This window comes from Schistocerca piceifrons, chromosome 2 (assembly GCF_021461385.2).
Source record: "Schistocerca piceifrons isolate TAMUIC-IGC-003096 chromosome 2, iqSchPice1.1, whole genome shotgun sequence".
Classification (NCBI taxonomy): Eukaryota; Metazoa; Arthropoda; class Insecta; order Orthoptera; family Acrididae; genus Schistocerca; species Schistocerca piceifrons.
Window position 1 is genome coordinate 186,497,321 of NC_060139.1, and position 72,089 is coordinate 186,569,409.

Genomic DNA, 72,089 nt, shown 5'->3' on the forward strand with positions numbered 1-72,089 from the left:
TGGCGTGGCAACATGAGGTTGCCACGCTTTTCCAAAGCACAACAGTCCACGAGAAAATAAGAAAACACTGAGTTTGCAGTTAATTTTTGAGAGATACTATATTTTTAAATTAATTGGAGTTAGTGGTTAAATGAATGATTGGCTTAACTTAAACTCTGTTATAAAAAAAAAAAATAAAAAAATTCAGTAACCTCAGTATAACGTAAGGCAAGCAATTTACTTTTGAGTATTGAAAGATTGAATTTACTTTAAGCAAATGAGCAACTGATTTTAATTTAAAATAACACTAAAATAGCTTTCTAAGTCAGCAGAAGTCACTCACTAAGCTAAATACAGAATAAATGAAATTGCGCACTCTTAATTTATGCTGTATCTTCAGTTATTAGTTTTGCCAGTGAAATTTTACTTTAAGTAGCCTCTGTCATGCAATACAAGAATGAACAGTTACTTAGGCAGAAAATTTAGACCGAAACTTGTCATTAGCAAACACACAAAACTGGCAGTAAATATTTAATCAATAATATTCTTAAGACACTCGGCGATTGCATGAAAAGGAATGGGACCCTGCTTGGTAATAATGTCTGAGGACAGTGATAACATAGATACCCTACAAGTTTTAACTGTTACATGTTATTATTCAAGTTATTCATACTTTGTGAAAGAAATGTTGCTGGGCAAGTTTATAATTTTTCTCTTAACAGTCTTACGATGTTGTAGCTGTGCGGACGACGAAGAATATAGCCGACGACAATGCTGAGCTGCCGTTCTTGTTGTTGTTGTTGGGTGAGAACCCCGAGTCGTTTCCTGAGCCACGGATAATCATGGGACAGGGAATAGTTGGAATTGCAGCTTCCTCCGCCTGTCCGCGCTTACCGTGCTCTCAATACTTGGTTAACAAATCAGGCGCGTCGACAATGGCGCAAGCGTAGCTGCACACCGCGGCGGTGGAGGCGAATAGCAAACACTTCCGCACTCTTTCATGACTCATGCTGCTCTGCTTGCTCGCTGCTCGCAACGCGACACTCTCTCTCCACACGCAAAGAAAAACAACGGCACAACTACCACCATTTTGTCGTTGCTATCGATACATTTAAGTAAAGTTCTCTTGTCTATCGCCCAGCAATTTACAATATTTTTATTATAATTACAATCAATTATATACAGTCAAAAATAAATACACTAGTACATCGATTACGTGTTAAATATAGTTTTTGTAATACAGCTTACAACTTCAGAATCAAAAGTACAATGCAAGTTATCAACGGATATTAAAAGGCGAAGATTTTGGATTTTTGGATGGTGCAGAAAGTGTTTTATCTGTATTTTCGGTGTTACAAGCTGCAAAGCAACCGGGGGGGGGGGGGGGGGGGAAGTTGACTAATATTTTCTCTGGTGAGCTGATTTGGAAAATAACATCAGTCGTATTGTTGCCGATGACCGTTAGGTCCAACATTAGAATCTCGTATTGCTCAGGGAGTCATGGCCGTATGGAAGATGGTTCGTCATTGCCTTCCTTCGATCTGTTATGATGTGTCTAATGTGTATCTATGTTTTGCAGATAATTATGATGAATTTTAGCTCAATGTAATGTTTTGAACGGGAATGGAATGAGAGGAAGGACTGGATGAAATCAAATCCCGCACGTAACCTAGTAGTACAGTTTTTTTTCCCCATCACTCCTGAATTCTGTAACGAATGTTGTAGGCATTTTGTTTACTCTTGTAAGCCGTGGGAAGGGAACATGGTTTATGCTGTGTTGGTACAATGTGTTTTGTATCTTATGATTATCCTCAGCACTTCTTTTATTCTTTAACTTCCTTCGTAAACTGTCTGATGAATATTGCCAAGACCCCAATACTTACCCGGCAGTGGTTTCACGCCCTTATCGTACAGACACCGTCTTGAGGTTAGTGATTTAATCCAGAGAATTGGTACGCAGTCTGATCGGCGTAGGTAGAAGAGGTGACGTTTAGTTCCTGGTCGTCAAATACAATGGTTGAAAAATCTTCCACCACCGGGATCAGAACCTGTAACGTTAGAGGTGAACGCCAACTAATTAGTGTCTAAGTGTGAGTTAGTGACTGCTGGATATGAAAGCGGGTTGGTCTCAAGTTGGTTGAGGGACTGTCGAAATGTCTAGCAAATTTAGCATATGGGACAGACTCAAACAGCGAGAGAATGCCATATCTGAGGTGATAAACGCTGTCACAAACAACAGGAAATTTGAGCTGACACATGAAGTTGAAATCACTGCTAACGCACCGTTTCCCAGTCATTCAATGACATTGACGCTTGAAACCGTCCGGCAGCACAGGTGATAGGCCAGACCAGGAAATTTTTTTCTTTAGGAAGCAACGTATATTTATTCCTTTATTCTCGTGGAGTCTCAGAGCAGATGTATGAGCTCATCCCACTATAAGAATGAAACCAGTAACAAAAATCTAACACAGCTGCGGTCTGCGCTTGGACTGTCACCGAAGGCAGCATAAGCGGCGGAGGATTTGCGCAAGCAGTAGAAACAATGGCATTTTGTTTCAGAAGGGCAAGCGAGCTATTACTGAGCCACAAACAAGTTTATCTGGAGAACCGCTTCAGGCGACGTACGAACAGTTCACTACTGGAGTCTGGAAACTGCGTTGCTGCTTGTCAGAAGGAAAACTTTCCGGCTTGATAACACACAGCTGATGCTGACAAACGCCGTGGCCGAGGAAATGGCGAAAACTCGTGGCGGGGCAGTTAATGCGTGCCTTTCGCTGTGGAACTTCGAAACACAATTTATTATCTATATCGGTTACCAAATAACGTGTCAGTTGACAAATACTTCACAGAGAAACCGTAACTGAAAACTTTTTACTGTAGGAAGCAATGCTTATTTATCCTTTTGTTCTTGATGTAATATCCGAGTAGATATGTGACGTCGTACCACAATCAGAATGAAACGCGGACTTGCTTTGGCATCCCGCACACTTTCGAGAACCTGACTGATGTTTGCAGAGGTGCCATTCACTGATAGGTACATAAGGACATCAGACTGCAAGGTTTTTTATTGGGTTCGGGATGACGTGTGCCCACACAGCCATCTCAGCAGTAGAATGTCAATTACACGCATCAAAAAAAGTTTTGCATCATCTCGGTTCCGAGAGTTCCGGAACCTTTACAGAAAACTGGAGTAGAGATCAACATAAACATCATTTCAGCCCTTTTTATTGCTCATGAAAACAACACATTGCATGTTGTACCACCATACAGCGAGACCTTCCGAGTTGGTGGTCCAGGTTGTTTTACGCACCGGTACCTCTAATACCCAGTAGCACGTCCTCTTCCATTGATACATGCCTGTATTCGTCGTGGCATACTATCCACAAGTTCATCAAGGTACTGTTGGTCCGGATTGTCGCACTCCTCAACGACGATTCGCCGTAGATCCCTCAGAGTGGTTGGTGGGTCACGTCGTCCATAAACAGCCTTTTTCAGTCTATCCCAGGCATGTTCGATGGGATTCGTGTCTTGAGAACATTCTGGCCATTCTAATCGATCGATGTCGTTATCCTGAAGGAAGTCATTCACAAGATCTGCACGATAGGGGCGCGAATTGTCGTCCATGAAGACGAATGCCTCGCCAATGTGCTGCCAATATGGTTGCACTATCGATCGGGGGAATGGCATTCACGTATCGTACAGCCGTTACTGCGCCTTCCATGACCACCAGCACCGTTCATCGACCCCACATAATGTCACCCCAAAATAGCAGAGAACCTCCACCTTGCTACACTCGCTGGACACTGTGTCTAAGGCGTTCAGCCTGTCCAGGTTGCCTCCAAACACGTCTTAGACGATTGTCTGGTTGAAGGCACATACGTCACTCATCGGTGAAGAGAACGTGACGCTAATCCTGAGCGGTCCATTCGGCATGTTGTTGGGCCCGTCTGTACCGCACTGCATAGTGTCGTGGTTGCAAAGATGGTCCTCGCCATGGACGTTGGGAATGAAGTTGCGCATCATGCAGCCTATTGCGCACAGTTTGAGTCGTAACTCGATGTCCTGTGGCTGCTCGGAAAGCATATTCAACATGGTGGCGTTGCTGTCAGGGTTCCTCCGAGCCATAATCCGTAGGTAACGGTCATCCACTGCAGTAGTAGCCCCTGTGCGGCCTGAGCGAGGCAATTCATCCACAGTTCTTGTCTCTCTGTATCTCCTCCATGTCCGAACAACATCGCTTTGGTTCACTCCGAGACGCCTGGACATTTCTCTTGTTGAGAGTCCTTGCTGGCACAAAGTAACAATGCGGACGCGATCGAACCGTAGTATTGACCGTCTTGGCATGGTTGAACTACAGACAATACGAGCCGTATACCTCCTTCCTGGTGGAATGACTGGAACTGATCGGCTGTCGGACCCCCTCCGTCTAATAGACGCTATTCATGCATGGTTGTTTACATCTTTGGACGGGTATTGTGATATCTCTGAACAGTCAATGGGACTGTGTCTGTGATACAATATCCACACAGTCAACGTCCATCGGCCGGCCGGGGTGGCCGAGCGGTTCTAGGCGCTACAGTCTGGAACCGCGCGACCACTACGGTCGCAGGTTCGAATCCTGCCTCGGGCATGGATGTGTGTGGTGTCCTTAGGTTAGTTAGGTTTAAGTAGTTCTAAGTTCTAGGGGACTGATGACCTCAGAAGTTAAGTTCCATAGTGCTCAGAGCCATTCAACGTCCATCTTCAGGAGTTCTGGGAACCGGGGCGCTGCAAAACTTTTTTTTAATGTGTGTGTGATGATACGAACGTCAGGATAACACAACGTTCAGTCCCCGAGGGGAGAAAATCTCCGATCTGGCCGGATATCGAACCCGGCCCCCTTTAGTTGGCGAACTGCCGTACTGACAGCACATGTACCGAGGCGGACAGAAACCTAAGGTACACACGTCGCCCCCGCAATAAGACTGGCGCGTTGTCAGAAGAGAATACGTATTCCCAGTTTCCTGCAGACTCAGAACTGCTGCGCTACCGATAACAGGTACACAGCAGTGTGCGGATTGATTTGGCGCGGCTACTGAAAATGACCTCTGCAGTTGAAATACGAGGAACAGTACGACTGCTGTGGACAGAACCTCTAAACTGCGTACAGATTCAGCGTGAAATTCTAGCGGTATATGGAGCAAATGCAACGTTACGTCCAGGCATAGTGTAGTGGTACCAACAATTTGACAAAGGCCACACAGACGTGGGTCCTGCATCGTGCAGTTTACATCTTTTCGGCAAACCGAAAGAACTTCTAGGAGGGGAGATTGATTTTCCACCGCTGTTCCCGAAAAGCCCTGTGACGAAGGAGCAAATCTCTATAGTCAAGAAATTACACCACGGGCAGAATGCTCAGAGCGTAGTTTGCTAAGATTTGGAGATTGTTGGAAAGTAGTGTTATGTACCTGCGTCACTTTGAAGTATAGTACCGCATTCAGTAAGTTACTTGGTCTGCCACAGTAATGTGTAACCCCCTTTTCAAGTCTCCTTGAAGTAGTGAGTAGCTCACTACTCTGCTTTGATGACGGTTGTACCGAGCCCTGGGATAGTCTCAGTGAGACGATGAAAGCGTGAGTCATCCGGACCCAAAACCTCTCAACCGCGGCCCATAAATCACGAAAACTGCTCTGAATTGCGCCTGAAAATACCTTCACACTGAAAACCAACTCCAACAAACAAAAACACACAACTATTGTAAGTTTGGCAAACTCGCAGCTGTTGAGAGTTCGCCGAACTTCTATTGTCAACGGTTGCGAAATGTTAAGAGATTCAAATTGTTGTAGGTACACACTTTTGGTGATTATTATTATTATTATTATTACTACAGAAAAGAAAATGGATTCTGTCTGCAGAAGCATCCCGAAAATCAAACCACTCAAAAAAAGACGCACGTCGTCCACAAAATTTTCATTACAAAGAGATACTCATGGAGCTTAGAATTCTGTATTGGAGGAGATCTGTATTGAAGATGTGCAATGTTTCAAGAATTTTGAATGACATCAGTTTGAAGAACTTTGAGGCTGGTAGCGTCAAATATTCAACGGAAAGACACAAATATTAGTGCTGCTATATCACCAGCAGAAGAGTTTATTGTAAACCTTCGGTATCTGATAATTTTAATGTACTGTCATCGAATATCACTGGGCAAGATTATTGAACCTGTGCCTAGTGTGTGCTTGGTTACCGGGAATGCACTCGAGGATTTTTGTAAAAGTAAGTACTCGGAAGTCGCCCTATTGTATAAACACAAGAAAGAAACAACGCGACAATACAGCAATGCACATGCGCCAATCAATTAAGTTTTGCAGTTGGTTTTCGGTGTGAAGGTATCATAAGATGCCCGCAGCTAGCTCGATTGTGGTTCACATATCCTCATTTTACTTGAGGTCAGATGACCTGGGGGTCCACAAATACAAAGTGTCCTCGATTTTGACACTTTTCGGGAACGTTGGATTGGTGCCTAGGGAGGTACGTTCCGCCTTCCCGCGCAAAACTCGCCCGTTCGGTGTCACCTACGATGACGCCACTGGGAATTGTACAGCTTGTTGCGGATAGTGCTGTGCTGGTGGTACGTATCGTCTAAGCTCTACTTGCAGCTTTTCTAATGAATTTGTAATTGGCAGTCGCCAAGGATTTTTAACGTCCCTAAACTCATCAATTGCTCTCTATAGCAATTCAAGAAACTACAAGGTTTAACCAAGACGTTTCCAGAGTTTGTACCTTACTGCACTCTAAAACTATCCGAAAGTTTGAAGTAAGAAAACAAAAAAGGATGCTTCTTTTAACACAAAACAGGAATTCTAACTCTATTTCTTCATCCATTTGCGCTGTAATTCAAAAGAACCGAAGTTAGCTTCTCTCCCCCCCCCCCCTCCTCTCTCTCTCTCTCTCTCTCTCTCACTCTCTCTCTCTCTCTCTCTCTCTCTCTTTTAAAGTAGTATTTCCAGTGGAAGAGACCAACGCAGATCACCTAAACTTCTTTTCCGGCCAGTTATGCGCCAACTAGGCTTAAATTTAACTGTAATTCATCCTATAACAAAACCGAAGAGAGAGGCAAAGAGAACTTGCTTAAGAACGTTGACTTCGCAATTCTACATATCCCACATATAATGCGATACACAATGCCTCGAAGTACTTGAAGGGTTTCATTGCCATCAAATGAAAGAAACCGAACGCTCTCTGGGAAATCAAGCTGGAATCTGTGAGACTGCTGCAAAAGAAATCGTGGCTCATGCCTGGATTACTGTAATTCTAAAGGAGATACCATATTTCCTTCGCCTGAATAGCTGACTACTGAGATCGCAAATATTTCTAAAGCTCTTCACAAAGTGAAGAAAGGTGATGGAAACATCGAAATCGATCTTACATTGTTGATTCCATAAAAGCAATAAAAAATCATTTCCTTATATGTGGAATCAGGTATGTCAACAGGAAGACTAAATGGGAGACTATTGGGGAAAATACAGCAAAAATAAATCATCTCTGAACTGCATCCCGTGTAGAATGGGCTGGTTAAACAACGTGCCTTAAAGTCTTTTTAAGTATGATCAACGTTCTTTATTAACTTACTTAAAATAACAAATGTTAATTATTACTGAGGTGAAAATTGTATTACTGTTTATTTAATCGCTAGGCGGCTCGAAGCCGTTAATGGGATAATAAAAGTTGACGGACAAAACAAAAGGTGACTGGTTGCAGTAATTTCAACAAACCTTTATTCATCACAGTCGCAGTGATTCTCATCCATAATGGGTAAAGATAATTTATGTTTGTTTTTTGTAATTTTGGACTAGAATCGGCTTAAAACCTGCTGTAATGTGCTAATATACTCTGTTGTTGTTGTTCTGGTCTTCAGTCCTGAGACTGGTTTGATGCAGCTCTCCATGCTACTCTATCCTGTGCAAGCTTCTTCATTTCCCAGTACCTACTGCAGCCTACACCCTTCTGAATCTACTTAGTGTATTCATCTCTTGGTCTCCCTCTACGATTTTTACTCTCCACGCTGCCCTCCAATACTAAATTGGTGATCCCTCGATGCCTCAGAACATGTCCTACCAACCGATCCCTTCTTCTTGTCAAGTTGTGCCACAAACTCCTCTTCTCCCCAGTTCTATTCAATACCTCCTCATTAGTTATGCGATCTACCCATCTAATCTTCAGCATTCTTCTGTAGCACCACATTTCGAAAGCTTCTATTCTCTTCTTGTCCAAACTAGTTATCGTCCATGTTTTACTTCCATACATGGCTAAACTCCAGACAAATACTTTCAGAAACGACTTCCTAACACTTAAATCTATACTCGATGTTAACAAATTTCTCTTCTTCAGAAACGCTTTCCTTGCCATCTTAATCATACAGTAAAGCTGCATGGCCTCGGGAAAAATTACGGCTGTAGTTTCCCCTTGCTTTCAGCCGTTCGCAGTACCAAAACAGCAAGGCCGTTTTGGTTAGTGTTACAGGGCCAGATCAATCAATCATCCGGACTGTTGCCCCTGCAGCTACTGAAAAGGCTGCCGCCCCTCTTCAGGAACCACACGTTTGTGTGGCCTCAACAGATACCACTCCGTTGTGGCTGCACCTACGGTACGGCTATCTGTGTCGTTGAGGCACGCAAGCCACCCCACCAACGGCAAGGTTCATGGGGGGGGGGGGGGGGGAATATACTCTGCACAATCGAATAACTAATTGCTTCTTTCATCACTACAGAGATACACACTACTGGCCATTAAAATTGCTACATCACGAAGATAACGTGCTACAGACGCGAAATTTAACCGACAGGAAGATGATGCTGTGATACGCAAATGATTAGCTTTTCAGAGCATTCACACAAGGTTGGCGCCGGTGGCGACACCTACAACGTGCTGACATGAGGAAAGTTTCAAACAGATTTCTCATACACAAACAGCAGTTGACCGGCGTTGCCTGGTGAAACGTTGTTGTGATGCCTCGTGTAAGGAGGAGAAATGCGTACCATCACGTTTCGGACTTTGATAAAGGTCGGATTGTAGACTATCGCGCTTGCGGTTTATCATATCGCGAGATAGCTGCTCGCGTTGCTCGAGATCCAATAACTGTTAGCAGAATATGGAGTCGGTGGGTTCAGTAGGTAATACGGAACGCCGTGCTGGATCCCAACGGCCTCGTATCACTAGCAGTAGAGATGACAGCCACGTCTCGATCCCTGAGTCACCATATGAGGACGTTTGCAAGACAACAACCATCTGCACGAACAGTTCGACGATCTTTGGAGCAGCATGGACTATCAGCTCGGATAACATGGCTGCGGTTACCCTAGACGCTGCATCACAGACAGGAGCGCCTGCGATGGTGTACTCAACGACGAACCTGGGTGCACGAATGGCAAAACGTCATTTTTTCGGATGAATCCAGGTTACAGGAAATGTATGATTGCTGCCCTGGCCAGCACATTCTCCAGATCTCTCACCAATTGAAAACGTCTGGCCAATGGTGGCCGAGCAACTGGCTCGTCACAATACGCCAGTCATTACTCTTGATGAACTGTGGTATCGTGTTGAAGCTGCATGGGCAGCTGTACCTGTACACGCCATCCAAACTCTGTTTGAATCAATGCCAAGCCGTACCAAGGCCGTTGTTACGGCCAGAGGTGGTTGTTCTGGGTACTGATTTCTCAGGATCTATGCACCCAAATTGCGTGAAAGTGTAATCACATGTAAGTTCTAGTATAATATATTTGTCCAATGAATACCCGTTTATTATCTGCATTTCTTCTTGGTGTAGCAATTTTAATGACCAGTAGTGTATTTATTCGATGTAGCACTGAGACTGTAATTCGGTAACGACCTCTATCTCCACCTTCGTGACGTAGTTTTCACAGTTTTTAGGTGTTAATATTGAGTTTTCTGAGTACGATACCGCACATATTTTAGTTATTTTGTGACATGAACAGTATTCATTTTGAATATGTTCTAAAGTTTTGGTGATTCGCGCCAATTTTTTAAATTTAGTATTTCAATCTTATTGGACCCCAGAACAATGCATTGACCACCAATATAATCTTTACATTCATAAAATTTAACTACAAGATTGAGGAAGATAATTAGTTTCGTGACAACATTGCCGGTATTTCCATTTTCGGCATAAAGTGCTTAAATACTGGTTTACACCCTAAAAGCCTTTTTCTTTAGTTTATTAACAACTGTTACCCGCGGATATGCTTACATATCAGCAGTGTTTTATGATAAGTGTTGATGAATAAGTAAGCTGTTTTATGTGCAATAACGTGAGCTGCCCCCTTCCGTGTCTGTCTGTTCGGGTAAGCATTAGTTTGTTGTGTGCGTCCCTGTTTCCCTCTTCACCCTCCTCCTTCCCATCCAACAGCATTACACCAACGAACGACGTTTCGCTCCCCTCCCCCCCCCCCCCCCCTCGCGACACCGCCACTCCAACTGCACAAACGCACTACTCTGCGACACGCACAGCCTCGCTGCCGAGCGTTGCGTGCGAAGGGGCGTGGACAGGAGTGTACATGTATGCAGTATGCTGTTGAAATAGCTGTAGATTATACAGGGTGCGCATTACGCAACAATTTACTAGTTGTTAACATGGTTTATGCTCACTTTTGTAAAAAAAAAATTCCATTCACAACTTCACATTTGATCTTGATTATTTTTATTAAAGTAGTCTATTTTCTTCTTCAGCGTTCAAATTATCTCGGTGCCAAATTTCATCGGAATCGGTTCAGCGATTTAGTCGTGAAAGTTTCTGCCATGTAAAGGCTAGTGTTATTTGTCAAAAGTTCATGCACCGGCGCGGTGGTACCTGTATGACTCTTCCGGCAATGTACCGATGATGACTGTATTCTAGTCGACATCTAGGTCAGCTATAAATTACGGTTTTTCGCTGTCCTTTCAATCTGAATTTTCAACGATCGCTATGCACACAGGCTTCCAATGGGTTCGAATTTAGTAACTCATTAGGTTATTGTAATTTAAGTTTCTAGAGTGTGTCACTGTGACCTCCATCGCTTGTCAAACAAGACTGTAACCATCTGTACTGTGGTTTATTTGGTATTAGCCGGATTGGTCGCTATTGCCTCAGCACGAATGGGTCCCATACGCTTCACCACTATTTCAGAATAGGCTTAAGTATTTTGTTAACTAGACTCTTGGGTAGCATCTCCAATTTGCATCACCCATGTCGTAATATGTAATCATTGCATGCCATATGCCGCACGTTGAAACGAGTAATTATTTGATATCCCTGTCTTTAGCTATGCCTCACGGATCCTATAATGGAAGGCTATTAGCATGTTATACTTTGTGAAGTGTAAATGCTGTGCCCTGTAGTTACAGCCATCGTCTGCGTATCCTCACATTGATACCTTGAGAACATAAGAGTCGATATACGTAGAAAAAACAGCTTCGTCTTGTGTAAGAAGTGTTTAATAGATGTGAAAACTGGTGCTCCTTTAACAGTTCATGGGCGCGCAACAGAAGTTGTGCCTGTCAACGGCGGCTAGTCCAGCATAGCGTATAATGTTCGTTCAATTAAGAAACTCTCAGCACAGTTAACGTCGTGGCTAGGTATCTCACATGAAATTATTTTGTTTCGTAGCTGTCGGTGCGGTACTGAGTGAAAAACTTATTCAAAATGTGGAGAAATAGAAAATCCACCTGTTTGTCTACATACGTCGCCTTGTCAAAACGTCACTCGCAAAAAGCGTGATTTGTGTCCTGCATAGCGGGGGGTTTTCGGAATACCTCCTGGGTGACAAAAACGACATTCTTCTGCTGAAGGTAAGTAACGATTTATACTTTGTTACTGTAATATCATGCTGACTGCCACACTTCTTACATAACCGTTGCTGAACTTTCAGTATCATTAAACAGCTTGCATACCATCATGGAGTATTAATGAAGTGTAGACTTCACGAGAAAAAAAAAAGAAAGTAATTGGACGCTTTATAAATAATCTTGCCGTAAGGAAGACCTTAGACCTTTTTAAATTTTTGCATGCAAGTGCAGCTACGCGCTTTTTGATGACAACAGCGATGATAACTGCAGTAGCGCCTACCTGCTGCGCTACGTTGTATGAAAGAAAGCTATCGCGTGCGTGGGCGCGATATCTCGAGATTCTGGTCGAACTTCAGCTGCTATTTCGGCAGCATTATTCGCACGCGCTGCATAACTGTGTTACGTCGTTTACTTCTAATAGCGGAAGACTACATTCAGTGTGAATCGGCGTGGTGCAGAAACCACCGCTCGTATCCGACTCATGTCCGCAATAGGAGATAATCACGATTAGTCTTCACGACTATAGTCCGTAGTGTGTCGTCTGCCGTGCGCCGTTGTGAGGTCAATATAGAAGGAAAGATAGACAAACCACATAAAACTACTTGTAGAAAAGGCAGATGCCAGCCCCCTCGAAAAAGTTAACGAAATACAAGTCATCCACGAAAGAAATGGCTCACAAAACTCTCATTTGACAGATTCCCGAATACTGCTAACAGCGATGGGATGGGATGTGTACAAAGTTGGCTTAATAGAAAAGAGAGAGACAAAATCCAGCGAAAAGCGGTGGTCTTTGGTACGGGATCATCTACTCGGCGCAAGAGCATCAAGGAGATAGTCATAAAACTCTAGAGGTGCTTGCCACAAGACAGGCTTCTGGCATCATGAAAGACTTTAAGGCTTTATTATTCCGAGATTGTACATTCCAATAATAGTCGAACAACATATTAGTTCGTCCCAGATGCGTCTAGCGAAATGACCAAGACGACAAATTCAGGAATTCGGGCTCATAATTATGGAGGCTTAACAACAGTCGTAATTATTGGGCACTATTCGTGGGTGGAACAAGGGGCGGAGAGGGCTTGAATTATATTTTTACCAGAAGTACCCTCCGCCACACACCGTAAGTGTCCGAAGCAGACTACAGATATAGATGTAAAAATCTTGACTGCTTCCTGCTCCGCAGCTAAGATATTTATTAAAGAACATCTTCTGCACTAGAAATGTTTATTTGCCCAACCGATATTCGGGTGCATAACCCGTCTTGAGTGGCATGTTAAGTATATCTGTAGCAATGACATACGTGTCAGTTGCAAATTCTTTAGGATGTTCAGCTTGATGTGCATGTAGAAAGCAAAAGCCCTGTTGTGGGTACCTAGAACCCAATTACAACCATCTTTGTTAATACGATGGAATATGAAATCCGTCATAGCTCATAGTATACTAGTTCCATGTAAGTTACTGCGGTCAAATCTTACGGAGCGACAATTCTTGATGGCATCTGACATAGCTGTTCACACTACATTTCAGTTATGAGAGGCGTGACCAACACTTGTCACTGCCTAAGATTTGACAGTAGTAACTTACACGACAACCTATGTACTAAGAGAGATAGGACGGATTTCATATCCTATCGTTTTAACATAGACATGTTTATTTGCTTTCTACGGGGTGGGCAGAAGCAGTCCGAAAAGCTTTAAAGATGTTGTAGGGTAGGTAGCGCTAAGAATAAAAATTAGGTACGTTGCGCCGTTTCCGAGTAATAAAGTACCGAAGTTAGCTAATAAGGCCGTTGCGCGCGCAAATTCAAGCGACCCGCCAGAGACAGTGTCGCCAAACTTATTCTTCGTTTGGTTGCGTACAACCGAACAAGGGGGCTACATAAAAACTGGGTATGGGATGGTAGTGCAATAAAATGATTTGTAATGGAAAGTTTTGTAGAAATTTTTTGACAAGTTTTCTGTATGTTTGAGTCGCACCTATAAATTTCGGCCAGGAAAATGGGCAAAAATGGAAACGCCGCGAAAAGATGGAACTATTTTGCGTTTTTCCCTTATAACTCGGAAACTACTCAATTTCGACGAAGCTGTCACTTTATGAAAATAGGGAGGATAAAATGTCACACAAAATAGGTCTCGGTAACTTTTTTCGTCAGATCGACCGCATGGCGTGTAGCGCATGTCGAAGTTAGCGTTATTTCAGGCGCCACCACCAAAACTCAACTTATCATCTCTTAGTATGGTATGATGTTCGTTCAAACAACGAAAAGCTTTCATCACTCTTACGATTAAAACATATTCAAATAACTTACGTAAATGACGCAAAAATTATACTTTATTTGGCATTTGATAATAATAATAAAATAACAATAATAATCGTTTTAGACAGTCATCGAAGAATGGGAACAAGAGCTGAAAAATGGAAATATCTGGAGACCCCTCAGGCTAGGAAAAAGAAAAGGATAACATCGACGTCATATGCCTAGCCGTCGCTGATGACCTCGCGATCCTTTCTGGTGATTACAAACAGTAATCCATCAGATTGAAGTCCTCAAAGAATGTAAACAAGGTTAACCACATCAAGTACTCAAGAGAAATTATTGAGCCTACAGGTACAGAAAGGTTAGCACAAAAAACACGGGAACTCAAAAAGCGGAAACCATATAGGAAAGTTGCGAGCAACGATAGTAAAAAATGCATAATCATCAACACAAAAGTTCGACACTACACGACTGTTATCAAACGTGAATCACTCTACGCCAACGAGTCTCTAAACCTTAATTACAAAAGAGACCTCGAAAATATCAAAAAGGCTGAAAGAAAAATCATCCGGAAATCCTTGGCCCGAAACTCACAAACGAAGGATACCGTCTACAATCACACACAGTCACAGTAAAATAGACGAACATAGAAACATATTTCCGCAAACGACGGCTGAAATTCTACGGACACATCATGAGACTAGATGACAACCGACTAACAAAGAAAATTTTGAGGTACTTACAGAAACATGAAACGACAACAGTCTGGATAAAAAGGTCCAAATTGATCTAAAAAGTGCCAGAATCTCACCGACAGACATCATCAAAACGTTTTCAGACATAAGGTCTACAGCTGGGAAATTTCATCAGAAGACAAACCAAAGGTGGTCAGATGAACGTCGAACTAAGCATAGCGAGATGATGAAACAGTTCTGGAAGAAAAAGAAAATAACAGCCACAGGTCATAATTTGCTTTATGTGATCCTCTTGGGGTCTAAGCAATGTAAATAAAATAATAAATAAATGTATTATTAATTTAATAATTTTAAAGAAATTTCGAAGAAGTTTCATCCTCTACGCGCTTCGTACTCCATTCGCTTTTATTCGTCTGCCGAATGAGAATATATACGGCTATGTTACAGGTAAGAAAGATAATAGACGACTAATTTCGGGTCACACCAGGTAGTAGGTACATAATTATTTATCTATTGCAGTTATAAGTAACTATAATAAATTAGAGTTGAAACCAATGAACATTGTATGTTACAACGATGTCACCAGATTTCACTGGGAATTTGTGACAAAGACAACGTGAAATTTTGCTTACCTTCATCAGTAGCAAACCTCATTTCAGTCGCCTGTACTTCCTCTACTTCCAACACGGCTTCTTCTTAGAGGAGGAGGAGGAGGAGCAGAAAGAGAAACAAACTCCCCCCGCAGATAGTGACACGTGACGGAGGCTGGAATCGTGTCTTTTGTTTTTGGAACATAACAACAGCTGTAAAATTGAAGTACGTATATCAACGAGCAAGAGTCTCGTCACTCGTGTACAGATTAAATTTACATTTACATATTCACTGATGAGTCAAAACATCATGATCTGCTTAATAGCACACTGATTCAATTTTGGAAGGCAATACATAAGTGATTCTGGGTGGTGGGGATTTCACAAGTCCTCGGTAAGTTTCCGGAGGTATGTGGCAACACATTTTTACGTACAGATCGCGCATTTCCTGCAAATTACGGACTGATGGCTTCTGGGTACGGAGATGGCGCTCGATAGCCTCGCGCGATGTGTTGCATCGGGTTCAGATCGGTCAAATTTACCAACAATGACGAGTACAGCACCCTGGGTATACCATCATACGCATCAAATCACCGCATCACGACTCTGTCGATGGTGACGTAGACAGTTATCCTGTTGCAAGATGTCATTAATGTCGGGAACACATCAAACGTGAAGGGACACCGGGAGAACGACAACAGTATTCACGTAGTCCGCAGTTGCCGTTGTGCCTTCGATGACTGCCACAGTTCCTATGGAAGCCCAGATGAATGTCTCCAGGAACATAATACTGTCGTCACCGGCGCGGGTTCGTAGCGTGGTGCATGTTTGGAGTAGCCGTTCGCCTGGATGACGGAGTATCCGGACACGACGGTGGAGACCTAGCGTGGCAGGAAACGCGAGTCATCCTATGACAGGACATGTTTCCATTAGCCCACGGTCCAATCTGAATGATCCCGTGCCCACTGCAACTGCAATTGGCGATATCGTTGGGCAAATCTCAGAACACGTCTGGGTGTCTGCTGCGGAGCCGCCTGTTCAGCTGTGTGCCCCGAAACAAATGTACCAGCAGGAACATAGTAAGTCTGTCGTCAGGCCTAAGGATCAGATCGCCGCCTATGCTGGTTTTAGGCTCTTTCAACCGATCGATTTTCGTGTGTCAATTGACTACTCCAGACTAGTGCGTCTACTGGCTCGCCCCCGGCGTTTTATTCCCGTACTTTGTCTGTTCGGAGTGGTCATTTTCTGTTTACACGTCGGCGCCGAAATAGTCTGCGTTGAGAGGTGTCTGCTGTGAAGTTTGGCATCTGAACCACGAAAGTATGGTTATGAGGAACTATGCTTTTTACAGAAAAATCTAAAATACTAATAAAATGTAAGAACGAGCAAGACAATAGGGTTTATTAATGACCAAAGCATAGGTCATAGTGCAAGTTTTTGTCGCTGGCCGCCTGTTAATTAATTTCTCTACACTTCCGAAAACTGAAGACTAGGAAGAGTGTTATCAAACATTTCACAACATACACATTTATTTGATCGAGAAAATATGTACACATCATACAATATGCAGAACACAGTAAATAGCGCCTTCTTGCTTTAACCTTTGTATAGTGTTGAGCCTTATATAGAAGATTACAACAACCAGCAAATTTTTACAATGCCATTTATTTATTTTTATTTAAACAGCGTCGTTGCCGGTTTCAAACCGTTGTTCATGATCAGGCGGATAGTTCACGTTTCACATTAGATTTCGCCTTTTGTTTCCCAATTGACGAAATTTTCCTGGGGTGGTTGTGCCCTACAACCAAAACAAAAGGTAAGGCGATGTCTTTTTAACTGTTATTGTACCTCACGACGATTTTAAGCTGTGAGGCACAATTACAGTTAAAAAAACATCATGTCTCACCTTGTTTTGGTTGTAGGGCACCACCACCCCAAGAAAATTTCGTCAGTTGGGAAACAAAAGACGAAATCTAATGTGAAACGTGAACTAGCCTCCTGAAGATGGACCTGTCGGTTCGAAACCGGCAACGGTGCTTGCACCTTATTTTCTTAACAAGTGCCAAAAGACGACGGACATTATTTTTCTTGTCCAATACATTTGACTTTTTCACTGTTCAAACAATTTTCTTTAAAACGCATGTATCTATTTACGTTCTTATTTATGCATAGCGTAGGTTTCTTTTCTCTGTAAAACATAAAAAGACCTGAAAGCAAAAATTATTTGTCTCTTGTAGAACGCTAGTACGAAAAAATACCAGCACCTTGTGTAACTTACCAGTGTGTCACAAAAGCAAAGCAAACAGCATAGTAAAGGTTAAGAAGACAGAGGAGTGAGCTCGACCAGAGTAGGTAATAACTTCTGATGTTAGCAGACGCCGCCACAGTCCCTTGTCTCTGCGCATGCGCAGTCGGAAATGTAGAACTCCACGCTGATCTATAAATCATTGACGTCATACACACACTCGCGTCGTGGTGGGTTGCTGATCTGCACGCAGGTACGAAAGACGCACGCACTTCGAGTAGTCGATTTTGACCATAAAGTGGCTAGTATACAACGGACTTTACAGTCTCCCATCTCCACGTTCTGTGATGGAGCGTAGACATCACACCTTGCCGCCTACTCGTGATTTTCACCGCCTTCAGCCAGCTTCCGTAGAAGCTCAGAGCAGCAGCAGGCGAACAGCTGACCATTTTCGCAGTTTCGAACACAGTCCTTCCCAGGCGCCGGGTCATAACAATCTGCGCTTTGTCATAGTCGCTTACGTCATTGGGTTTCCCTATTTGCGGCTCGTATAGCCGCTAGAATGATTCCTCATTCGTCTCTCCTCCGCTTTTTACCGCGTCACGCCCCTGCAACGCGAGCGCGCGGCATTCAACCACGTGGTGGGCGGTGTTCTAATGTTTCCGCTGATCAATTTATACTCTGCAGACGACCTTAACCGGAATCGATATTTTGACAAACATAACTGTAATCACGGGTCAAAATGGACTCTACAATAAACGTTCAACATAATCCCCATAAAAGATGTAATTCACATGTAAATGCGTAATGATTGTATTAAAATAAGTTTTATTTCAAATATAAATCAACTTTTATTCAGAAAAATTTTTACACTGTGTTATTTTTTAACTTTAAGTCTTGTTGTTGTTGTTGTGGTCTTCAGTCCTGAGACTGGTTTGATGCAGCTCTCCATGCTACTCTATCCTGTGCAAGCTTCTTCATCTCCCAGTACCTACTGCAACCTACATCCTTCTGAATCTGCTTAGTGTATTCATCTCTTGGTCTCCCTCTACGATTTTTACCCTCCACGCTGCCCTCCAATGCTAAATTTGTGATCCCTTGATGCCTCAAAACATGTCCTACCAACTGATCCCTTCTTCTAGTCAAGTTGTGCCACAAACTTCTCTTCTCCCCAATCCTATTCAATACCTCCTCATTAGTTACGTGATCTACCCACCTTATCTTCAGCATTCTTCTGTAGCACCACATTTCGAAAGCTTCTATTCTCTTCTTGTCTAAACTATTTATCGTCCACGTTTCACTTCCATACATGGCTACACTCCATACAAATACTTTCAGAAACGACTTCCTGACACTTAAATCTATACTCGATGTTAACATATTTCTCTTCTTCAGAAACGATTTCCTTGCCATTGCCAGTCTACATTTTAAATCCTCTCTACTTCGACCATCATCAGTTATTTTACTCCCTAAATAGCAAAACTCCTTTACTACTTTAAGTGTCTCATTTCCTAATCTAATACCCTCAACGTCACCCGACTTAATTCGACTACATTCCATTATCCTCGTTTTGCTTTTGTTGATGTTCATCTTATATCCTCCTTTCAAGACACTATCCATTCCGTTCAACTGCTCTTCCAAGTCCTTTGCTGTCTCTGATATAATTACAATGTCATCGGCAAACCTCAAAGTTTTTACTTCTTCTCCATGAATTTTAATACCTACTCCCATTTTTTCTTTTGTTTCCTTTACTGCTTGCTCAATATACAGATTGAATAACATCGGGGATAGGCTACAACCCTGTCTCACTCCTTTCCCAACCACTGCTTCCCTTTCGTGCTCCTCGACTCGTATAACTGCCATCTGGTTTCTGTACAAATTGTAAATAGCCTTCCGCTCCCTGTATTTTACCCCTGCCACCTTCAGAATTTGAAAGAGAGTATTCCAGTTAACATTGTCAAAAGCTTTCTCTAAGTCTACAAATGCTAGAAACGTAGGTTTGCCTTTCCTTAATCTTTCTTCTAAGATAAATCGTAAGGTTAGTATTGCCTCACGTGTTCCAACATTTCTACGCAATCCAAACTGATCTTCCCCGAGGTCCGCTTCTACCAGTTTTTCCATTCGTCTGTAAGGAATTCGCTTTAGTATTTTGCAGCTGTGACTTATTAAACTGATAGTTCGGTAATTTTCACATCTGTCAACGCCTGCTTTCTTTGGGATTGGAATTATTATATTCTTCCTGAAGTCTGACGGTATTTCGCCTGTCTCATACATCTTGCTCACCAGATGGTAGAGTTTTGTCATGACTGGCTCTCCCAAGGCCATCAGTAGTTCTAATGGAATGTTGTCTACTCCCGGGGCCTTGTTTCGGCTCAGGTCTTTCAGTGCTCTGTCAAACTCTTCACGCAGTATCATATCTCCCATTTCGTCTTCATCTACATCCTCTTCCATTTCCATAATATTGTCCTCAAGTACATCGCCCTTGTATAAACCCTCTATATACTCCTTCCACCTTTCTGCCTTCCCTTCTTTGCTTAGAACTGGGTTGCCATCTGAGCTCTTGATATTCATACAAGTCGTTCTCTTTTCTCCAAAGGTCTCTTTAATTTTCCTGTAGGCAGTATCTATCTTACCCCTAGTGAGACAGGCCTCTACATCCTTACATTTGTCCTCTAGCCATCCCTGCTTAGCCATTTTGCACTTCCTTTAAGTCCTATGTCTCATATTTTACAAGAATTTTTAGTACCTTACTTTGGAATGCTGCACGATTACAAAAAAGACTTAGATTAAAAAACCCAGATATACTATGGAGTTTTTCATAACTTCTCCTTAACATAAATTGGGACTCTTTATGATTAGAAACAAAAATAATGAAAACGAAACATGGAAGTGTCCAAATGTTATCTATGTCAGTACCTGAACTAACAATTGATTGGCGACTCCATGGAATGTCCTGTGCACCACGACCAGATAATGGATATACTACGACCAATGCTGTCTCTCCTTCAAAGTGAACTGACAATGGCACTTAGTACACAACACTTTTTTTTGCATATCATTTACATATGAATTTAAAACATCTGTCGCATTTTTCTGATTGTTTGCTGTCAGTTTTAGGACCACATAAATAACATCTTTCTCTTTACATGAGCCACTTTGATTGCAAGGTGAATTTTCTAGTTGTAGGTCATTCTGTGTTCATCAGCTGCTCCTAGAAAATTCTCTCTCCTACTCTTCAAATCTACTAAAAACTAAGAATACTCCCTCTTTCTTTCTGTGATAAATTTAGTCCATTTATTTTATGTAATGATTGTTTCATACGTTTTCCACCATTTGATGCCTTCCATAATACGAATCCATTTGCACTCGCAACTTTCAATATTGCTGAAAAAATTACACATTGCCGTCATTGAATTCTTCTAGAGACTGAGTAATTGGCGCGTTTCTGATCTAATGTATCAACACTGCCTTTTGTTCTGTTGTAAAATTCAATTATTTCAGGTTTTCCACTGTTTTCATTGACTGAATTCTCATGGTGCATCGATGAGATCACATCTATGCTTCAGTTCTTTTTTGGGACATTAGATACCATCCTTCACGAAACCAAAAAATGTAGTTCCTACTACCCGTTGCTTATTTTCAAAAAATTCTGGTAGTATTTCCCTTTTATTTTTGCGCATCGTTCCAACGTAAGTCAAACCATTTTCAGTCAGTTTGTCAACCAGCTCCACAGAGGAGAACCAATTATCGGCAGTTATATTTCTGTTTGTTCCAAATAAAGGTTCTGCAAACTGCAGTAGATTCCGTGTTGGAACTGACAGTTGACTTGTTTTATTAGTGATTGCCTTGCCCATATAGATAAAAGCATTGTATAAATAGCGTGTTTTAGTGTCGCAAAGGCACATAATCTTGATGTCATATTTAGCAGGCTTCGATTTCATAAAACCCTGAAAAAACATTTCGCTCTAAAAGGGCAAAGCATTTCATCTACTGTCAAATATTCTGAGCAGCTATAGTTTTTTTGACAGTCCTGAATGAAAATCCAAATATTTCTGAGATGAAGGCAGCGCGATCATTAGTTATTTTTTCTTCCCTAGAATTCACATCAACAAATCTCAAAGCAGATAACAGGAACATAAATAGCTTTACTGACATAGTTATTCTGAATATATCTCGGCCTGTTCCATCAGTTCTCCATAAACTCTCTATATCTTCTTGGCCAGATTTTAATACACCTGATAATAGTAACAACCCAAAGAATGCTTTCATTTCTATAATATTCACATGTTTAGTGTAAGTAGCATTAGTTTTATACTTTTCTGAATATCTTTTATTTTCTGATTAGTGTGAGTGCAAATATGTTCGATCAGTTCATCTGATATCAGCAACTGTCATGATTCGATTGGTGACATGTTCCGTTTTTCACAAGCTGTGCCGATGAGACCAGGCAGGTGAGTGATGATGCAGCTTCTGACTCTGGACCTAGCTGTTGATTGAGCGGAGCACTTGAATCGATTTTTACCTCGAAAATATGCACTACTTGATAGCCAGCTATCTCTCTTCTGAATCATCAGACTATGAATTACTTGAATCAGAAAATTTCTTGTTACGTATTTTCATCGTCACTTATTCTCTCTTCATCACAAGGTTGAAAATCATTTAAAGATTCTGTGTCTGAATAATTTTAGTCTAATAATAGTCCACAATTTCTTTTTCTGTGAGACCCCGATGCATTGTGGCAATAAAGTGCCTGAAACACCACAACATAAGTCAGTTTACACTGACTAAAAAAGTCCCGTATCTGGAATCGCGGTTCAAATTGGACCCAGGGATGGCACTTACCTCCACTTCCAATAAAATTCGAACAGCGAGCTCCGGGTCCCTGGTGCACCTGACAATGTACAGATATTACACTGGCGCGCGAAACTCTAACTCCATTTTTAGACTGTTTTATTGTTGTTGGTAGGTCCAAAATGACCCACGATTCACGTTAAGGGTTAATGTGGGTGGCGTTTACCGCTGCCACCTCACTACTCTATTTTTTCCTGTGAATTCGTGAAAGATGAAAGATGTGCGCGAAGAAATCCGTAAGAGCTGAACTTCCTCGAATTTTCTCATCACTTCACGGGATGTATGCGGAACGTATGCTCCCGGAATTTTGGCAGAAACCTCCGTTACACTCGTGCAATGTTTTTCTTGTAGCGTCTGCTACTGGAACGTGTCAAAAATCTCTCATTTATTAAACGAACCTGTGGCGAAACGCGCAACTCTTCTTTGGATCATTATCTTCGCTGTTGTTTATATCTGATACGGTATCAACACATACAAACAACACTTCAGAATTGCTCGAAAGAGTGTTGAGTAACTTCCTTCGTCGGTGATTTGATTTCCTTAAGCCTTGTTTCATCTTGGGCACGACAGCCATAAATTTTTCGTATAAAGGCGACATCTTTTCTCGAATTACTCTAGGTATTTAATAAGATCTCTCGAAAGTTACTACATAAAGTTCAGTTTAAAGGTTTCGAGCATTTCTGTGTAGAAGGCATTTTCGTAGACTCTTTGATTCTGTCTGGCATTTAGCTTTCCGACGGGTAGTTTTATGTGGCCGTTCCACTTCAGGGCGCTCAAGACGAGTACTCGTGGAAACTTATACGATTGTTGATGGTTGATCGTCGATCGTCACCCGTACAATCGAACAGTAGTGGATCTTCCAGCGTGTTTATGCGCAATACATTAAACTAACTTATGTCGTGTGTCAAATGTCAGCGCCTATTCCAAGCGTCGACCGTATACTGGTCGTACTGCATTTTGCTACAGTTTCATGACGATTTAACTTAGTTAAATACGACAGCTTCCTTCACGAACAATCTCACGCTAGTGCCGTCGTTGTTCACTAGGTAATCAATCCATATTGTAAATACAGTTGAATTTTATGATAACGACATCGGTTACACCAACTCAGTTATAACGTCGTGATTTCTGTGGTACGGCCGTACTCATCGTAAGAAACACACTTCTTATCCTTGCTTAATGCGACAAATGTGTGTACTTGTAGCTCGTACATAACGTAATTTTCAGCCTCAGATAGCAACAAGATTTTCCAAGAATCAGTGTACTGTAGAACGAAATCTGTTGTTGTGATATGATAACCTGGCATATTCTTCTCTCTGCCCTTCGTCAACAGTAGGTGTAGTTTGGGCTCCTCACCTCATTGTTACCCTAGCGCGTTCATATTGCAGTAGCGGTGACAATCACTGAAATCGTCAACAGTACATGTGATGTCAGTTTCAATAAAAAGTTGTTACGAATTTCACGCATTTTAGAACAGCGCGGCTAGTAAAAGGAAAGTTTTAATGGTGGAAGAAAAAGTGAAAATGATTGATGAAATCGAGAATGGAGTTTGAAAGGTTGACGTGTGTCGTCTATTTGGCCGTATAAATTTCACAGTCCAATTGGAAGAACAAGGATAAAATTGTTACTGCGTTTGAACAAAATGGATCTAAAATTAAGCGGTTACGAAAAGTTGAATTGAGCGACGTGGATGAAGCGCTGCTTAAATGGTTTAAGGAAGAGAGGCGCACCTTCTGGTGAAAGCAGAATAATTTGCCAATAAATTAAAAGATGAGGAATTTGTGTACAGCAGTGGCAAGATTGACACATACAAATGTCATGGCATTATTTTTAGCAGAGTGAGAGGTGAAGCCAACAGTGTGATTACTGAAACAATCCAACAGTGGCTGACTAACGAGTGACTTAAAATTCGCGAAGGATATGCAGACTGTGACATCTTTAATGCAGACATTTGTGCTAACACAGATGGAAATGAGGAGAAAAAATTTCTCATGATATAAAAAAAATAGTAGATTTTTAAAACATGTAAAACTCTTCCCGAGCACTACAATGCTAATAAAAAGTTTTGAATAACCTCCAAACTCTTTAAGGCCGAAATAAGGCATTGGGATCGCGAGCTTAGAAGTAGGAAATGGAAGATACTGGTTCCTGTTGACAGCTGTTCAGCACGTCCTGCAATCTCTGGTCTGCAGAATATTAAGCTTGTTTTTCTTCCTGCAAATACGACAAGCTTATTGCAGCCCGTGGACCTAGGAGTGATAAGGAATCTGAAATGCCGCTATCGTAAGCTCATATTGTTGAAAATGAAACAATCATCATCATCATCATCTTGGACAGTTTCCAGCCACTGGCTGGGTCTGTCGGGAACACAAGCCTCTTCATCGTGTTCTGTCTTTCCACCATTCCCCCTCTTCCACCTTCGTCCAGTTCTCTCCTCTTCTCATCACACATTCCTTCACTCCCTTTACCCATCTATCTCTTGGGCTTCCTCTGGGCCTCTTCCCCTACAGTTGCAGATCAAACAACCTCTTTGGAATTCTTCCCTCATCCATTCTCTTCATGTGTCCATACCACTGCAGTCTTGATTTTTCTATCCTGTCCTGTACTGGTTCCTCCTTTAGTCTTTCCCTCACATACACATTTCGCAATCTGTCTCGTCTTGTTACACTCAACCTGCTCCTCTGGAACTTCATTTCACTAGCCTGTATTCTACTTTTGTCGCTTTTGTGCATTACCCATGTCTCACTTCCGTATGCCAATATGGGGACAAAGTAGGTTCGGTATATAATTCCCTTGGATTTCTGTGGCACCTCCTTGCTCCAAATAAGCCCCCTAATGCATTTGTAGAACTGCCCTGCTTTTCTGCACCTTTCATTTATTTCCATTGCGTTTCCCCCCTTACTTTCAATCATGCTTCCCAGGTACTTGAAGTTCTCTACCACTTGTAGTTTTTCCCCTCCACAAGTTATATCCACATTTGGCCTATTCTTCTTCCTTGTTGTGACAATTATTTCACTTTTCTTTGCAGAGAAATGCATTCCATATTGAGCTGCCGTTGCCTCCCATGCATCTAACTGCTCTTGCACCTCCTTCTCGCAATTTCCCCATAACATCAGGTCATCGGCAAAAAGCACTGCTTTCATTTTATGATCTCCAATTGCATCTGATACTTGCTGTAGGATTTCATCCATAACAATAATAAACAATAAAGGCGAAAGTGCACTTCCCTGTCGCAGCCCATTTTCCAGCTTGAACCATGCAGTACATTCCCTCCCCACTTTCACACAACTCTCACTTCCCTCATACATTTTTCTGACTTTTCGTGTTATCTCTTCATCTATCCCTTTTGCGTTCAGCACATCCCAGAGCTTGTCCCTACAGATACTGTCATACGTCTTCTCAATATCTAAAAAGGCCATGATTAAGTCCTTCCCGTACTCATAGTGCCTTTCCTGCAGTTGCCTTACCGCAAATATGAGGTCCGTTGTTGATCTTCCCGGTCTGAAACCGTACTGCTCCTCTTGGAGTCTACTTTCAATACTGCTTCTTATTCTCTTCTCCAGGATCTTTTCATAGATTTTTCCACAGTGAAACAATGCTTTGAGAAAAAGCAGGATTGTTCTAGTAGACTGATGGACACGGTCAGATGCGTTACCAAAGCTTGGACTCGGGTCATAGCCCAAACCATCAAGAACTGTTTCTGTCATGAGGAAATCACAACTGAAGGAACAAATGCCGTCGAAACTGAAGGAACGTTCGACTACACTGATGATCTGGCGCTATCTGCATTGCTGCCAGAAGTTAACTTGATATTCTCAAAATCAGTGCGACTATGAAATACACTCCTGGAAATTGAAATAAGAACACCGTGAATTCATTGTCCCAGGAAGGGGGAACTTTATTGTCACATTCCTGGGGTCAGATACATCACATGATCACACTGACAGAACCACAGGCACATAGACACAGGCAACAGAGCATGCACAATGTCGGCACTAGTACAGTGTATATCCACCTTTCGCAGCAATGCAGGCTGCTATTCTCCCATGGAGACGATCGTAGAGATGCTGGATGTAGTCCTGTGGAACGGCTTGCCATGCCATTTCCACCTGGCGCCTCAGTTGGACCAGCGTTCGTGCTGGACGTGCAGACCGCGTGAGACGACGCTTCATCCAGTCCCAAACATGCTCAATGGGGGACAGATCCGGAGATCTTGCTGGCCAGGGTAGTTGACTTACACCTTCTAGAGCACGTTGGGTGGCACGGGATACATGCGGACGTGCATTGTCCTGTTGGAACAGCAAGTTCCCTTGCCGGTCTAGGAATGGTAGAACGATGGGTTCGATGACGGTTTGGATGTACCGTGCACTATTCAGTGTCCCCTCGACGATCACCAGTGGTGTACGGCCAGTGTAGGAGATCGCTCCCCACACCATGATGCCGGGTGTTGGCCCTGTGTGCCTCGGTCGTATGCAGTCCTGATTGTGGCGCTCACCTGCACAGCGCCAAACACGCATACGACCATCATTGGCACCAAGGCAGAAGCGACTCTCATCGCTGAAGACGACACGTCTCCATTCGTCCCTCCATTCACGCCTGTCGCGACACCACTGGAGGCGGGCTGCACGATGTTGGGGCGTGAGCGGAAGACGGCCTAACGGTGTGCGGGACCGTAGCCCAGCTTCATGGAGACGGTTGCGAATGGTCCTCGCCGATACCCCAGGAGCAACAGTGTCCGTAATTTGCTGGGAAGTGGCGGTGCGGTCCCCTACGGCACTGCGTAGGATCATACGGTCTTGGCGTGCATCCGTGCGTCGCTGCGGTCCGGTCCCAGGTCGACGGGCACGTGCACCTTCCGCCGACCACTGGCGACAACATCGATGTACTGTGGAGACCTCACGCCCCACGTGTTGAGCAATTCGGCGGTACGTCCACCCGGCCTCCCGCATGCCCACTATACGCCCTCGCTCAAAGTCCGTCAACTGCACATACGGTTCACGTCCACGCTGTCGCGGCATGCTACCAGTGTTAAAGACTGCGATGGAGCTCCGTATGCCACGGCAAACTGGCTGACACTGACGGCGGCGGTGCACAAATGCTGCGCAGCTAGCGCCATTCGACGGCCAACACCGCGGTTCCTGGTGTGTCCGCTGTGCCGTGCGTGTGATCATTGCTTGTACAGCCCTCTCGCAGTGTCAGGAGCAAGTATGGTGGGTCTGACACACCGGTGTCAATGTGCTCTTTTTTCCATTTCCAGGAGTGTATATGCAACACTGGAGACGAAGCTGCAAATGAAGCAAAGAATCAGGGCCACAATGACCACGAAGTGAGCGAGGGAGATGAAGAAGTGGAAGAAGAAAGAAATAGTGCCCTTCCCTATCGTGTGTGAAGCTTTAGAAACTAGGGAAGGGAGCAGTGAAAATTCAAAAGAAAAATGAACGTAGAACATAATTTAGAAAGTGTGTGTTGGGCAAATAGACAGCAGAGTAAAATGACTAATTACGTAACTTCTGTATTTAGAAGTTTGGCGAGTACTCAACGTACTGCTGATATACAGATTCACGTAAGGTTAAGAGTGAATGCTGCATGTAAAATGAAACAAGGCTAAATAAATTTGTTTTTTTTTTCTATTTGCCGCCATAATAGACTGAAAATACGAATCTCGGTTAAAACGACACTCGTTTATGACAATAAAATTTTCATGGTACTTTGAACGTTGTTACAGCCAGGTTCCACTGTAGTAACGGTCCTGCAACAGTCTCTTGGAGTGCTCACAAAGCTTCTTCTGCATCTGTGTGTGTCGTCGTAAGACGTGTTGATACCTATCTGATAGAAAGCCAAGCCCTGAAGGCAGTCAAAAGCTGGTCCAGTATTCCATAAGCTCGTTATTTCGTTCAGTAGTCGACTCTCGACAGTGCGGAACTGTATCGAATGCCTTCCGGGAACCCAGGAGCGTGGCGTTAACTTGGGCGCCGTTATCTTTTGCCACCTGGGTCTCCTGGGCTAACGGAGCGAGCTGAGTTTTATTATATATTTGTTTTTCAATCCGTGTTGACTCTTACAGAGATGACATTCATATTACTTAATGGTCATAATCTTTCTTTTTCCCCTAGTCATTAGTGTTCTGACTGGTTTGAGCGGCCCGCCACGAATTCCCGTCGTGTGCCAACCTCTTCATTTAGCACTTGCAACTTAGATCCGCAGTTATTTGCTGGATGCATTCCAATCTCTGTCTTCCTACACAGTTTTTGCCCTGTGCAGCTCCTTGTAGTACCATGATAGTCATTACCTCATGTTTTAAATGATGTCCTATGATCCTCTCCCTTCTCCTTGTCAGTGTTATCCACATATTCCTTTCCTCTCCGATTCTGCGCAGAACCTCCTCATTCCTTACATTGTCAGTCCATCTAATTTTCAACATTCGTCTGTAACACCACGTCTCAAATGCTTCGATTGGCTTCTGTTCCGGTTTTACCACAGTCCATGTTTCACTACCATAAAATGCTGTGCTCCAAACGTACATTAACAGAAATTTCATAATATGTGAGCATAAAGCTTTATCCCTAATCTGTAGAAAATATCTGCGATATAGGCTTTTCGTGTGCATCTGTCCGACGTCCGTATTTACGAACAGTAATTTCGAATCACCTGCAACACTGCAGAACTCCAGCGAACTGCGATAAATTGCTGTTAGCCACATCAGTTCCAGATGGTTGTCATATGCAGTTCAAAAATTCCATAGGTATTGATGAGGGCGGTAGTCATGTGCATGAACACAATCATGAACGCAATTACACTGCAATCAGCGTTATCGGTTATAGTTCTAACGTAACTCTCATCGTATACAGCACAAAAGTGCAATTAACATTATTAAAAACACTCGCAACGATCACTTCTATAAAGAAAACACACAGTGTGAGCAAACACACAATATTTGTAGGCAGACTTTTGTTTGACCATTGCGTATTATTATATCTTGACCCTTGGGTTCGACGGATGTATCAGACCATAGCGTTCAGTCGCTCATGCTTCATAGCTCGTGGCAATGAAGAGTTACAGGCGGTAGTTCACGTTTTCTCCACTAGATGGTACGTCTTGTCAGTCAGTGTATTCTCGGTTAGTTGAAATGCTTTTCATTGTTTATTTTGGTAACGACACAAATTATAGTAATCTGTCCTGTGGAGACATTACGTTTGATAATTATTTTGGAACTCCCTGGTAATTTGCTCGAGATGCGTTATTGTATTTATCTCTATACAATACATTACAGTACAATACTGGTACGGTAGTCGTAATTTGGTTGACAAATTAAAGTGTAAGAACACAGACACTGTTGCCAGCTTCTTGACACAATGAAACACAAATCACCTGAAGAAGGGCCATTGCGTAATGGCATACAGAAACATGATGATAAAATGGAAGGACGAGATAGACACCCTGGTGGTCAGCACATTCATTGTCGAAACATTTCGAAAAGTACTTTCAAATAACGGCATCGTGCAAAAGTCAAGTGTTTCCATGAATTACTAAGGAATATGGGAGGTGTGGACAGGAGCGATTCCCTGTCGTAAAACTAATAAATAGCCAGGAGCTGACTGGAAAGAATATTAATGAAGTTTTTTCGCCACTTATTGAATGTTGCATGTATCAATGCAGACGTTTTGTACGAAAAACACGGCCGCAAAAAAGTAGGTTATAATTCAATTGCCGTGCGCCGTGGCCGAGCGGTTTTAGGCGCTTCAGTCCGGAACCACGCGGCTGCTACGGTCGCAGGTTCGAATCCTGCCTCGGGCATGGATGTATGTGATGTCCTTAGGTTAGTTACGTTTAAGTAGTTCTAAGTCTAGGTGACTGATGACCACCTCAGATGTTAAGTCCCATAGTGCTCAGAGCCATTGGATGCTCACCTTAAACGCCAAAACCGACTCGCTTGTGCCAAATACTTACTAGAATTTTTGCCAAGGACGTCGAAGAAAATACCAAGGAAGTGTGCGGTACGTACAAGAAGAGGTCTTTAAAAAGATACACGTTATTGGTGCCCAGAATATGAAGTTCCTCTCACTGAAGACCACAACAACAAACAACTACTCTCTGGATCATCTTGTTTTAAAAATTTCACACTGAAACCGACCCGTAATTACGTAAAAATAAAATTTCGTTCTCTTCCTTGCTATATTTGATGCCTTCTATTGAGTCCTAATTCACTTTAGTTTGGGTTCATAAACTAAAATCCAAAAAGGTATTTTTTTACGGATAGCGAAGACAAGATTCCTCAAGTCACACGACAGAAGAAGCATTTAAGCAATTATTTAAGATAACTCATTTATTATTCCTTCTCAGTTGCACTTTTTAAATTACATCACAAGTTTCGATCACTCTGAATTATCTTCAGATCTAAGTGGTTGCGTCAGTAATCTGTGTAGGAAAGATGGTTTGTTGACGCAATCACTTAGATCTGAAGATGATCCAGAGTGATTGAAACATGTCATCTGATTAAAAATGTCCAACTGAGAAGGAACACCTCTCAAGATGATTATGTCGACTATAGTGAAAATTTAAGCAATCATTTTTCTCCTGCGCCGTATGCCAATAGCGCGGTTTCAGGTTTAGGTTCTGGAGATGGTCACGGTTTGCCTCAAACCCGGCCCGCTCCCCACACCCCCTTCCCCCTCCCCCTCTCCCCCTCCCCCTCTCCCCCTCCCCCCTCCCCCTCCCCCACCCCTCTCCCCCTCCCCCTCCCCACTCCCCCCTCGCCCCTCTCCCACCACCACCAACGTACTCAGATGTGGTGGAGGTGGTGGTGGTGGTAGGTAGGTAGGTAGATTTGTTCACATTAGTGAATAGTATAACGTCCAAGAAATAGCATTTCAGAAAAATTTAGGCATTAGAAAGCGTACATTCGAAAATTTGAGAAATACGTTTGCCACGCAATTCGTTTAAGATCTATAATAGCAACAGACTCTCGAAACTCTGACAATACCGTAATTTACACAGTATAAAATTAAAGTGGGCGCTCACAATTATCAGTGTCTCATTAAGCACTGATATTGTGAACACCAGTCTGAAAACTACGGCTATAGGAGCGTGTAAATGAGGGTATGGCTGTTTCGTTATTTCTTTCAGTTGTTTCCACGTATGTTGGGTAAAGTCATTCTTTGGTTTATGTCACTTGGTAGAAGGTCTTTCACTTTCTGTTTCCCATTAATGTACCTTCTGTGATTAGCCAGTTGCACCTGTGGACTCAGGGACCGTTTCACATTTATTGTTGACAGCAAGCAGGTTGCCAACGGCCTTGCCGCAGTGGTAACACCGGCTCCCGTCAGATCACTGAAGTTAAGCGCTGTCGGGCGGGGCTTGCACTTGGATGGGTGACCATCCGGTCTGCCGAGCGCTGTTGGCAAACGGATTGCACTCAGCCCTTGTGAGGAAAACTGAGGAGCTACTTGATTTAGAAGCAGCGGCTCCGGTCTCGTAATCTGACATGCGACCGGAAGAGCGGTGTGCTGACCACATGCCTCCACATCCGCATCCAATGACGCCTGTGGTTTAGGTTTAGCAGGTAGGTTAGCCTGTGAATATGCGCGTTTACCTAGCTGGAATATTATCGGTCAGACTGCTAGCCTGTACACGTGGGTAGGTCTTCAAACAAGCAACTGCCAAGTAACGTGTTAAACGTAGCTCATAGAATTCGTTACCATTTTCGAGGCTCTAGTTTGCATACTGCTCTATTCTCCGAAAGTTAGCTGTGAGTTTTGGAAATAGAAGTACGTGAAAATATAAAAGCTTCAACTAAAAATTTTTTTGGCAATTGCAAGAAGTTTTTTAACACCGAATATAAATTTGTTAGGAAGTCTTATCTGAAAGTGTTTGTATAGAGAGTAGCGATGTCTGGAAGTGAAAGATGGATGATAAACATTTCAGACAGGAAGAGATTAGAAGCTTTTGAAATGTGGTGCTAAAGAAGAATGTTAAGTTTAGATGGGTAGAACATGTAACTAATGGGGAGATACTGGATAGAATTAGGGAGAAAAGAAATTTGTGGCACGGCCTGACTAGAAGAAGGGATAGGCTGTTAGAACATATTCTGAGACATCAAGGTATCACCAGTTTTGTTTTGGGGGGACGTATTGAGAGGTAAAACTTGTAGAGGGAGACCAAGAGGTGAATACAGTAAGTAGATTCAGAAGTATGTAGGTTGCACTAGTCATTCGGAGAGGATGAGGCTTGCACGTGATAGAGTAGCATGGAGAGCTGCATCAAACAAATCTTCGGACTGAAGACCACAACAACAACAACTCGGAACCACCACTTTATCCTGCTCCTTCCACATCCCTGCAAAGTTCCGCGAGGAGATCCCAACCTCGAGCGCATTGCTGCGCACTCTTTGTCGCTCTGCCTGACATGGAGCTAGCGAGTGCCCTCCTGTTTTACCTTGAGGCCCGGCTCCCCGACGTGGCAGCGCCGCCCACTGGTGACGTCACGGCCGGTCCTCGCCCACAGCGTCTCGTGGGCGCTGGCTGTTGCGGAGGCGCCGGTCGCCTGGACCAGTGGCTGCGTCAGGGGCCCAACACTGACCGGTTACTGACCGCGCCCACGGTTGTTTCCTGACGCTTGCACTTCGGTTGCTTGTAACAGATGGATCGTCGTTCTCAATTAATGGCCCGCTTCGGACGAGAAGACTTTACATTAGACCTGACTCTGACAGTTTTCAAATTAAATATACAAGTAGCTTTAACGAGGTGGTTTTACTCCTCTCTCTCACTCCAGCACGCGTTTTGAACGATTAATGAGTTCGGTAATTTAAATAAATCCATCTGATGATGGATTTATTTAAATTATCGAACTCATTAAAACATTCTATTCTGTAACCTTTTGGAATCAAGCACTAAAATAGTTTCTCGTTCCTGTTGCTACACAGTGGCACATCTCGAGTAAACTGTTTGAACAAATCGTATATATCGTTCACTACAAAAAATCCACGAGACGAAGAAGGTGTAATCTCCAAAATGTGTAGCGGGAACATGAATATATCTGACTACGTAGACCTTTGTGTACTTGAACTGCTTTCTGAAGTCAACAGTTTTTTATTTTCGGTAAACGCCCTATACCACATTAGGGCATGTTGGTTCAGTCCGAAAATACAGACGATAAAAACAATCTGGAATCCGTGCGTCAAGAATTCGTCAGTGTTGTTTACATTTTACTTTTATGTATTGTACTGTACCTTAAATTTTATCTTGTGTTTCCTGTTGCTGCCAATCAATTTAAGTTGTAGGTCTACAATAAATGCAGTATGCTACCTGCAACACAAGGATGCGTAGACAATAACTGCGTCTTAATTTTGGACTAAACTAATATATACCGGTGCCTCTCTCCTAAGAGTCGTTAGGTGTATTTTCTCTGGTGTTTCGCCAGATATTTGCAGTTACGTTTTTGCATTGCGCAGCTGTATTCAGCCCAAACATTTACTGAACACGTCTTTCATGCGACGTCCAGAGAGCATCGGTTTTGATCCAATTACAAACAAAATTATTTTTAAATCGGAATTTTACGTGCCAGATCGATAGAGCACTCCCGAATTAGCCTAATCCGATATTTGAGAGGGGAGGGGGAAAGGTATATATACTCCCTCAAATATCTAGGTTGATCTACATTTACATATATACTCTGCGAGCCGCCTTGCGGTGTGTGGCAGAGGGTACTTGTGGTACCATTATCTTTTTCAGCCCCTTTTCTGTTCCTTATACGAATGACGTGTGGAAAGAATGACTGTCGGTAAAGGACCAAGGAGGAAATCTCTATGTAAACAAGAATCGTTCCGATGCTTAGAAACAGTTGGTGACGTTGTAGTCGACAGTACGCTGCTAAACGACTGCTGGAGGCAAGCTATAAGCACCAAGCTACCTAAATCGCGCTCAAGTGTGATTACACTTTTGGGTGCGTTCATGCCATTAGTTGTGGCAGTAACGATGTTTGTCACAATTGAACAGTGACACTGATAACATCTACAGAAGTTTAGGATATTGAATTTCCGCACATCGATAATGAATCTGTAGAGACTGTATCCCGTCACATATTGTCAACACACTTCCTTAAAAGAGCCATAACGCTAATGGATGCTATATTCTGCCGGAACATCACGAGAAAACTGACAAGTATCTAATTTTAAATTTTCTAACTGTAAATTGGTATGGTGTGACTCACTGGGAGATCTGCCACGCTAACTGGAACAAGGTTTTCTTCCTTCGCGCACAATGGGACGTTTCCTTCTGTAACTGTAGGACTCGTGCCCTAGCTGTTTCTGTTGGTGTAGGTGTGTAATGTGTTATGTTGATGATGATGATGCTGCTGCTGCTGCTGCTGCTGCTGATGATGATGATGAAGCCCGGTACCAGCGCATGGCCAACTTATCTCGAGTAGCATCAAGGACGCCGTCGGGCTAAGGTCCCAATCCGAAGGGCGGATCATCCCGTGTCACATGGCCTCACTCTCATGAGAGAATGTATGGTTTGGAATTTTACCCAGATCAATGACGCAAAGTCTGGCGATCAGAAACGGTGCGCTACCATCTCTTTCCTTACCGGCCAAAACTAACCGTGAAAATTTCTGTCACCCCTTTTCGAGTCGGCGTTTCCAGAGTCAAGTGCCATCGCATGAGCTTGTGTTGGTGACCTCAGCTATGGTGGAAAGTCGCCTCTTATTTGATTCAAAGATTTGCAAGCCGGAGAGGAAGTTACGAAAGGTAAGTTACTAACTGAAGTGTGTTTATGTTTCAATATAGTCTAATACATTTGGAAAGCGCGTGGTGAATGGCAACTACGGGACATTTCAGTACTTTCGAATAAATTTTAGAGTGTGGTCGTTTCAGTGTGCCTCGCCAAAGATGATCCACGTTTATTTACACGCTTTGCAAACCTTTGTACAACGAATGGATGAGGATACTTGAAACAAATATCAGTAACCTCCTTTACTTTGCTTCTTCGCCCCCATTCGAAAAAGACTTCTGTCCCCCGTCCCAAATTCTTTTTCTTTTTGTTATCTGCGTGAGATCGACGATGTAGACAACAGAAGTGTTGAACAGACTACCTATCACGAACATTGGTTCTCTACACTTTCCCAACTGCTCTCTAAGAGAACAAATTCGCTGTTCTTCCGAAGATTCCACTTTGTCTCCCAGAGCATATCCATTACTTCTTCGTACGCTCTGACTACTTAAGATTCAAGCAGCCGGCCACTGAATACTTTCCATGTCTGCTATCAAGCGTATTTCATATTGACTGCATTTACTGCAGCAGTACTCTGTACCAGGTATAGTAGATCAGTGAGTGACGATTTCACAACAAAGATCAAAGCCACGCGTCTACAACTGTGACTAATTATAGCTATTCGCAAAGAATCACCAGTTATGCAGTGGTAATCTATTTAAATTATTACATATAAGCCTGCGAGAAGAGATGTAACTGCAGGAAAGTACACTCGAACACAGAAAAAGGACGCACCACTAACGAGCTATGCAGTTTGGTCGCAAATTGATATTCACACACGTACCGACGGAAAAGGCAAAATTTTAAACTTTCGCAGCCGATGTATGAATGTGTGACACAACACTGCTACTTCACCGCGCAAATGGCAAGGATCGTAAACAGAGGACATGTCGATACCAGGGCGTAAAGTCTTCGCGAATTTGATTTTGTGTGCTCAGTTTGACAGTAACTACGCCTCACAAACAGGCGCATGAACAATATATGCAAATGTCAGCATTTGAGAGAGGACGTGTATTTGAGCTCAAAGAATTCGGTTGGAGTAATCGGCGAATCTCTCGATATTTGAATTGGAGCGATGCTATTATTCGACGATGTTAGCGGGGCTGGGTGAACCATAGCCTAACACACATTCAAAAAGTAAGCGGTCGACCGAGAGAGACGACAGAATGAGAGGCCCTCAGGGCCCCGGAGTCGTCATTATCATCGATCCGACGTGCAAGTGGTGCTTCAGTGACCACAAGGATCATTAATAGGCGGCTCACAGAAAGGGGGCTGAGCTCACGGCGCCCCTTGCGCTGACTATCGTTGACCTCTGGACACCAACGAGCCTGTCTGCAGTGGTGTCGGGCACATTCAGCCTGGAGTCTCAGTGACTGGACTAGAATTGTCTTCAGCGATGAGTCCCTCTTCAAATTGAGCCCCGATAACCAGCAAAGACGTGTCTCGAGACGCTCAGGACTGCAGTGGAATACCAACCTGACTGTCGCCACGGAGAATAAAAGTAAGCTCCGCGGCTGTCGCCCGCCATATGGCCCAACAACTGTGAGTGATGGTCTGGGTTGCCATTCCCTTTAATAGATATGACGCCTTTGGTTGTCATCCGTGGCACGCTTAAATCACAGCGGTACATCTGCGATCTTCTACGCCCCGTTTTGTTGCCCTTCGTGGCAAACCATCCTAGGCTTGCATTTTAGCAAGAGAGTTTCTATTGATTTTCTTCGTGCTCGCAGGCCCTACTTGGCCAACAAGGTCGCCGGATCTCTCTCCAATTGAGAACGTTTGAAGCATCATGAGCAGGGCCCTGCAACCAGCTCGGGATTGTGACGATCTAACGCGACAATTCGACAGAATTTGACACGACATCACTTAGGATGACATCAAACAACTCTATCAATCAATGCAAACCCGAATAACTGCTTGCGTAAGGACCAAGGTGGACCAACGCGTTATTGACTTGATCGATTTGTGAAGATCTCTTTTGAACAAATCATCTAATTTTTCTGAAATTTTAATCAGTGGTTTGTTTTTACAGATGCATAATAGCTACCTATCTCTATCTAGCTCGCGGTTTGAGGCGCCATGTCAAGGATTGTGCGTCCCCTCCCGCCGGAGGTTTGTGTGTGTGTGTGTGTGTGTGTGTGTGTGTGTGTGTTTGTGTGTGTGCGTGCGTGTTGTTCTTAGCATAAGTTACTTTAAGCTTAGGAATCCGTCTCGTTCGGATAACTCCGTCGTGGTGCGTTGTTTTCTTTTCCCCTAAAGTGTATATTGTAATTCATTTTTATTAATGAATGTAATTTAATGGAATTCTATGAGTTTCCGTTAGACGACTTGAACAAAGCTGTTTTGTGATGACACGAGTCACTGAAAGCTTATAACAACAGATAGAAAAAACACGGAAAGAGACTACAAAAGTTATTACAAAGATTGACAATGCTTCATGCAATTGGAAAAAAAAGAAAGTTACAGTCCGAGACTAAACTATTTCAAGGACCTCTTGTATAGCATAAAATGAGTGGGCTACAGGGAATCCTATTAACGTATGTTGCAGAAACCTACGGTTTGTAATGAGATTTCTCAGTCCTATTGGTAGTCCGTCGAAAAATGAAAAAAATGGTTCAAATGGCTCTGAGCACTATGGGACTTAACTTCTAAGGTCATCAGTCCCCTAGAACTTAGAACTACGTAAACCTAACTAACCTAAGGACATCACACACATCCATGCCCGAGGCAGGATTCGAACCTGTGACCGTAGCGGTCGCGCGGTTCCAGACTGTAGCGCCTAGGACCGCTCTGCCACCCTGGCCGGCGAAAAATGAATCTGAAGCTACAGTGCAGTTGAGAGTTCCCCAAGTGTCATTTCCTTTTGAACGAGTCCATATTATGCCAGCACGAGAATGTTAAGTAAATTTAATTAATCCACGAAAGAAGTGGCTTACAAAACACTTATTCGGCCGGTTCTTGATTATTGCTTGTCAGTCTGGAACCTTTACCTGGTTGGATTCATACGAGTAAAAGAGACAGACAAGATCCAACGAAGAGCGGCGCGTTTCGTCTCGGATCTCTTAGTCTGCACTACAGCTTTGCCGCGAAATGCTCCACAAACTCCTGTGGCAGCCGCTGTAAGACAGGCGTTGTGCATCACTAAGAGGTTTAGTCTCGAAATTCCATGATAGTACGTTCCGGAAAAATTCGGGCAGCATGTTACTTCCTACCACAGACGTCTCGTGAAAAGACAACGAGGAGAAAATTCGAAAAATTAGATGTCATAGATGTTTAATTCAGATTTTCTCATTTGCTCATCACTTTAATTACCGTCTAATGTTACTAGTAATTTACACCTTTTAGCCTGAATTAAGTGTCCTCGTTTTGCTGTGATGTCTTACATCCTCCGCGTTTTTCACACTGAATGATATCACCTAACCACAGGGGGTCTTTAAACAAACAGTACGTCGCAACGTCTTGGCTGCCTAGCGTGGGAACCATCACAAGGTGTCGAACGCTTTGCGACCTGTGAAGTCAACGTGGAGTTTCCGACCACAAATATTTTAGCCGTGCGTTTCCCGACCTTCAGAGGGTGCAGCAACATAGGGAAGCCTCTGCTCATGGTTTTCATGTAAGAACATCCCCTTTACATTTTATCCAGGCTTAGGAACTGACTATGCACATAGTAGGACCAAATAGGCACGTTTTTAATTGTATTTTATCTTTTTTCTTTCTACAACATTACTACGTTACTTCTTATTTCATGACTTTTAATTTCTCACTCAGACATCGATAGACTTTAATGATCATCTTAAATCCCCCGAGCCGTTACGCAGATCTTGACAAAAAGTTCAAAATAATTATAAGAATGTATGAAGAGGACCAGTGGACTCTTTTAATTTCAAATGTATCATTTACTGCTTCCTTCTTCGCATAATTTTTTTAGAAAGTATACGTTCGGTTCCTCAGGTTTTATTGAGCGGTTAAGTCATTCCACATTTGAAATGGTGGAATTTCAAATATATCATTTACTGCTTCCTTCTTCAGATAATTTATTAGACAGACTAATGCTTCTTTTATTGAGCGGTAAAGTTATTCCTTATTTCAAATGGTGTACCAGGATGTTCCATCCATAGATTTTCCATGCACTCTGCGAATTTCATGACCTTTCCTCCAGTGGGCGTTACCTCCATTATTACTAGTCACACTCCAACAACACTTTCCGGTGGAATATGTGCGAGCGCAACATACATGCGGTAAAACAGTCGGACTTCTTTCCTCTCTTTGTTAAACTGAGTTCTTTTATTTTATTCCACAGACATTGGTTGAAATCAAAACTGCAACCGGAAAGGGATATTTTGCAAAAAACATGGCTTTTATCGCTTTAGTTGTAGCCTTTCCAAAGTCTAGCACTGCAGTTTTCGTGACTGTGCAGGCATTTTATTTTTCAGTCCATAAAAAAATATTTCCTATGTATTTTGACTTTTGTCAAGAAGCAAAGTAAGTAAAACGGGAAATACCTTCGTCTACTCTTCTGTGCTACCACTGTCTACGTGCATGGTGTATATTTGTTTGAACTATTTCGAACGAATGTCAAATGTCCCGTGCATAAGAACAGTTCCATTTTCATTCAGGATTTTCTCCGCTTCTTCAGAACCGAACACCAGGATTCAGTTAATTTCAAGATATATCCGCTCACTGGAATATGAAAACTAGTGTCAGAGCAAACTAGTGCCGTTCTGGATCGTAGTAATAGCTTCCCTTCATGCTTTACACAATACATTCCTTGTTTTGTCGTAATTTGACATATTTGCGACGAAATGTAAAGCTTTATCTTTCAAATCAAATTTGGAAAACAGGCATTGTCTTTTCTTAGTGGACTTTCTTCCTGCAGTTACGCCTTGTTTCTTATTCTGTCCATCTGCTTCATAAGGTGGGTAAAAACGTTGCTGCTCAGCCATGATTCTGCCATTTGCAGATTTTAAACGGCCTCTGCACTTATTCCCTTTCGGAAATCACGCACAACCAGTTCCTATATTCATCACATTTTCTATGCAGCCTTTAGCGATGTTAATAGTAATATTTCGGTCTGAATAGCATCATTTATCTCAATGAGACATTTCTTAGCTCTTTTTTTCATCGGTGTTCTTACTGGTTTGATGCGGCCCGCCACGAATTGCTGTCGTCTGCGAACCTTTTCATCTCAGAGTACCAAGTGCACCTTAATTATTTGCTGGATGTATTCCACTATCTATAGTTTTTTTTAGTTAGATAATAAATGAAATATCAATCTTAGACTTTTTCCTTGCATGGAGACTTCAATGCAAGTATAGACGACGATCACGTGGAACAACACAAAGAGTCTATTTAACAAGTTTATTTGCGAGCCATCTTCCGCAGCAAGCTTAGAAATACTTGTTTTGTAAATAAAACCGCCTTTTCCTGCTGTTACTTAATTTATTTACCCCAGACGCGTTTCGCCCTTATCTTGTTCTAAGGCATCATCAGTGGAATCTATACCGATATAGTTTTGTTAGTTTTAGATTATTAAACAGTTCACGTTGCGATTTTTTATGTAAAAAAAGTAATAACTTACGATTTGCTGATTCGCGTTTCGTCTCATCTGGTCTGTAGGTCTCACTACTACTTTATTACTGACATATAAGCACAACTTTGCGTTCTGACCTCCTTCACACTGTTCACCATGTTTCTCCTTTTTCGTGGTGTACTATTGTTCTTTTGCCACTCGATATAACTATTTCGTCGGACACTGCTTTTAACAGCGTTAATATTGCAACTCCATTTCGTGTTTTCTTCTTGTGGCATGTTTACCTACTTGTTGCCAACCTAACGAAGTGTATGTTCAAGACTAACTTCTATTCATGATGTTTATACTGTGTGTGTGTGTGTGTGTGTGTGTGTGTGTGTGTGCGAGAGAGAGAGAGAGAGAGAGAGAGACCCCTCCACAGGATTGAACCTGTCAAATCAGCTGTCACCAAAGCTTTCAATCGTTAGTACACAATACAATTTAGAAGTTAGTCTTGAACATATACTTTCGACCAAGGCTCCTACATACTGAGATTCGGTGATTATAAATGCTGTAGAAATAAGAAAGTCCGAGAAAATTCCAGTCGTGACAGGAGATATAATCTTAACGGAAGCGAGCTGTCGACGCAGAGAAGAACCAGATATATTCGTCTCAATGTTTACGCCACGACGGTAGCGGGACACCACCAGCGACATACTGACACCATGTGCGTCAGCAGTGGGCAATCACTGGACTATATAAGGCCACCACAGCAATAGTTTGACAATCAGTTGCTCCTGACAAAGACGATGAGGTAATGTTAGAGGTGCGGCCATGCCGCTTATTGTGTGTTAGTTCGGACGGTGCAAGTTCCGCCACGCGATCTATTGCCGACAAGTTTTTTGTGTTCGCGAAAAATGTAACTATATGTTTATGCAGTCTAATTTATTGCATTCTTATGATTATTCCCCTTTATTTATTTGTTGCCCCCCTCCCACCATTCTCTTAAACATCCTTTAATCATATAGCCGACCTGAAAATTGGCTACGAATCATAAGGAATCAGATACGGTAGAGGCAGCAGGAGGCAACGTGGCTGTCGACCTTACTATGAGCGTGAAGAAACTGAAGTAGATAATGACGACAGTGAAAGCGACGAAGAAACGAATTGCACTAATGGAGACCCTATGTTTGTTGAATATCGTAAAAACCGTCGAAATTGATTGTTTTTCCAGAATAACTTCTTCAGACATTACTGATAGTATTGTAAAATATACTAATATTGTCAGAGAGGTCAAAAGGAATATCCACCCAGATGGTCATGAAAGAGACTATAACCCTATCAATAGAGTTGAGGTATTGGCAGTTTTTGGAACGTTGCTTCTGGTGGTTATAAAACCGGGAAACCCTACAAATTTGTCGGAATTCTTCACTGCAAATAGGACTGGACTCACCATCCTATGAGCCAACAGTGAGAATCCCTTCCGATTTCTGATGTGATGCTTCCGATTTGATAACGTGAAAACTAGAAAAGACAGGGTAAATATTGAGAAGTTAACACCTATTCGGAAATGTTCACCACATTCGCTGAAAAACTGTCAAAAATCTTATTCCCTTCGCTAATTTACGATAGTAGACGAGATGTTGGTCTGCTTTAGAAGGAGATGACGATTCCTTCAGTGTATGGCAATACGGAAACAAAGTGTATTTACGCTGTGTGGGACGCGCGTTTTTTTTATACGTGCGACACAGTTTTCTTCTGTGGGAAACAAATATCGGGCTCCTTTACCACGTCAAATAAACTTTGGTATGCATTTGTGTGATTAGCTGACCCAATAAAACAGTCAAATCGTAATATTACAACTGACAACTACTTCAGTAGCTATCCACTTGCAGTTATTTCCTAACAAACGGTTTGACTTTCTTAGCAACAAAAAAAGAGAACATCTGCTGTTTGCCATATTCAGGGTGATTATAATTAAACTTTCAAACCGCTGTATAAATAACACCACGGGACGTCAAATTGCAACGGAATATTATTGGAGAAGGGGGAAAACGTATGACAGAAGAAAAAAAAATAGAGTGAAAATGTGTCAGAATGCGTAAATGAAAACACCTGTCATGCGCACGACCTATTGAAGTTGGTATAAACACGCCGGGTACACGGCTTTTCCTCCTTTCGTCTCTGCGACGTTCGCCATGGCTGTTTCAATGCTGGATCGCGCTCTACTTGTAAAGCTGTATTACAAGAATGATGACTGTGCACACGTCGCTCTGCAGAAGTTCCGTACACTGAAGGGTTTGAAGAAAGGCGTTGGTTCGATGACTGCCGTGCGTCTGGAGAAAATTATTCGGAAATTCGAAAAGACGGGTTCTTTTGTTGTGCAACCTGGTAGAGGGAGAAAACGAATTGATTTGACGTCCGTGGAAGCAGTGGCCACAACAGTGCAGGAGGAGACGAGTGGTGGTGTGCAAACGTGTTGTGCACGGAGAATTGCCCTAACATTGGACATACCCTGAGCACGGTGCGTAAAATCCTTCTTTGCTATCCATTCAAAATTACTCATGTGCACGAGTTGATTCCTTTTTACCTGCCAGTAAGAGAGACCTTTGCTTTAGAATTTCTTGCTCGCATGGAAGTGGACAATGATTGGCCGTGGAAGATTTTGTGGACAGACGAAGCCCACTTCTGTCTGACAGGATATGTCAATACACAGAATTGTCGAACATGGGCAACGGAAAATCCACGCGTGGGTGTGGGTATATGGCATTATTTATCATGGGACCATATTTTTTTCGAAGAGACAGGTGCTTCCGGTCCTGTTACTTGTACCGTCACTGGTAAACGCTATGAGTGTCTTTTGCGCAAGCACGTCATTTCAGCTCTCCAACGGCGTGGATGTGTGGATGGGATCAATTTTATGCAAGATGGCACACCTCCGCACGTTGCAAATCCAGTTAAGCAGCTGCTGAAGTGCCATTTCGGAAATGCTAGAATTATCAGCCGCCATTTACCTACAGCCTGGCCGTCCCGATCACCTGATCTTAACTGGTGTGACTTCTGGCTGTGGGGCTCTCTGAAAGATGTTGTGTTCAGTGTTCCGATTGCAAACTTAGGTATATTGAAGGCACGCATTGCGCAACACATTCTGAACCCGGAAACACTTTGATCAGTTGTGGAACATGTTGTTTCTCGATTTCAACTTTTTGCAGAAAACAGTGGACAGCATATTGAACAGGTTTTGCGCCAGTTACATGGAAATTAATAATCCGATCTGATTTTGATTGATGGTTTTTTATGCGGTTTTTGGCCTCAGGACAATTAAAAACTGATTTTTCCCATCCAGTGTGATATGACTTTGCCGTGGTGGATGGGCTTATGTAACTAACAGTATCACACCTGTACATCCATGCACACTGAGCAGTACTGTTTGATTAACGTCTAACGTACACCTTAGGCATTGTTGTATGTGTCATTTGTCATTTATTGTCGACCACTATTAAATTATCACGCTTACAGCGCCATCTATTGCTACATTTTGTAACTATTTATTTTTCTTCTGCCACACGTTTTCCCCCTTCTCCGATAATATTGCGTTGCAATTTGACGTCATTCTGGCCAATGGTGTTATTTCTGCAGTGGTTTGAAAGTTTAATTTTAATCACCCCGTATATGAGAGGAACGTTTGTAAAAACCACTCCACGAAAGAATTCTTTCCATCAGAGCGCTGAGAAAGAAGTGTGTGAAAACTGGAGGTTTGTAATTGAAATATTGCATAGTACAAATTTAAGAAGATGCAAATTGTTTTGTTTATTGTATAAGTGTTGTTTTACAAAATTAGGGCTGTGGCACGAGAGTTCCTGGGAAAATACAACTTTTAAGATTATTTATATTGCGTTGTAGGGTAAATTTGGTTTCTTGTTCCCATTTAATACTTTTCCTCTTTTTGACATGTTGTCGAAGTATGGTTGCTGTAGAAAGTCTGATGGTCTTTCGCTATTTCTTGTATATGACATTTTTTAGGATGTTTCTAGGCAACAAAGTAGGGGGCCCAAATCACTTCTAGTAGGTTAGGACCAATATAAGCCCTGAAAGTTTATGGAAGAGGCTGCAAATCGCTATATATCTATATTCCTGAATTTATTCTCCACTCCTAGGAAACTTAAAATTAAATTAATGTAACATACTAAAGCCAGTATTTGACATAAAAGTTAACGCTGCAAAAAGAGAAGTACAAAAAGTGGTCATAATTTCGTTCCCCGTAAAAGTTCTCGAAAATACAATTAATTTTAATGTTTTTTCCATTATAACATTTCCAAACACTTTCATTATTATAAATCACTTGAAGGCCATGAATGAACAATGTTTTAAAGTTATTTTCAGCGTTCTAATCATGTCTCACATTTGAATTTGTATGTCTGGGTAGAGAGGAGCGAGTTTCGTGATAACAAATCAAGCATTTTGTGCAACAAATCCAATTCTCTCCGCTTACAATTTCACATAAGAGAAAGTAAAATAATTTCTATGAATAGCAAAGAAAATGAATTTTTAAATAACAGTTTCAAATTTCGTCCTCGGGACGAAAATAGGAAGTACAAGGGGGACAAAATTACGAAAATCCCCAGATATACAGTATTGTAATGGCCGCTAGAACAACATAGGCCAACCGTCGACAAGAGCAATTACACGTCAGAAACAACAATTACTGAAATAAAGCCGAATATTTGAACACAAGCCAGTGCTCACGCTGGGAACAGCAGGGTGTTAATTTGACAGCTGCACTAACTCACCTCAGTGTAAAAGGATGTATTGTCTTTTACACGGAAGCTAAACGTTCTGCACACAGCAGACCCTCTCAACAAAACTATGGACCGAGATCACGCATGCACGCAGAGTTAAACATTTCATACCAAATGTGGAAATCGAAAATTCCCAGGGTGAAGAAACGGGGGGGGGGGGGGGGGGGGGGAGGAACGATATTACGGCCCGTTCCCTTAATTTTTGTTGTGTAAAAACTTTTTCAACGATTTTGTTATACACTGAAGCGCCAAAGAAACTGATATAGGCATGTCTATTGAAATACAGAGATATGTAAACAGGCAGAATACGGCACTTTGGTTGGCAATGCCTATATAAGACAAATAGTATCTAGCACAGTTGTTAGATTGGCTGTTGTTGCTACAATGGCAGGCTATCAATATTGAAATGAGTTTGAACGTGGTGTTATAGTCGGCGCACGAGCGATGGGACACAGCATTCCGAGGTAGCGATGAAGTGGGGATTTTCCCGTACGACCATTTCGCGAGTGTACCGTCAATATCACGAATCCGGTAAAACATCAAATCTCCGACATCGCTGCGGCCGGAAACAGATCCTGCAAGAACGGGACCAACGACGACTGAAGAGAATCGTTCAATGTGACGGAAATGCAACCCTTCCATAAATTGCTGAAGATTTCAATGCTGGGCCATCAACAGGTGTCAGCGTGCGAACTATTCAGCGATACATCATTGATATGAGCTTTCGGAGCCAAAGGCCCCATTCTTGTAACCTTGATGACTGCGCGGCACAAGGCTTTACGCATCGCCTGGGCCTGTCAACATCGATATAGGGCTGTTGATGACTGGAAACATGTTGCCTGGTCGGACGAGTCTCGTTTCAAATTGTATCGAGCGGATGGATGTGCGCGGGTATGGAGACAACTTCATGAATCCATGGACGCTGCATGTCAGTAGGGGACTGTTCGAGCTGGTGGAGGCTCTGTAATGCTGTGGGGCGTGTGCAGTTGGAGTGATATTGGACACGTGATACGTCTAGATACGACTCTGACAGGTGACACGTACGTAAGCATGCTGTCTGATCACCTGCATCCATTCATGTCCATTGTGCATTCCGATGGACTTGGGCAATTCCAGCAGGACAATGCGACATCCCACGCGTCCAGAATGGCTACAGTGTGGCTCCAGGACCACATTTCTGTGTTTAAGCACTTCTGCTGGCGCCGGCCGGAGTGGCCGTGCGGTTCTAGGCGCTACAGTCTGGAGCCGAGCGACCGCTACGGTCGCAGGTTCGAGTCCTGCATCGGGCATGGATGTGTGTGATGTCCTTAGGTTAGTTAGGTTTAATTAGTTCTAAGTTCTAGGCGACTTGATGACCTCAGAAGTGCTCAGAGCCATTTGAACCGTTTGAGCCACTTCCGCTGCCCGTCAAACTCCCCAGACATGAACATTATTGAGCATATTCGGGATGCTTTGCAACGTGCTATTCAGAAGAGATCTCCACCCCTCGCACTCTTATGGATTTATGGACAGCCCTGCAGGATTCATGATGCCAGTTCCCTCCAGCACTATTTCATACATTAGTCGAGTCAACGCCACGTCGTGTTGCGACACTTGTGCGTGCTCGCAGGAGCTCTGCACGATATTAGGCAGGTGTACCAGTTTCTTTGGCTCTTCAGTGTATAAGTTTGTAAAAATTACTTCTGCTTTAACCTAAATAAATGATTTCTTGAAGTCATTGATTTAACCCTATAGCTCGATAATGCATGAACGTTCGAAAACGATAACCAACTCGTGGCGGTGGAAATGCCACCGCGCGAGCGCGAACGTTGCTACAAATAGCGCGAGCGCCTGAAAGTTGAGTGAGTGCTTAGCGCGTGCAGCTGATTCATTCACTTGGCGCGCTTGAGTGAGCTGCTAGCTAGGGCGGTAGGTTTGTCGCCCCTGACAGAAACCTCTGTATCCAACGATGCCTGGCAGCGACAGCGTAACCGTGGGAATGGCTCGCACCATTTAGCGGGCGCGTTTCTGACTGCATTGAAGCGCTATCGTTGGCATCGTCGTGGAACGAGGCCGCTGCTTCCCGCCTCGCGCTATCACGCATCACCAGCAATGCGGTGACTCTCTCTCTCTCTCTCTCTCTCTTTGTACGTGAGTAAATTTTCTACACGTCAGTTGACCAAAATAATTAAAAGTTGCGCCCAAAAAGTTCGCTGAATCGACCTATATGTGAATGGCAGAGTGTTAAAAATACGTTAAAACGCAGTCTTAAAATGGCAAGATCGCTACGTAGCGACGAAGAAATTAGGCTGCGCTCAAGGTGGCATCGACAACTGTCGTCAGACGCCGTTGCCACATGTCGCCCAATAACATTGGACGACAGCTTGGTCACAATGCGCCCGATCGCCTTCGTGAGTTTTTGGTGGCGTCAAGTAGGTTAGGTTTTTAACAACCTTATATGAGTTACGTTTTAATCGCTAACAGTGGAATGGATACCACAGCGCCTCTGTGCTTGGTGGCGAGTGCTACATGTGGCTTTTGCCATTAAAAAGATGCCGAATGCATGCGAAGAGCTATAACTGTCTCGTCAAGAACGTGGCGAGTACTGCACAGTGTCCTCAGTTAATGGAATTACTAGGCAAGTCTTACGAATGTAAGAGATGGAGAGAGAAACGTTCCGTTATTACATACTCGAAATGGTTCGGGATGACCTTCCGAAGCAAGATTACAAGCACACTGATTTTGCTAACTCTACTTGAAGTTGTCCAGACATATGTCAATTAATCTTCAACGAATGTCTTTCAGTATACATTTGAAAGACAAACACTAGGTTCAGAATAAGATACTCTGGACACCTTTCGTACTGAAAAGTGAAAATACATCCACCACATTTGCAGACCACTTCATGTAACAGAATCACCACACTACTGGCATTAAAACGGCAGTAATCAGAAATAATAATCGCAGACAGCAAATGTCCACCTACCACAACCTCCCCCCCCCCCCCCCCACAAAAAAAGATCCGCTCCAGTAACGGTAAGCATAAGATACATCCTTATCACTTCAACAAATTATTTTTTTAAGGTTATAACTTACACCTAAAATACCCGATAAATATTTTCCCTACTTGTCTTTTCCAATAAACTTGCGACTTCAGTCCATAGATTCCGAATTATATCCCGATTATGATATTTTTCATAATCAGGACAACACGATCGCCTTCTTTGACTAAACTTACGTCTCTCGCAGTGCATCTCTCGTGGTGTGTCGGCCATTGTCACTGAATAAAACAAATTGATGTGAATTTCATCGTTTGTCGCCCGAAGTCTGTACATTCGCTCTATGAAATCTGCAACACTGTGACTGCGCACATAGTGCCGCACTGATTCGATCGGTCGTTGTTGGAATCCACCGATATCGGTGCCGCTGTTAACGTCAGCCGTAAACTGCATCACATTACTCACAAGGTAAATTTCCCGTCGCACCCCCTCAGATTTAGTAGTAAAATGGCCCACTGGATAGCTCGTCAAAAACTGAACATAGTTCCAGCATGAGAACTGCAAAGAAGTGTACTAAACTGTGAAAAAAGAAGCAAAATCGAAACAGTGGATGGTCCAAGCTGATGACGTGCAACATCGAATTTCATTAGCCATGGCGTCGTGGTTACGTGGTAACGGTGATCGACTGCGAAGATGGAGATCTGCGTTCAAATTTCCGTCGTGCCCGAGAAGGGGCATATATGTCTCACAAAATTATGAACTGTCCGCCCGGTCATTGATGTGAATGTTCGCTGTATTCAGATTTGTGTCTGTGTCGTAGTGTAATTAATGCCCGTTCGCAACAGTGAGGTGTGAGGAAGGGACATCCAGACGTACGCACCTCCTATTTGTTCTAACTAATTACCATATTTTCTGTTTGACTCCTGCGTTTGGTTTTGAAGGTTCTGACTCTTGCATTTCGTTTTGAAGGTTCTGACTCTTGCGTTTGGTTTTGAAGGTTCTGACTCTTGCGTTTGGTTTTGAAAGTTCTGACTCTTGCGTTTGGTTTTGAAAGTTCTGACTCTTGCGTTTGGTTTTGAAGGTTCTGACTCTTGCGTTTAGTTTTTAAGGTTCTGACTCTTGCGTTTGGTTTTGAAGGTTCTGACTCTTGCGTTTGGTTTTGAAGGTTCTGACTCTTGCGTTTGGTTTTGAAGGTTCTGACACTCTAATTCCTTTGTTGTAACATAGTTCACACCAATTAGTTGTTTGTTTTCATTTCTGTACGAGGTCTATGCTGCATCTTGCCTGTTCTCACTGTTAATCATATTTACTTGCAATGGTAATATGTTCTTACCTTATGAGTCATATTTTATAACCAGTGTATAGTACGACAATTGCCAAGACTACAGAAGGAGAACAGACACGTCAATGACCGAACGGAAACGTCATGAACACCCAACAAATCGTGCAGTTTACGAAATGCTCGTGCCGAGCCTCCGGGCCATCACAACCTGCCCTTGGTCAAACTCCGATGGATCGTGCTTGTTCCCCATTCTACCCAAGGACAGCATGATCCCTGATACTATATGCATCGTGCGTGTGTCTGATTAGCAGTCATTACTCGCCAGGTGACGCTGCTATCGCCTGGACGGGCTTATGTCGAGAGTAGGACGGTGGTCATAATGTTCTGGCTGATGGGTGTATGTGTGTGTGATATTTTCAGTAGTTACAATGTTTTTCAAGTTCTCATATTCTCATATTTCATTCTCATATCAATTCTTACGTTTTATTCTTACGTTTATTCTTCAGGAATATTTGTTGGATTCATTTATTGTTTTGTACATTCGTTTAGTAATCTTATATGGACATGGGTAGATAAAGGGAAAAAATAAAATAAAAACAATAATAGGGTTTCGAACAAGGGGCGCAGAAGTGCGAATAGCGACGCTAGCCGCTGTGTCACCGCTTCGGTTGCTCTTGCTGTGCGCTAAAATGCACATAAAGTTCCTTAAAAGATTTGACTCTTATTTTCTCAGAATTGGTTGAGTATCTACTAAGGAGCCGAGACACGTTGAAATGAATATACTGGGGCGTATTTGTATGTGGCACCAGAATAATATAAGAATATCAATAAATTAAAATGAAACTAGTATCCTATAAACGATGAAAGTCTCTGATAGGCTCGATAATGCGGATCGCTGACTGTGCGCGAGCGCAGAGCCAAAGATAATGTACAGCTTTGTTGGAGTAAGAGAGCGCTTGGTGCACAATTGTAGGAGGCTGTCTGTGAGGGAAAGACGATGGAGTAGGCAGTCTTTGCGGTGTGCTGTGTGAAGCCACCAAGAGTTAGATTAATGTAGGTATGTCAGTATTGTTGAACATGGAAGCAGAAGTCTTCTTGCAAATAAGGTAAAGATATTCAATAATCGCCGGCCGCGGTGGTCTAGCGGTTCTAGGCGCGCAGTACGGAACCGCGCGACTGCTACGGTCGCAGGTTCGAATCCTGCCTCGGGCATGGATGTGTGTGATGTCCTTAGGTTAGTTAGGTTTAAGTAGTTCTAAGTTCTAGGGGACTGATGACCACAGTAGTTAAGTCCCATAGTGCTCAGAGCCATTTTTTTATTCAATAATCATGATTTCTGTTTTTGCCAGCGCGTTAGTATAGATGAGTTGGCTGAAAATTGGGAATTGTTGAGTAACCCCAGTAGGTAAACGGGTTTGATAAAAAGGCTAGTTAGATATTTCATTTCTGTAATACTTTTAATATTTGTTAACAGAGCTGTGTGTGATTTGATGATTTGCATTTATGTTGGATTAATAAAGTTAGATAATACTTGCTGTTTAAATCTCATTGTTTGTGAAGCAATTGTGAGTAATGTAACTTCAATTGTCAGATTTTCTGAAAAGACGAAGTTAACTTGCAATATAATTTTGCTAAAAATTTTGCTAAAACTGAGTTTTAGTAATTCACCATAATCAGTACCGCCTTCCAGTTCAGGTTATGCATTTTTTTAAAGAAGTTGGAGTTTCGTAACGAGCCATATGAATTTCATGTGCATTTAAAGTATTATGGCCAGCATTGCACGCTGCTGAGCCTGCAGTTAGCATACTTATATTTTTTTTTAGTGAGAGACCAGAATATATCGCGTTCCACCGTTGTTGCTTTACAGGTAAGACAATTTAATTTGTTTGTTATGTGCACAGGGACAAAAGTTATCATTTTTGGACAGGGCCAGATGATGCAGTGCCTAAAGGGCTGAATGTATTTTGCAGTGGCTGTATTCCTGTATTGGTATTGGGAATTGCATTGCTGAATTAATTCGTGTAAAGTTTTGCTAACAATCACACAGAATAAGCACACCACTTATACTTAACAACACGCAACACGACAGTTCGAGTTCAGTACTATTGAACAGTTCAGACATTCATTCAACGTAATCGTAATCTTTCTCTTTCTTTTAGTAAAAAAACGTTACAACGTGTTCGCTTATTTTGACCCCTTTTCCACTGAGTGAAGTTTCTGGGAAATAGACTGTGGCATTGGCTGTGTTCTTCCCGTTAGCATATTTCTCTTGCTACTCAGTATCGGGAGCCCGTACCATATACCACTAAGGGTATAGCGGACGTCCCGGTGATTAAAGTTGTTCTTGAACTTTCCGATCTCAACTGCCTCTCTGTTGATAGAAAGCCCGTTTGTATATGCTGAAAGCCGATGGAGAAATGAACTTGTCCATCATCTAACAGAATCCGCATCGCTACACATTTTCCTCCATCACAGACACCTACACAATCCCTGATAGTATGCGTGGCCCCGTGACGTCTCCATGACGTTATTCGTCAACTCCTAATGATGACGATAGAGAAAGTAGTTGTCAGCTTGCGTACACAAACGAATCTGACGCGGCAATAGAACAGAAACATATATCCTAGAATTTCGCCACGGCCAACGATGTTCTTATGAGGCTACGGTCTTGTTGCTTTCCTGCTCCCCGTCAACATGAAAGCAGAAATCCCTTAGAAGGACGGCCAGCTGACCCACGCCGGGCAGTGCGCCACACGGAAAGTAAGAGAAGCTCGCGGTGGAACTGCTGATCGTTAGCAGCTGTGATTCTGCCCTTGGCCGGCTTCTGGTGTTCACGCCCAAGGTCCACAAGCCTACTGCAGAAACGCAGAAAGCGCCGTTCTAGCAACGTCGGCCTTTCAAGACGAGTAGAGAAACTTTACAACTACTCGTAAAGCTTACCTCGGCAATTGTTTAAGAGAGCTTTTGGTAGAGTATATTGTCGATACAGTGAGTCGTAAACGTTTGATATACTAATTAATGACATGTATTTAGATGAAGTGACTTCTGAAACCAATAACTATTTATACACAATATCGCTTGTTCGCACCTCAGCCCACCTAATTATCCAGTTCGTCCACGCGGAGATGCAGTGCTATTCCACCTAGAGCTGGCCCTGTCTGGAGACCAGCTATGAAATGTTTTGATGCTTAGAATTTTAGCAGCATGTAATAAGGGGGACTGGCAGCTATAAAAGGACACCGGCAAAGTATTTGTCAACCCCCACCCCTCCTCAGGAGAGACAACACTAATACCGTGTAACCCCGCACTCTTGCCTCGATACTGACAATTCGGCAAGGAACACGGTCCAAAAGATTCTTCAGTGATGCCATATGCAGATGCAGCCACTCATTAATTGTTGGAAACCGTAGATCTGCCAAAGTGCGGGGATATTGATAGCTAAGTTTCATCCGCTGTTTCAGATACTCCCAGACATTTTCAGTAGCATCGTAAAAATGCTCCTATCGAAGCACAAAAAGGCAAAAATTTTGGGAAAAATTTTAAAGGTGCTGAGGAAGCTATACCACGTTCTTCAGTCAGGTAGTTAAACAGTAGCATATTCACTTCTTTGTGCTCCGGTTGGAGCATTTTTCCTCTGGTTCCCTTCTTTTCCCTGCCACGGTAGGGTATGTCACACATATGAAAAGGACTTTATGGGTGAGTAGAATTCTGATAGTTTAGTTACGTGCCTGACTTCAACATACAGATTTTGGTACTGGCTCGACGAAAACGTTTAATCAAGAATGCTGACAGACGTGGGAGATATCGCAATAGTCTAAAGGAAGACTATGCTGCAATACAGCTGAGTATTCCGCGAGAAACCTGGTTCTCCCAAATCAAGCTATATAGAAATCGTACCACTACCATAACGCGCATCCGGCTGGGTCACGGCTGTTACCCTTCAGGTCTTTATGGGATGAAAGTTCAGCGTTGCGAAGACCATCCAACTGAAATTGCAAGCCTCAACCATGTGATACACGCTATGACAAGCAACGCTGCAAGTTTCATAAGGCTTTGATGAGAGCAGGAATTCCTCAACCTACATCCGTAACGGACCGGTCCCGACGACTGACCACAACGGACTTTGTCAGTGTTTCCCAGTTCCTGCAAGAAACGGATATCCGGTTATAAGTTAGTCAAAGCTTCCAGCGCGAGAAGTTGTGATACATAGACCGTGCTGAGTACGTGAATGTGCAGACTGTACCATGAAGTTCACTTGGAACTAATGTAATTTCTAATGTGTATTCTGTATATGTTATATTGTATACCAGATCTGTAGTTACTCACTTCTCTGGCTAAAAGGTTAATGCCAAAGGCCAATAAATTATATTAAAAAATTAAGTTATGGGGGCTAGTATTCCATAGTAGGAAAAGGAATAGAAGGAAAAATAGTAGGTGAATATGAACTTGGAGAAAGGAAAGAAAGAGGAAGCCGGCTCGTAGAGTTTTGCACAGAGCATAATGTAATCATAGCTAACGCTTGGTATAAGAATAATGAAAGAAGGTGTATACGTAGAAGAGACCTGGAGATGCCCGAAGGTTTCAGATTGGACACACAGTGGTAAGACGGAGATTTCGGAATTAGATTTTAAATTGTAAGACGTTTTCAGGGGCAGATGTGCACTCTGACCACAGTTTATTGGTTATGAAGTGCTCATTAAAACTGAAGAAACTACAAGAAGATAGGAATTTAAGGAGATGGGACCTGATGAACTGAAAGAACCAGAGGTCGTAGAAGTTTGAGGGAGCATTAGGGAACGAATGGCAAGAACAGGTGAAAGGAATACAGTAGAGGAACAATGGATAGCTTTGAAAGATGAAATAGTGAAGGCAGCAGAAGATCACATAGGTAAAAAGACGAGGGCTAGTAGAAATCCTTGAGTAACTGTAGAAATATTGAATTTAATTGATGAAAGGAGAAAATATAAAAATGCAGTAAATGAAGCGGGCGTAAGGCAATACAAACGTAAGGATCTAGAAGCATATATCACTAGGGCAAAGACAGATGCCGCCTACAGGAAAATTAGAGAGGCCTTTGGGGAAAAGAGAACCAGCTGTATGAATATCAAGCGTTCAGATGGTAAACCAGCCCAAGCAAAGAAGGGAAAGCTGAAAGGAGTATATAGAGGGTCTATCCAAGGGAGATGAACTTGAAAGCAGTATGATACAAAGGGAAGTGAAGGCAGATGAAGATGTGACGGGAGATATGATACTGCGAGAAAAAAAAGTACAAATCTCTGAAAGATTTAAGTCGAAATAAGGCCCGGGAATAGATGACATTCCAGAACTACTGATAGCCTTGGGAGAGCTCGCCATGACAAAACTCTTCTATCTGGTGTGCAAGGTGTATGAGAGCGACAAAATACCTTCAGACTTCAAGAAGAAAATAATAATTTCAACTCCAAAAAAAGCAGGTCCTGACAGGTGTGAAAATTACCGCACTATCAGTTTAATAAACCACGGTTTGCAAAATACATGAATTCCTTACAAAAGAATGGAAAAATTGGTAGAAGCCGACCTTGGGGAAGATCAGTTTGGATTCAGAGATATGTAGGAACACGCAAGGCAATACTGACCCTACTACTTATCGAAGAAATAGATTAAGGAAAGGCAATCCTACGTTTATAGCTTTTGTAGACTTAAAAAAAGCTTTTAAAAATGTTGACTGGAATACTCTTTCAAATTCTAAAAGTGGCAGGAATAAAATACAGGGAGCGAAAGGCTATTTACAACTTGCACAGCAACCAGACGGCAGTTAACAGTTTGCCGGCCGGCGACACGCGAAATAGCGGTCAACGGCCGGCGACACCACAGTGGTGTTGTGAGCAGACTCGCACAGTGGCCGGCGACAGCCCTTTAGTATCTTTTGCATTCTGTTGGTGTTTTGTTTAGGTAACAATAAGTTACACACGTCAACAAGATTTTTTGTTTTTGTAAATACTTGTGCACTTTCATCATGGCAGACGAAAGAGACGACACGATTATTTACGATGAATGCGTGGACGTCTTGTCTGACGATCCGGACGACTTGGCCGATTGGGAAGAAGACATTGGATATCAAAAAAATGAAAATGACGCAGAATCTCCGGAAGATAGTGAAATACGTCCAAGAAGAATTCGGCGAACGCTACGGTTGCCAACTGATTCGGATGCATCAGACGAAGAAGGCAGACTATGATTTACTGAGGACCAGTAATAAATTTGAAGGATCTCCAGGTTCACACATATTTCCCAAAGATAAACAGAGCGTCGTGGATATCGTAGAATTATATACTGGGAACGATCTATTTCAATATATTAGCAACGAAACCAACAAGTACACTACTGGCCATTAAAATTGCTACACCAAGAAGAAACGCAGATGATACACTGGTATTCATTGGACAAATATATTATACTAGAACTGACAAGTGACTACATTTTCAGGCAATTTGGGTTCATAGATCCTGAGAAATCAGTACCCAGAACAACAACCTCTGGCCGTAATAACGGCCTTGATACGCCTGGGCATTGAGTCAAACAGAGCTTGGATGGCGTGTACAGGTACAGCTGCCCATGCAGCTTCAACACGATACCACAGTTAATCAAGAGTAGTGACTGGCGTATTGTGACGCGCCAATTGTTCCGCCACCACTGACCAGACGTTTTCAATTGGTGAGAGATCTGGAAAATGTGCTGGCCAGGGCAGCAGTCGAACATTTTCTGTATCCAGAAAGGCCCGTACAGGACCTGCAACATGCGGTCGTGCATTATCCTACTGAAATGTAGGGTTTCGCAGGGATCTAATGAAGGACACAGTAATAGACGGTGTCCGTGATTGTCCTTAAATCCGCAAAGAAAACCTGCGCCCCAGCCTCAAGCCGCTGCGCACCAACTATGATGAAGAATGCCATCTGGATGACAGTATCAAGGCATTAAACGAATCTATTTCTTAGATACTGAGTCCACTGGATGGAGAGGGCAGTACCCTCTCTCAGAGATAGGGATCACAACATCTGCCATGCTAGTACGTTACCTCCGAGACAACTTGAGGAACAGATGAACCAAAATCCACATGCCTTTCTCTGTTTTGCTTTGAGCGACTCTAGAGTTTCATGGTCATTAGTGACGGCGAACTGCTTCTCGTTTCGCCCGATGGACCGAACAGTGTTGTTCCGTTATGCATCTAGAATTGGTGGGAACTTTTAACAGATGGCCAGCTTGTTCAGCCTTCCGAGGAAAACCGCCTTCCGGTTAGAGGCCTGCACAGATAAACGAAATGCTAACCGCAGCCTGTATCAACTTAGGAGCTGGTGGTAGATTTGCGGTTAGCCTGCATTATTTTCGTCGGTACACTTTGTTTTGAAATTTTGTTGCAAGTCAGTGGCTGCAGTTGTGTAAACGATAAATTGAACAACTTTAAGCTCTCATTTCTTCCACCGTTTATCACAAAATTTACTTTCTTTATGTATGTGTAAATTAGTGCCATTTAAATTTTTTTATATTAAGGACAGTCGCTAACGTTCTAGCATTCAACCAAAAATTCTTTGTTTAATTTTGACATTTTGACTAAAAGAAATTTCGTACCAGACGTCATAGTCATCGTCACCTCCGTCTTCTTGTATCTCTTGGAACTCACCAAATAATTTTCTTCGAGTATCTACCATCCGTTTGCCTGGTGATACGCTCCTTCCGCTGCCACTTTCATTATACTCGCTATTACCCCTTTCACTTCAGTCTGTCCACTGATCCACTCGTATTCCTGTCTCTCTTAGTAATTACTAATGTGCATCTCTCCACTGCTCGCTGAGCAACCTTCAGTTATTTTCTAGGTTACCTCGTTAGAAGTTAATGGCTCACTGCCAGACATCAGAAGTGAAAATAAGCGCTGACTGTACACTCCCCTTTTCTGAGACATCGGAAGTTTAGTTTGAAAAACTCTGTCAATTTCACCAAAAGGAATCCAGTTCATTCTGACTCCAGTTTATTTTCACGATCGTCCTATCGTTGGGTTAGACAGCTGACTGATGTTAATACGTCCAAAACGGAATAAGGAACTAAGAAATAACGCAATTAATCATCGGTATTCATACATATATGTAATAAAAACCGCTTAATTTCTTTTTACGTTTAAAACCAGTTGCTAGTCATTAATCTACTTTAACATCTGAATATGGCATCTCACTGGCTTGCCAGCGGGCTTGAGCGAAATAAAATAGCACTCGCGGACCAAACACAAACCCTTTGACTCTCCAGTTGTATGTCGAGCAATCTTCGGAAAGCTCCACCACTCCAACCTTATAAATTTTATGGATTATGAGTGGAAAAGAAAACATTACCCCAGCGAGTAAAATATCTCGACCTCAGGTCGCATTTCGGATTCTGGGGAGCCTGCACCACTTTCTGCTCTTGTTTTATGGAAAGAACCCGAAAACCTCAAAATTCAAGAAGAAATATGACATAGGAACACAGAACATTAACTCACTGATCAGAACAGGAAAACATCAAGAACTTACTGAAGCACTTGAACACCATAATACCAAAATTTTGGCACTACAAGAAACGGGCAATTACAGAATTTATAAAGGAAAACCAGCAGAGTATCTCTTTGGAAAATGCCCTCTATTGGGTACAACCTTTATTGTTAGAAAAAATATAACGGAGTCCGTAACAAATTTCAGCTCTACGTCCAACAATGACTATCAAATGTCGAAACAAAATGTATACGCTAGTGAATGCCCACGCTCCAACAAATATTGACAATAAAAAAAACCCGAAATGCTCATGCTCCAACAAATATTGACATTAAAAAAAACCGAACAAAATACAGACATTCTCAGAAGAACTAGAAGGCACGATTCAGAAGATTCCAAAGGAAAATGTCATCATTCTGCTTGGGGATTTTAATGCAAACCTCGGCAAGAAGAAGAAATACAAAAAGTCATTGGAGAATACCCAGCGCATAAGAGGACAAACAACAATGGACTAAGACTTGTGGAACTCTGCCAAATCTTCAGCCTCGAAATTATGACACACACTTCAAGAAACATCCCAAAAAGATGGAAGACTTGGAAAACACAAAATCAATTCCTTGGAGAGTTCCAAATTGACCACATAGCCATTTCTAGAAGAGAATTTAAGACAATTCAAAATACTAGCCAAACTAGATGCGGATCACTATCTTGTTAAGTCTAAAATTAAATTCATCCCAGATTCAGGAAGAAATAATAATAAACCTATGGGAAAGCATTTTGAAATCAGGAATATTGAGAGATATACTCAAAATTATTTCAAATCAAAATTGTAAGGTGAGACAGGGGACGAAATGAAGTCTCAAATAATGAAATCTGCAGAAGAATCTCTTCCAAAACTAAACGCAAGAATATCTGGTGGTATGTCATCTTATTCCGTCCGTTGCTTCCTGTCCTCTTTCGCCCCCATGACAGTATTCGATTTCCCTGCGCTCAATATCCAGCACGGTAGCAAGTCCGTTGTGATGGGGCCGTCATGTACCCATTTGGTGGTAGCCCCCTGACAACACAGGGATCAATCACTCTGCTGATGCCTGAGCTGTAAACTCCCCATGTATGCTAAGGAGTAGATGTCTGTCTTCCTGGGGCATCAGGGCTCCCGGCAACGGCCATCATGCCAGGTGGCTTTGCTGTGGCTGGGTGGCACCCGTGGGGAGGGCCCTCGATTGGAGTGGGTGGCATCAGGGCAGATGAAAATTGGGCACAAGCCGGAAATTGGGGCACATGTCTTCCCGCTGCACTTCCAACGCTACATGTCGAGACTACAGACGTCCACTGCATATAAATACTCCCTGTGTACCCCCTCCCACTTATATCAACTGCGGAGAGCAGCAATCTCCCTGCTTGCCAGACTGCACAGTACTCCAAAAGGAGCGGAAAAATCATGCAGTAAAAGACCCTGGACTGGTTTGACTTACCAAGAGGCCAAACGTAAATTTGAACAATTACACCCTGTTCGGTTGATGTCCACATATGCCGCAGCTATGTTCCCATCACAAGTACCAGTCATACCACACTCTGTGCCACGAACAGTGGGCCTTCCGGGCCTGCAGAATACATATGCTCCGTTGGTGGTAGGGGGGGAATCTCCTTCCATTGCTCCCAAAGTACCTACTTCGGGTGCAAGCCCCCCCCCCCCCCCAAATGCAGGGGACATCGGTACCCTCTCCCAGCCAGAGAAGCAACAGCCTCCTCTGGCTCGTCTCGTGCAGAAGGGTCCCTTGGGACCCTCTCTCCCAAGGTCTTCACTAATGCCACAGTGGAGACTGGCCAGTGCTGGGTGAAGAGCTTCACAGGCATCCTCTGTGCCTGAAGCTACTTCGGTTAAGTCCTCCCAGCAAGTCCCTAAAGAGAAGCGAGAGGGCACGCAAACAAAGAAGTCTGCTAAGAAAAAGGACACTCCAGTGGCCCCAACACCACCACTCCACCAGTTCTGCACCTGCGGATGAGGTGGAGATCTCAGCGCCCCTGAGGACCTGGATCTCATTGATGCCTCAACCAGAATAGGAATGGATGCAAATACTCAATCGGTGGCAGCAGGTGACCCTGAGGCATAACTTGCCTCCTTGCACGCTTCATGCCTCCCCAGCCTCACGATAACGTCATCCTCCAGTGGAGCTGCTGCGGCTTTTTCCACTGCCTGGCTGAGCTATGGCAACAGTTAAGCTTTACGCCTGCTTTCTGTATTGCCCTCCAGGAAACCTGGTTCCTGGCAATGCAGACCTCTGGCCTTCGTGGCTATAGGGGATATAACAAGAACCGTAGCTTCTATAATAGTGTGTCAGGTGGAATTTGCATCTATGTCCTGAACGCAGTATGCAGTGAATCTGTGCCTCTTCAAACCCCTCTTGAAGCTGGGGCTGTCAGGATAAGGACGATAGAGGAAATAACTGTCTACAAAGTGTATCTTCCTTCAGATGATGCAGTACCTCTGAACACATTGGCTGCAGTGATTCATCGACTCCCTAAACCTTTCCTACCTTTTTTGGCGATTTTGATGCCCATAACCCCTTGTGGTGTGACACTGTGCTTACTGGCCGAGATAGAGATGTCGAAACTTTCCTGTCTCAACTCGACCTCTGACTCTTAAATTCTGGGTCCCCCACACATTTCAGTGTGGCTCATGGCAGTTACTTGGCCATTGATTTATCCCTCTGCAGCCCAGGACTTCTCCCATCTGTCCTCTAGAGAGCTCACAATGACGTATATGGTAGTGATCCCTTTCCCATCTTCCTGTCACTCTCCCCACCGCCATTTCCCCGGGCGCCTACCAAGATCAGCTTCAAACAAGGCAGACAGGGAAGCTTTCACCTCTGCTGTCACCGTTGAATGTCCCCCACATGGTACCATCAATGTGGTACTTGAGCAGGTCACTAGAAAAATCATTTCTGCGGCGGAAAATACGATCCCATGTTCTTTAGGGCGCTCCCGGCGAAAGTCAGTACCCTGGTGGTCGCTGTAAATCGCTGAGGCCATTAAAGAGCTTCGGCGAGCTCTACTGCGACATAAGCAGCACCCTTCCCTATAGCACCTAATAGCTTTTAAATGGCTCCGTGCCCGCGTTTGCCAGCTTATAAAAAGACGGAAACAGGAGTGTTGGGAGAGGTACTTCTCTACCATTGGGTGCCATATGTCGCCTTCCCAAGTCTGGACGAAGATCAGACGTGTTTGTGGGTACCAGACCCTGACAGGTATCCCTGGCATTAACATCAATGGCATGTTATCTACCGACTCAAACGCATTTGCCGAGCACTTTGCTGAGCACTATGCTCGAGCCTCCGCATCAGAGTGTTATCCCCCAGAATTGCGCACCATCAAACAGCAAATGGAAAGGAAAGCACTCTCGTCCACTGAACGTCACAGTGAACTCTATAATGCTCCATTTACAGAGTGGGAACTCCTCAGTCTCCATGCACATTGTCCCAACACAGCTCCTGGGCCAGCTCGGATCCACAGCCAGATGATCAAACATCTCTCGTCCAACTACAAGCGACGTCTCCTCGTCATCTTCAACCGGATCTGGTGCGATGGCGTCTTTGCATCGCAATAGCTGGAGAGCACCAGCATTCCAGTGCTCAAACCCGGTAAAAACCCGCTTGATGTGGATAGCTACCGGCCCATCAGCCTGACCAACGTTCTTTGTAAGCTGTTAGATTGTATGGTAAGTCACCGGTTGTGTTGGGTCCTAGAGTCACATGGTCTACTGGCTCCTTGTCAGGGCGGTTTCCGCCAGGGTCGCTCTACCATTGATAATCTACTTTCCCTGGAGTCTGCCATCCGAACAGCCTTTTCGAGACGCCAGCACCTGATTGCTGTCTTTTTGATTTACGAAAAGCTTAAGACACGACCTGATGACCTCATATCCTTTCCACAGTGTATGAGTGGTATCTCCGGGGCCCGCTCCCAATTTTTATCCAAAATTTCCTGTCGCTCCGTACTTTCCGTGTCCAAGTTGGTGCCTCCCATAGTTCGCCCCCATATGCAGAAGAATGGGGTCCCGCAGGGCTCTGTAATTTGTATCTCTATTTTTAGTGGCCATTAGCGATCTAGCAGCAGCTGTCGGGCCGTCGGTCTCACCTTCTCTGTATACGGACGACTTCTGCATTTCGTACTGTTCCTACAGGTGTTGCTGAGGAGCACCTACAGTGAGCCATCCACAAGGCGCAGTCATGGGCTGTCGCCCACGGCTTCCAGTTTCCAGCCGCGAAGCCGTGTGTCGTGCACTTCTGTCGGCTTCGTACCATTCATCTGGAACCAGAACTTTACCTTCATGAAGATCCACTCAGTGTAGTGGAGATATATCGGTTCGTAGGTTCTGGTTTTCGATGCCCGATTGATGTGGCTTCTTCATCTTCGTCAGCTGAAGCGGAAGTGCTGGCAGCACCTCAATGCACTCAGCTGCCTGAGCAACACCAACTGGGGTGCAGATGGCTCGATGCTTCTGCAGCTGTACAGAGCCCTTGTTCAATCCCGCCTTGACTATGGGAGTCTGATTTATGGTTCAGCTGCTCCCTCAGCGTTGCGTTTACTCGACCCAGTGCACCACTGTCGCGTTCGACTAGCAACATGAGCTTTCAGGACGAGTCCGTTGACCAGCGTCCTGGTGGAGGCCGGAGTCCCTCCATTGAAGGTATGGCGTGCAGATCTGCTCGCCAATTACATTGCACACATTCATAGTTCTCCTGAACATCCGAATTACCACCTCCTTTTCCCATCCATGGTGGTTCATCTCCTGCATCGGAGGCCCAGGTCAGGGCTTACGATTGTGGTTTGCATCCGATCATTTCTGTCTGAAGTGAAGTCATCGCTTTTACCACCTATACTCGAGGTCCATTCACGTACACCTCCATGATGTACTGTACAGCTAGGCTAGAGCTTCGTCTGGACATTTCACATAGTCCTGAGGACTCAGTTAACCCCGCGGCTTTCTCCTGTCACTTCCTCTCGATTTTTGACATGTACTGGGACCATCAAGTGGTTTACACTAATGCCTCGATGGCTGATGGTCACATTGGCTTCGCGTACGTACATGGAGGACATATTGAACAGCACTCCTTGCCAGATGGCTGCAGTGTTTTCACTGCATAGCTGACGGACATTTCTCGTACTCTTGAGCGCATCCGCTCATGCTCTGGAGCGTCGTTTCTTCTCTGTAGTGATTCCTTGAGCAGGCTACAAGCTATTGACAAGTGCTACCCCCGCCATCCTTTGGTAGCGACCGTCCAGGAGTCCATCTATGCCCAGGAACGGTCTAATCGTTCTGTGGTGTTTGTGTGGCCCCCAGGCCACGTCGGAATCCCAGAAAATGAACTTGCCGACAGGCTGGCCAAACAGGCTACACAGAAGCCGCTTCTGGAGATCGGCATCCCTGTAACTGGCCTGTGATCATTATTATGCTGCAAGGTTTTTCAGCGTTGGGGGACGGAATGGCATAATCTCAGTATGCACAACAACTTGCATGGCCTTAAGGAGAGTACGAATGTGTGGAAGACCTCCATGTGGGCCTCTCGCAGGCACTCTGTGGTTCTCTGCCAGCTTAGCATTGGCCGTATGTGGCTAACAAATGTCTATCTCCTCCGACGCAAGGACTCGCCTCGGTGTCATTGTGGTTCAAATATAACTGGACTGCCCACTGCTAGCCGCTCTGGGGTCACCCTACCTTCGGTGTTGGGTGACAAAGCCTCAACAGCAGATTTAGTTTTACGTTTTATTTGTGAGGGTTTTTTTTTCCATACCATCTAACGGGGTGCATTTAGCCTTCTCTCTGAGGTCGCCATCCTCCATCCATTTTAACTCTGTGCACTTTCTTTGCATTTGTTTGTATTGGAGGTCTTTTCCCTACGGGTGTTCATCTCGCCTTGTGCCTATTTTTCTTGTTGAATGATAAGTGGAAGATTATTCACATGTATAAGGAATGGGAGTGGACCCAAAATTGAACCCTGTGGAACCCCCTTTATTTTTTATTCCAGTCACTAAAATTTTCTACCTTTCCAACATTGTCTAAATTATTCAACACAGCCTTTTGCATTCTGTTTGTTAAGTATGATTCAGACCAGTTGTACGTAAAGCCATCAGTTCTATAAAACTTGAGTTTTGTTAAAAAAAATTCCAGCTGGCGGTATACTACTATTTAAGGCTTGTGCTGTTTGATAAATGTATGTATAAATGGTATTCTCAGTCAAGCAACCCTTTTGGAATCAGAACTATGATATGCTAAGTAAATAATTTGGACTTAAGTGGGCGACTACTCTTGAGTACATTACTTTTTCGAATATTTTGGAAAAAAAAGATGTTTGTATGGGAAGTGGACAATAACTGTTTAAGTCTATTTTGTCACCATTCTTATGGTGGTTTAACAATTGTTTGCATGCCAGAGTACTGAAGGTCACGGGTTCGAAACCCGCCGCTTTTTCACCTCTGGTCATGATTTTTCAAGTTGATCGCGGTTCGGAGTCCATGTTAAACTGTATGTCCTTCTTTTACTGGTTGTCTGTTCAAAGGCCAGAGGAAGGCGAGGCAAAATGTCTCCATCTGCATTATACCTAGTAAAGTAGTGTGCTGTTCAAGCGATCCTTTGCGGTGACGATAGCTTTGCTTACACTGCTGCTGATTGAAGTTGCAACACCCCGAGGTCGGCATGCAACGAGCGTCAAACAGGCATGCTTGAATATGCATTCCACAAAGTAGGGAAGAGTAACACTATTTTCCGTAGATAAGGAGAGATTACTCAGCGGGTTTCTCGTTGAGAAATCATATCTGCAGGTCTGTCTGTGAGAAGGCTGTGCTGTTACAGAGTTTTAATTACACCGACCGATATTATGAGGGTATAAGAGGATATAGCTACCGTCACATGTGCAGCGTTTATGTCACTACAAGAAGCTGATCACCGCAAAAAGAAAAAGAAGGTACGATGTTGGTGGACAACCTCTCTTTTAAAAAGCAGGGAGCAGTCTGGTGGGACAAAAATGTCTGACCTTAAAGCAGATTTGGAATATGGGCTATCTCATAATTTTTTCAAATGAAACCTATAGATTTCAAGTTGTTGAATCGTTTAGGCCCTAAAATTGCCGAAGATGTACCTGCAGCAGAGACTCAGAGATATTTAGCTACTGGGAATTCATATTCCAGCTGAATGTACAATGAGAGGCAAAAAGATTGCCCGGCCTGAATAACTTGGAATCTAAGAACAGAGCGCTACGCATTCCTAAGTTCAGAAGTACGTGTCAGAACTCTAGCGGTCTGTGGAGCTTGAGCTTGGTGTCTACATCGTCAAACAGTAGCAATATAATAGTTAGGATACAGTATGTATCGAGATTCATTGCAATTTAACTCATCGAATCATTTCTTTTCAAAATAATTACTCGCTCACGTAGAGACGGTTGAAATACAAAGACTCCACGTCGCGTCGGTAGAATTACTACGATGAGTAGCGTTTCAGATCTGTTTCAGTGGTGCCGGTACAGTAGCTCAGCGTGTTCGGTCAGAAGGTTACATGCCCTAAAATGGAGGCTTTTGAAAGAATGTGGAACCTAGAAAAGCCTGCAGCTGCTCAATGTGTAGCGAATTAAGGTTTAAAATATTACCTGCACAGGTCTAAATAAAAAATAACAATTGACTCTAGTTAGATTCCAACACTCGTCCCTTACGTTCGTAAACTCACCCATTGAAACAGATGTGAAAAGCTCCTCATTGTAGTAATTCTACCGACGTGGAGTTCTTATATTCCAACCGTCTCTACGTGCTCGAATAATGATTTTCAAAATAAATAATACGATAAATTAAATTGCTATGAATCTCAACACATACTATATCTTGACTAGATATTGCTTCTATTTGATGATATGAACGCTGGCACTTCTGAAATTTGGCATGCCATTGCTCTGTTCTGGGACTAAATTATTCGGGCCGGACAGTCTCTTTGCCTCTCATTGCACTCCTTTTTTGGTTCACAGTGAAAAGATGCCAATAAAGATACCATTTTCTTTTCCGCGTCATGCTCAATTATTTCCCTCCAAGCATCTAATCGTTTGTTGTTTTTATAATTGTAGTTCGTCGGGCCTCATAAATATTCTAATCCCCGATAAAACTGCATCAGCTTTAATTCTGTCTCCGTATTCCACTCCGTGTTCCAGTATTTTTAAGTACAATAAATACTCATCCGTTCGACAAAAACAGCAAATCGCTACTGAACCGATGAATATTCGACCTGGGAGCCATGCTAGGAGACAGGTTGCACGGTCAACCCACCGCCAATGCTTTGATGTAGCTGCTGGCAGTCCGAACTGTAACCAAGAGCAACCGCTTTTTTGGCTCCGATTTGCCGCCCGTACACACGAAGCAAATCTCGTACAACGAAGCATTGTCGTAGAAAGGCAAAGGTCCCGAGTTCGAGTCTCGGTCGGGCACACAGTTTTAATCTGCTAGGAAGTTTCATTGTCGTAGTATGTGCGCGCCTTAACTCATACGACCCCCCAACACCTGGCGTAATGGTATGGAATGGCATGGAGTTTATAACATGATTAGCTGTGGTTCACAAAGGCAATTCTGACTTGTCAAGGCCCATGGCTTTTCCCTATCTTCGAGGTCTCTGTGACGTTATCCTTCAACAGATAATTCAAGACTGCACATTTCCCGTGTTGCCCAGACCCTCCTCGATGTAGCGTATGTTCGACTGTTGACCTGGCCAGAACGTTCTCACCCACTGGAAGAAGAAGAAGAAGAAGAAGAAAAAAAAGGTAATAATAGTTTACCGAAAGATTGGCGCTTCACCACTCGCCAGCCATTGTCACTGATGAACTACTTCGGAATTGATGGGTTCCTTGGGTTTTATGTAGAGAGGAAAGTTCAGCCAATAAGGGAACGTAACGAAATGTAGCTTTTGCTGGCCTCCGCGCTGCAAAGCACATGGCCCAGGAGCGTGACTAAGGCGGAGGGACAGGTAACGGTGAGGCCGAGGGCCGTCTGGGACGGAGTGGAGGGGGGGAACCTAGGGTGCGGGTGGGGGCCGCGAGGCTGCCGGCAGGCCGCTGTCCGACCGAGCGTCAGTCAAGTTGGAGCCGCCGACACCTGTTGCTGTTCGTACAGTATTTGAGTCGCGCGGTGCGTGCAGTTGTGGTGCCAGCTGCCACATTGGTTCACTTTGTGGTCCGTCCCTGTAAAGTGTCGTCCGCGAGTGCGATCGTGAACGAATCCGAAAGCGGAGCCAGCCTTCCTTCGCGAGCAGCTAGAAGGCCAGTGTTCCACTCCAGCAGGTAAGCAAGCAATCTAATAACGCTGCAGTGATGCGTCATCGGTGCCAAGCCCAGGTCCACAGCGTGATTCGTCGCTCGTCTTTTCCTTTTCTTATGCAGATAACGGATAAGACGGATGTTTAAAGTTTCTTTTCGCGGAGGGTCCCCGTCCACGGATAGCGCAAGATGGCGGTTGCAACCTCCATTTGATTCGTCTGCAGTTGCTTTCAGACCATCTTCTCAGAGCAACCAGTGTTGCTGTGTTAAACCGTGTGTAATGTTCTGAAGATTTTACACGTCTTGTATTTAGTTATCTTCACAGCAATTTTTTTCTGTGACCTTCTCAAGCCGTGCCCCTCAGCATTTCAGTATCATTGGATAAACTTCAAAATCCCTTCGAATTTCTTTCGGTAATACCATACGTATCGTGGTACAAAGGCAGTTTCTTTGAATATGGGATGCATTGCTTGACGGAGGGACAATCAGGATTTCTATTATGGGTAATCAGCTTTTGTCAAATCGCTGTCAGCCGGCCGGAGTGGCCGTGCGGTTCTAGGCGCTACAGTCTGGAGCCCAGCGACCGCTACGGTCGCAGGTTCGAATCCTGCCTCGGGCATGGATGTGTGTGATGTCCTTAGGTTAGTTCGGTTTAATTAGTTCTAAGTTCTAGGCGACTGATGACCTCAGAAGTTAAGTCACATAGTGCTCAGAGCCATTTGAACCATTTTTGAAATCGCTGTCTTTGAAGACGCTAGGTACACGCTTTAGATAATGAACTTATTGTTACATTCTTTTCAAGCTCTTCTGTTTTCTCCATGGTCCTTCCGATTTACAAGCGATGTTATCTGTTGGTCTGATGTTGTCTTAACAAGACGGCCGTTGTCCATCAACTAAAAAGAAAATGAAAGGGAGGGGGGAGGAATTGTCCGAGTGGTGGACGAAAGACTTGGGCGCAGTTGTGGTTTTCCTTCAGCTTGCAATGTGGACATAGAGGTTTTACGAAGAAGAGCATTGCATATGGTCACCGGCTTGTTTCTCTTGCCAGATTAGCGAAAATGCTTGATAGTTTTACTGCCAGACTGTAGAAAACGCATGCGATATCACGAGAAAAGTTGCACATAAACCACTTAGAGTCGGTTTTCACGACGGAGTCTACGAATATTCTCCAACCGTACAACCCTGACGTTGAAACACCTGGACGTACAAAAATCGTTCTCCCCATGCTCCTTCAGCTAGTGAAATGAAAAGATAAATTTACGTATGACGCAGTGGAAGGTGCTGTCTGCATAGCACTTCATGACTAAGAAGTGACGTCTTACTCTGCATGCGTTCTGGAAGAAGCTCGTTTCCTTTTCCCAATAAAAGGACTGCGGGGAGAATACTTCCATGTATTTTCCTAAGGGCTATGGAAGTCTGGTGTTATAAGACTGCGGAGAGAAAATAATAAATCGCAAGTGTTCACACAGCTGTTGTTTGCAAAGTGTAGTCAAAACTACTGTATGTGGAGTTGAGGAAATTAATTAGGAAGTACCGTATTTGGCATTAATTAGAAATTGGTTTGTTTTGCAGACAGGAGAGAGAAACATAGGTACGTTTAACCTGTGCACTACGATATTCTTTTTCGCCTGGAATAGTTGGTTATCCAGAGACCTGAGGAGGTATCGTAGGTGGTATGAACATTTAGCTGGTAAACGAAGGCTGTTCTGCATCGGAACTGCCGGATGGCGCCTAGAGATGGATCTCGTCTCTTTTTGTTTACGAAGACAATGACGTGGTCCTCTGACAATGTTCTGTTATTGAATAGTTTGCATTTATGCCGCTCAGTTTCAAAAATTCGCGTGGAATGTCATGGGCTTCATTCGCGTAAACAGAAGTTGCGTCAAGAGGAAGTCGGAACCAGAGCGACAGGATAACAGTGTTAAGGTTGCGATAGCGTAGTTCCTCCGGTCATATTTCTCTCCCGGAGAACGGACCTTCGCAAAGCATAACAGCCTTTTATAATGATGACACTAATGGTAGCTGCAGTGGCAATCAGCCACATATTGAAACTGTGTCGGACTGGGAGTCAAATCCAGAACCCAGCATTTCACGGCCATTACTCTTACAAACTGAGCTTGCCAACTCTTAGCTGGCAGGGCTGGTGCTGTAAGGATGATGCCTGGATAGCTCAATCGGTAAAAAAACTTTTCTCTATAGGCAGGGATCCAGGTTTGACTTCCAGCTCGGCTTAATTTGCAGAACTCTGTTATCCTTCCCTTGTAAAAAGCATTGTTGCTTTTTTTTCGGTGTTTGCATAGTTCGAGAGAAGCTCCCTATTTCAGCAGGGTTGTATCAGAGGGTAGCCTTATATGACGACTGTACTTACAGCTACCGTCTTAACGTTGTGGATGGTCTCCTTTGTCGCCCAAGTGACGGTCAGAGTCTGTGACAGGTACACTGCATATGTAAGGAAGGTATCGACTTTACACTCTTAGAACTCGCAGATAATAGACTTTCATATTTTTACAGGGAATTTATTGTCAGAAAGGAGACGTTTTTTCCTTGATTGCAAGACTGTGTCTGAACTGGGAATCTTCACCTAATATTCCCCATGGGGAACTCGCCCCCTGCCCCACTCATAGGTCGCTTGGATTTGCTTGAATTAGATGTGTTAGGGAAGAACTATGCTTAAACGACTGATAATGATGACACATTTTAGCCCTTATATACTGGAGTTGTTAATGTTCCATCACGTTGTCGCAAATGTGGTCGCGACTATTTTGATAGTTGCAACTACACCTCAGACTTTTAGGTTCTAAAAAACTTAAATTAGGTACCTAAAATAGGTTCTATCACTTACAAAAATAGGTTATAAAAATCAGAAAATAGCTGACCAAAATCTGACATTTTATTTTCTAAAAAGATAAATAGATTGACAAAAATCTGCAGTATGTTGTTGTCTATGACCGTAATTACAGTCACAGTAAATAACTAACACTTTCTCCAGATTGACAAACTGCATCTCTTGTCTGTTACTAGCATCTTATATGCAGAGAATGAGCGTTCTGCGTCATCAGATGTCACAGGAGAATATTTAAATGCCGGTATTAAGTGCAATGGGACCGCACACTGATGTTCTGTTGATTTACCTAATAAGATGTCAGCCACTGTGCAGGGGGTGGTCAGCACTAACTTTAGTACCAATAGAACCTGGGACAAAGTTGATTTTTTTTTCTGTCACCTCTTGTATCAATCGCAGTTGCGTGTAGACTGTTTTCTGTGAATATTCCAGAGCTTTAATAATAGGGACCAAAAATGCATAATGAGATTTTTTATGTATGGAGTGTCGTTGGAAACTGTTGGGGCCTTTAGAAGTTCTTTAGCTGAAATAATGCTCATTGACTCCTCCCGCAATTTAAGAACAATGTTCTTCATGTCTTCCAAATGCTTGCTGTAATATTCCAGGGCCTCTCCACGTTCCCCACCGAGTTAGTATGGGTTGTCGTGGAAGTGGTACGTTGGGAAGTTCCTTTCGAAATCACTGGGTTCTTGTGGTGCGTTAATAAAAACCTTTTTGATGGTTGTAACTAGCTTATGTACATGTGGAAATTTGAGACATTTCGTCTCAGCTACACGATTCATGGCATGAGCAAGGCTGGGTAAAATACTTTCAAGAATTTACCATCAGCAATCAAGTGTGCAGCTGCGCCAGTGTGGATTGCAAGTACTTTATTTTCATCTAGACTGTTGGGGAAAAGTAATTTGATTGCTTTATTAACAAAGTGAACAATTGCTTACTAGTTGGTCTTTTTCAGCTCCATGCTGCAGATCAGAGGTACAGAGCGATTGTCACGATCTAATTTTGCAACAATCAAATTAGCCACTTATCGACCTAGTCTGTTAGTTGTCTCATCGACAGAGATCCACATGTTTGAATCGCCTATATCTTCCCTTATCAAATGGCTCTGAGCACTATGGGACTCAACTGCTGTGGTCATCAGTCCCCTAGAACTTAGAACTACTTAAACCTAACTAACCTAAGGACATCATACACATCCATACCTGAGGCAGGATTCGAACCTGCGACCGTAGCAGTCGCGCGGTTCCGGACTGCGCGCCTAGAACCGCGAGACCACCGCGGCCAGCTCTTCCCTTATCCTGCTCAAAGTATATTCGTGTTAAGTATCTAAATACTGTAGTTCTTTCTCGGTGTGGATTCTGATGGAATGCTGCCGTGACAGTATTTCTTTGGAAAACTTTCGAACTGGCTATTTTCAACTGCATTGAATGATATGTTTGTTGCATTTGGTTTAGTTAGAAACGTTTAAGTTTGATTCATTTTTTAGATTTGCCTGGTGTTTAATCCCTGCAACATGCTGACTCAAATGCGACCTCTGTTCTTCAGAACGTACCTAAAAACAAAAAGAAATGAGAAATACTTTGTGGAAGAATTTACGTACGAGATCTACTTAGCAAAATTAATCTGCATTACAGGTTTAGATACAATATTGTTGCATTCGCATGTGTCTGGTGAAAGTTAACTCGGGAAAAACTGTGGCATC